At 38.3% G+C, this 72,089-nt stretch overlaps 1 protein-coding gene across 1 annotated transcript; it reads left to right on the top strand.

Annotated features, from left to right (window-relative positions):
• The first annotated feature begins 14,433 nt into the window (after window positions 1–14,433).
• klf7a (Kruppel like factor 7a) lies at window positions 14,434–55,683 on the top strand. The gene is made up of 4 exons (XM_056258699.1): window positions 14,434–14,803; window positions 43,191–43,803; window positions 49,448–49,571; window positions 55,347–55,683. Exons 1-4 carry the CDS (start codon window positions 14,615–14,617, stop codon window positions 55,396–55,398), a joined length of 978 nt encoding a protein of 325 aa, XP_056114674.1. The 5' UTR covers window positions 14,434–14,614; the 3' UTR covers window positions 55,399–55,683.
• The last annotated feature ends 16,406 nt before the right edge of the window (window positions 55,684–72,089 follow it).

The following is a 72,089-nucleotide window of genomic DNA, read 5'->3' as shown; positions in this document are numbered from 1 at the left end:
TTTAACCAAAACAAATGTTATTGTCACATAGGCTAATTATAACTGCTTTCACATTATGCTACATTCCTGCTAATGTACAACTATGTGCATCAAAATAAAACAGGTCCTCTTATTCACCAAAATTCAGTGCATCTCTTTAAAGAATAAATAAAAACAAATAAAACAATAAAGAAAATGTAGCAAAACTTCAACAGGGCACTATTTTACATTGTGTAAATATAAAATAAAAATATAAACTTGCATTGTACCTGCATAATGGATGTGAATAAAACGCACAAAATATACAATCAATAAAAAACAAATATTCCATAACAGAATGTAACCAAATGAGAACATTTCAAGGCAGAACTAAGCACTTAGCACTACGGAAGTTCGATTAATGGATGAAATTCAGAGTCATTGTTATTTGACGCTTAAGAAATGTAAAATGTTGTGGTACAGTGTCAGTGATTAGTCTTACTGCATAAATTGAATCTTATTTAATCCTCCAAAGTGTATGTGCTTGAATTATTTCTACTTATTAAACAATAGTTCAAAACAAGAGTTTGTAGTACTGATTATTGGAGTCCATTAATCGAACTTTCATGCCATATTAATATGTAGTATGTATGTACCAATTTACTAATGCTCACACTCGGTCTCTCACACGCACCGTCACTCGGTCTCTCTCGCGCGCAGACACAATCGGTCTCTCTCGCGCGCTGTCGCTCGTACGCAGACACACTCGGTATCTTTCGCGCACTTTCGAGCGCGCTCTTGGACACTCGGTCTCTCGTGCACTGTCGCTCGCGCGCAGACGGTCTCTCTCGCGCACTCGGGCTCATGGAGGCACGTGATCAGACAGTGGTTTACGGAGCGCTAGATTGGCTTTACAAAAAAAAAAAAAACCTTTGATACGGAGTGTTCTGTGAATGTAATGACGCATTTTAAATATCGCTCGGTCACGCGAATTTGATCGTGGGAAGCCAAAATCGCGATCGTGATTAAAATTCGATTAATCGTGCAGCCCTACGCTATATACATAGTTCCTACATGACGTCACAACACACGGGCATTTGCCGACCCGGCGCCATATCTGTGGGCATGTTGTGGGCAGAATATTAGAAGTAGAAGCTGAAACGAGTTAATTCCGTGATAAAAAGTGAAAATGGTCCTGGTGGGTCAATGGATGTTCAAATCGTGCCGGAGGTTCAATTAAATTTGGATTTTACAGTATACCCGTCTTTAGACTTCATGAATGTGAGAAGACTAAGCTTTTGTCAGAACAACGACGGAGGTTATGGCTGGCGAGGATAAACAAGTTAACACTTTGCAGTTTGAATGATGTCCTGTATGAAGATAATGACGAGGTATTAAAAACAACAGTTTCTACTGTTCGATCGCGCCCGCGCCTCTCTCACTCACACTCACACACACACACACACACACATTCCAGCATTGCAATCTCAGATTATGTCCCTAAAGAACCCGCGTATAAAGTAGTTCCGCATTACATTAATTAATTTGCATGCGAGTTTTATTTATTTTTATACCGTGTATATTCATGCACTGAACCGTGACGCCCGTACAGTTTAGGTTCGATACGAATACATGTACCGTTCCAACCCTATTCTACACTGTCCAAATAAGTACATGCATATTACAGAAAGCACCGATGACTGTTTTAAGGGGAACAGGAATTAAGTTGTGCAGTCTATGGCTTTTTAATAGACAGATAGTCTAGCATCATGCTACATACATTCGCTATGATGACTACTTTTCCATTGATTGCACTTGAGCAAACGTCACCAACCCAACCCTCGACAAACTGATTGTACGCCTCCAGTGATTTCCAGGCTCGGAATTGCTCACATGTGTAAAAAATACCAGATAATGGTAACGTTACACATGATAATACTGTATGAGGCAAAGCTGCATAATCAGTGCTCGGTGCTTCCTTCGTTAGTGCATACGGATCCACACCATTTATGACTGAAATTTTCGCATGGTACCTCTCTCTGTCTTGTGTTAATAGAGTCTCTTTATAATCTCGGTCACTTTGTCTCTTCATGATTTTCGTAACATTATAAACAGAAAGAAATATTCGAAATTTGCTTGTAAAACTTTGTAAACAGAGCAGCTTATGCCCTCAAAGATGGCGTCTCCGGGGAGGTCACGTGACATTAATTGGCCTGTGGGAACTATGTATAAATGAAGGTGACTTGACTTGACTCGATGTGCTCTGGAATGATAGTGGTCTCGCGGTTCGGGATCTGACACAAACACTACAGGCTAGAAGAACACAGAGGGGCCGCTATGAACCATTTCCTGCCCAATCACCGTTTTGCCCTTCGGTAGGGCACTTACTGTTGGTTATCTCAGTAGGTCACATCTGCAATTGCACAGCAAACTTTTGTTAATCGACAGATAGAATGTTCAATGTAATGTTACCAGTCCAATTACTGGTCCAATACTTTTCTCAAAACAAGGAAAATGTTGTCATCTTTTACTCACATATCAAACTTGTGTGACTTTCTTTCTTCTGTGGAACACAAATAATAGATAAGAAATTTTCATAAAGATTGGGGTTCAAACTACAATAGACCCCGTTGACCCAACACAGACAATCACCTGTCATTCACTTCTATATTGTCGCATTCAAGTCTGAAAGAAAAGGAGAACACCAGGTTTATTCTTGCCTATTTCTTGAGGAGATCTTATTGTCACTTTTTATATTAGGTGTCTTTAACTACTATGTAATGACATCAAAAATTAAGTATGTGCTTCATATTGTGTTCACTGTATTGCAAAACACTTTTGCTGCTATTGAGGTGTGATACGGGTAAGGTTAGGGACAGGTTTGGTGGTATGGGAATGTTTAAGCGTGGGTTAAAGTGCAATGGAAGGGTCAATGTAATTATGCAATAACAGGAATTAATTAATAAGCTGTAATCAAATGCAGGGATAGGGTTTTTTTTTATATAAGTAAAATGTAAAAGCATGTCTGTACACAATAAGTGCATTGTATCAAATGATTCATTTAAATTAGTACATAGTAGTAAAAGATACCTATATAGAGGGACCAATCTTATTAAAGCCAAAATGTATTGAAGATAGTTCATTTTGAATAAAATGTAAATGCTAATGATTCTGTAATTTCGGTCAAATACAGGCTATTTTCGATGTGTATAAAACATTCAATATGCTTCAAATTGATGTTCAAATATGTAAATATGTAGTACTTTTTTTTGACAAGACAAGGTAGTGTAGCTGTTCTGGAAAACAGCAGCAATCATTTTCCCCTCCGCCATGTTTAAAGTTTATGGCCCGCCCAACTCAGAAATCAAAATTATTTCCCAGTAGTAAATACGACTTGAGAGGGCATTCATGTCTAATTTCTTACTAAACTCAAATTTACAATAATTTAAATAGCACAATAATAACCAAGGGTAAAGCATTAAATGCAGCAAAACATAGAATAAGACAACCCAAGCCAACACATTAATCCAGAATTAGTGGACATGGGTAAACAATTTCAATCTGAAAAGCCCCAAAACTCTTTGCTTTGAGTTAAATTTTTGGTTTCTTGTGGATGTGGATTAAAAAAGAAATGTTTATTGAGGTGGGCTTAATAACTACTTGCAAATCCATATGGATGCACTAAAAGAAAGTACTGTATACCTTGATGACTCGTTCAAACAAAACCTTGCCATCAGCAGAACCTTTAAACCACACATACCCTATAAAAAATATTCCCAGACTAATATTAAGCTTTTAAAGGAATCAATATAGGTCGCCTTTATTTTGACCAGCGCAAGCAGAAAGTTTATATGAGGGGCGGAATTAATAGAAAAGACATTTCCTCCACATACTTGCATTGTCATCTACTACAACTGCTATGATTGTCTGCCTGGTTAAATCTGGTCTTAGACTGAATATTCACATGTGTACCGCAGTTTCAATCCACAAGACCAAAGAGTCCTGAATCGTCTATGACAAAAGCCATATATCCTTCTCTCTCTTTTCTGGAGGTCATGGATTCTGAGGCTCTTCACTGTCCCAAAAGAATTTCATCCATGTTCACCATCACAATTCTCCCTAATCTGAAATCTTAATAGAATTCCATGGCTGAGACACTCAAGGAACAGAGGTTATCTGGCTAACTGGAGGGTATACTTGAGAGATTTAGCCAAAAACACAGAAAGATCCGAAAAGCAAAACCAGAAGCATAGTCGAACATTACAGGCATTTAGGGTAAAAATATAAAGCAAATAAAATTAACAGATAATTACTTGATGCAATAATTAGAATTACTTTGATTATTTCCATAATCTTAATTGAAAGTAGATCAATTATGAATTTGTTTATCACTATGCATATGCAATGAAATGCTATAATGATAGCTATAATTAAAAGTCCAGACTGCAGAAAGTAAAATAAAAAGGTAAAAGAATAGTTTTGCTAAAATACTGCAAGAGCGGGCATGCTATGATAAAAATGATGTACATATAAAAAGAGTTACATTTGCAGCTGATCTGCATGAATGAGTGTGTATAAAAAGTCACATATCACATGACACATGGTATGCAATGTTTCCCCCTAACAGATGCATGGTGGGGGGACAGACCAGATGGTATTAAACGTTTAGCTGAAAAGACCTCACATTGTGCTGTTACAGTCATCTTCTGCATGATTCTTGGAATGTGTTTGGCTGAAGCCACATGAAGGTCAGGAGACCGGGATCAGACACGGAACATGTGATCTCGACGTTACTCCAGTCAACAACCAACTGACACCAAGACTACCCATCTTTTAATTCATTTTATTTTTTAGATGAATAGCTCAAATTATATAAATAATAATTATATATAAATATAAATATATACATATGCACTGTTTATGGTATGAATAACGGAATTAATAAATTATATTTTTTTCTATAATGTTGTTATATTATGTTGTATTGTATTATATATATTTTTTTTACAAAATCATTATAAAAAGTTGCAATAGGCCTACCTATTGTTAAATGCCTGTGTCTTGATTCCAGGTACCAGTAGACCTTGACACACATTTAATGGCTCCATCCACTTGTGGACAAGTGTAGCTTTTGGATTCTCTGGCTTTGTTGACCTCTGAGTGGACAAGTTATGATTTCCACCGGAGCCTGGGGGTAAAGACATAATTAAAAAAGAAGTTATTTCACAGAATCATAGCTGATGAAAACAGTGCCTGAGATGGTCTGCGGGGGCATGTTGTGTATTGATTGGAGAAACCTGTTATCAGTAGCCTCGCATGAACTCAGGGAGCTGAACGCTCACGATAAAGACTGTCTAGAGTCAGAGCAGATGTGTGTGCATGGCCTGAGCTGCTGGATAAAAGGATGAACAGACAATCTTTTTCCTCTTGGCTGGAGTGTAGCCTGTGTCTGAAACCTTTCTGCTCAGTCAATCAGTGACTTAACACACAACATTTTTTGTTTGACGGTACCTCATCAGGAAACTGCTTTCAGACTGACTTCCAAGCTGCACTCTCAGAAAAACAGGTTCAGTTGGGTTCTATATAGAATCCTATTTTGACTCAATTTGAAAAAAAAAAAAACTTTATTTCAGGTTCTATTTGAGGATACTTACATAAGGATTACTACATAATACTTTGATGTTTAACTTGTTTTGTTTTGAAAAAGTATAGAATAAAAAAGGAATTAAAACAAAATTAATTCATTAAAACTAGATCTATAAAATCATCCCATCATGCCCTATAGGTTTCTTCTAATAGAGTACAATAATTGTGATCTATATAAAAAAATACATTAGACATACAATAAAGCAAATATCTTCTAAATAGCAATCCAACCAATTTTATGTTTTCTCATCAGCTCTATCAGATGCAATGTTGTTGGGGGGTTTTTTTCACAAGCACACACAGGATTATGGGATATCACAGGCAGCGAAGCAGCCTTTAAAAACACTGGATTTGAACGGACCTTGATGTCTTCTTGCCTCAATGAGGACGTTTCTGTACACTTTAGTCAGCATAAACAGTATTGAAGGTTCTAGGCCAAGTCTAATTTCCAAGAGAAGTTTTTATTCACTAAATGTATTCACTAAATCAATGTTTCAACAGCTCAACAATCTGCAGTACAGCATACTGAACTGACTGTATTTCCACCCCTCACAGCCTCATTTTCATTTGCATCCAATTAAATAGCATCCATGCTGACTAACGTCTCTAGGCTCTCTTCAAACCACAAATATTCGATAATGCATGTTTGATTCTTAAATGAAATCGAAATGTATGAATATGCACCTAAAATAATAACTTAGTTTCTCCTTTCATTTTCATCCCCCTTTACTATGGTAATCATGCAATAAACGCGCCCCATACTATTAGTTTTGCTACTTTGAAATCATAATAAATTAAATGGAATTCAAACAATGCAAATAGCTTTCATAATAGTGACAGAGGTTGCAAAAACCAAATAACTAATTGTATTACAGTTACAATAACTGTAGTAAATATGGTATTTTAGTGAAAATTATTGAAATCATAATAAATTGGTAAAGGATTTATACCTTAATGTGATGCATATGGTGCTTTGTATACAGTAATGGTTTGGTACTTAAAGAGGCATATGTCACTCTCAGTTGATGAATGATTTGTGTAAAGACACCACCCTCCCCCTCTACACAAAGATACACACCAGTCAGTGAATGTCATTACCTGACAGCTGCTACACTGTGACCGTTGCCATGGTTTCCTAGTGAATGGCTCAAATCTGTGACCTCTGACTTCTCTTTTGTGCTCAGTCACTATGCAAACATCAACAATCTAACTCAGTCCACACACACACACACACACACACACAAACCGTTCATTGCTCATCTGAATTAATCTCTGCATTGTGTCAACATTATACAAAGCGGAGTTATAATTTCCTTCTTTCATTTCACATATCCAGCTCAAAAAGAGGGTTCTGATCAATGCAGATTTGTCTTAGACTCCCACTAAGCCGTTTTTGATTTCTCTAAAGACTCCTTTTAGATGCTTGTTATAGCTATTTAGCAAAAACTGACAACATACAGATCTAAAGGGAGCTTGATCAATGAAAATTATGCTCTTTCAAATGGCTTTTGACTTTATGCAGATGACTTATTTAAATATATTGACTTGCATACATTATCACAGAACTGGTGAGCGAATTGATCGCAACAACTGGGTGTCTGTTTGCATATTTGTTTGTTCCCAAAGCAACAAAACTTTGTTTTCTCAGGTTTAGCATAGAGCAACAAATCAAATGTGGATTGCTAAAATAATTTGACTTAGGAAGAATTTGATTAAACTGAGATAATTTTGACTTTAGTCTGAAGGCTTAGGTATCTTGGCATACCTGAGCGCAGTTTGGGACATTGTTAATGTGAGATTACCGGGGTATTTTTCTTTAGAGGGAAAAACCTGAGAAGCAGGACACTTAAAAGTCTCCATCTGCCACCGGAGAAACAATTAAGATATTAAGGAGATCTAATTTGTGATATTCCTTTTCTACACATGTAATTATCATGTAAACCTTCAGTAGCTTCTGCAAAATCACTCTAATTACCTGAACTGCATTTATGAAATGACATCTAAAAAGTCCGGTCTCTCCTGGGCCCATTACGAAAACCACACAGACCAACAAAAGGCAAGCGTGATTATCAATATTCTCCACAGAGGCCACATTTGCATCTCTGTAACCTTTCAGAGGAAGGCAGGGAGGTCAGAGGAAATTTCCTGTCTGTGTGCCATTCTCTCTCATTTAATTGGCTTGAGAGGCTCTGCCCTTTGTGGTCCTGTCTGCATTTTCTCTTGTCTGCTTTCTGCTGTTTATTCCTCTCGCTTGGCATGAGAAGCACCAGCGCAGCATTAACTGTGAGAGCGAGCTGAGAGGGCGTTTTGTAGCTTTCTATTCTCTCCTCTTGAGCAACCGGAGCCGAGTCGACAGTAACGACATTTCCATTACTTGTTCTTCAAGAGGAATATCAGATTGAAAATAATAACCAGAATCAAGCCTCAAAGGCTCATGCAAAAATAAAGGCCAAAGTTAAAATTATATCTGTGTCTATTCAACATTCAATACATGGCTAAGATACTCCAATGACCGTCCTTAGCTAAACAAGCTAAATTCCCTTGAGAAGGCCTGCAACAATTACTGTGGAAGTCATTGAAAAGAATGAAACGACAAACTCAAACAAGCCTCAAAGTGTTATGACAATGAAAGCCAATAGAAAATGTTTGGTATTTGTCCCACATGTAATTTTTAAACGAATACATCGCTAAAAAAATCATTTTTATATAGTTTTATTTAACACAAAGATACAACATGCCACAGTCGTATAGACACACATCAACCTCAACACTTAACACACAAACCTCAATAGTGATGAACTACAGACATCATTAATATGCACTCATGACACAACAAAATGCTAAAAACTGACGAGCACAATCAGCAACAACATAAAGACAAAACAAAAAGTCAAGAGACAAAACAATAATCCTATAAACCATTCATGCCATAAATCACAATATGAAGCAGTTTGCTCAGACAAATCGGGCACAACATTTGGTGGAACATTGTTGATTTAATATCATGTTATGTAGATTCTAAAATGTCTTTGCTCGTGGCTCAAAAAGCCCAGTATAAAATGTAATAGCCTATTTTTTTTTACAATGTAAACAGGATTTTTACCATGTATTCTCAAAAATTAAGAGCTATTCTGCAGCAAAGCATGCACAAAATTATGTTTTAAATAAAAATGATTCTTTTTATCTTTAGTCATGTTCCATCATTAGCAGTTGATAAATTTAATTGCATGCACATAAATTCTTTTTGATTCTTGTGTCTTGTGCTGTGGCATTACATGAAACAAGAAATACTCCAAATATGCAGTTTGCTGCCATTAGCCTTTTCATGATGGTGCGGTGGATGGCATCTTTTCCATTATTAATGCCGTAATACCACTAACTGTCAGTAAATAGCTATGTCAGCAGTGAAACGAAATGGAGGAGAGTGGAGATTAATGTATTCGCCAGTGCCTCGGTGTGGTTACGGACATATTACGGCATTTGCCATAAAATCAGGGCAATATGACTGGACTTATTGTAGAGATAAGTCAGATGACAGGTTTTCTGAAGCAATACGGTGACGGTAATTGGCTCTTCGGTTCAGATATCCTTTAAAGTCAGTGCAACTGCTTTAATATTAATGCAAAATCAACAGCGTGTTTTGGAAAAGAAAAGAGAACACTTGCAGAGATGTGCGGTGCACAGAAGGGTAAAAGCAGAATTTGTGTGAGGGCAATACAAGTTCACTTCTCATTACTTTGGCGTAAGACACAAATCAAGTCAGATTGCGATTTAAAAACTAAAATTTTACATTTTCTGAAGAAAATATGAGTGCTGCTTGCCTGTGAAAAAGACACCAACTTAATGCTAGTGTGTAATGGATGCCAAGAGCCACAAGGTTTTTTTTTTTTGGAATAACATGCGCAATAAGATCAGAAAGTGCTATAAAAAAGAAAATCAGGTGCAATAAGGGGCAACTTTAAAGGCATTGTTCACCCAAAAATGATAATTCTGTCATCATTTACTCATTCTCATGCCGTTCCAAACCTGTATGACTTATACTTTCTTCTGTGGCACACAAAAGAAGATATTTAGAGAAATGGGGTCAAAACAACGTTGGACCCCGGATTAAAAAAAAAGAAGATATTTTAAAATATCTTCTTGTGTTCTGCAGTCATATGTTTGGATCGACATGAATAAATTATGACATACTTTTTTTTTTTTTTTGATGAACTATATACGTTTAACCAGTGTTCACTAACCCTGTTGCTAAAGGCACACCAAAGCTGCATTCGAAATCGAATACTTCCTTATACCATGCGTAAAAACAGAACGACCTTCTACTTCCGTCGTGATTCTGAAGTACGGTAATTGGCTCTTCGGTTCAGATATCCTTTAAAGTCAGTGCAACTGCTTTAAAATTAATGCAAAATCAACAGCGTGTTTTAGAAAAGAAAAGAGAACACTTGCAGAGATGTGCGGTGCACAGAAGGGTAAAAGCAGAATTTGTGTGAGGGCAATACAAGTTCACTTCTCATTACTTAGGCGTAAGACACAAATCAAGTCAGATTGCGATTTAAAAACTAAAATTTTACATTTTCTGAAGAAAATATGAGTGCTGCTTGCCTGTGAAAAAGACACCAACTTAATGCTAGTGTGTAATGGATGCCAAGAGCCACAAGGTTTTTTTTTTTTTTGGAATAACATGCGCAATGAGACTGATGGACACTTTACTAGTGAAGCGCAGCAACTGACACTGGTAGGTCACATGACAGTAACAACATGGTGGATGTAGTACTTCAGAATTACATTCATACTATCCAAATTTATACTATACAGAACTTACTTTTTAATGGTCATGAAGAAAATTCAAATTCAACTGTAGTACCTACTCATCATGTAATTTCGGACGCAGAGCAACACTACACATTTTCGAACTCTATCTAATCAAACACACCTGATCGAACTCATCAGCTCATTAATAGAGAATCCAAGACCCGAAATATATGGATCAGATAATGCCAGGTACACGCTTGCATGATTTTAGCCACGATTTTCACTCGCAATTGCCGACAAATCGGCGCTCTTTCCCGTGAGTGACAATCCCGTAGTGTGTATGATCAAAGACGCGATCTGAGAGAAGCGCTGATGCGTCACGAATGCCACTGAAACATTTAGCATGTGAAATATCTGGACCTGTCTGTAACTCAGAGTCATGCAGTGTGAAATGTGTTTTGATGGAAATTACATCTGCGATGACAACAGCCAATGAGAGAGCAAGACACAGGGCAAGGAAAGTTTCAGAGGGAAGAGTCATAGACCTCTAACAGAACATCAGAAAGCATGGCTTCGGCAAGCAAACATTCTCTGCTTTTCCGCTGCAAATCGGCACACAGAACACTTTGATCACAAGCTTCTTCTTATTATAACTAGAAGAAATCCTGTCTCACGCGTGATCTCACGTTATTTCCTGTATCAATTCTCATGTGTTTGGTTGTGAAACGTCGTTTGCAGACCATACAGAGTTGTTGGCGATTCTTCCTATGTGTGACCCACTGTCGCATAATGTGACACAACAGCAACTAAATGGAAACCCAGACAGGGGTTTGTGAGAGAAGTCATGTTGTGAGAGAAGAAAAGTGATACGACAACTTTTAAAACCGTGCAGTGTACCCAGTTTAAGGGAGACATCCAAAATGTGCACTGTTGGTTGGGAAACACTGCATTTAACTCTTAGGGTTAGTTTGTTGAAATCCCTAATGCCAATAAATATATAGCTGTGTTATAGGTGGAATGGAAAACACATTTGGTGTTTGTTTGTGTGTATAAGTTAGAGAGAGAGAGAGAGAGAGAGAGAGAGAGAGAGAGAGAGAGAGAGAGAGAGAGAGAGAGAGAGAGAGAGAGAGAGAGAGAGGCTAACGTGTCAAATGGATAAATGTCAGTGGCCGCTTCATCGACAGCATGGCCCTCCCCTCCCTGTTGAAATGCCATGTGTAAATCGTAGTTCCAGGGCCGACAGCCAGTCTCCCAGAGCAGAATAATGAGATTACAGCACTCGCTGCCACTGTGGACGCACAGGGGTGGGCTGGGGAGGCACACATAAACCTGGCTTACACAAAGAGAGCAAATCAGCTACATTTCACACACGCTGGAAGAAAAAGTAGGCTTTACACTGAGGCAGATTACAATTACCTCACTCTCTCACTTTCCAACTGTCTTTCCCTCTTCAAGTCTTATCTCTACAGTCTCTCACTCAAATTAAACAAACTGTCTCCAAACCACTCATTTCCACATATTTGCATAACATGCAGTTAACATGCACAGCTGATTTAGCAGGGACAGAGGTTTACTGTACTTATTAGTAAACACAGTTCTTAAAAATAAGAACTCCATGTACAAATGAAAGGGGTCAATATGTCATCACGCTCATTCTTTCATTTGCTAAAAAAAAAAAATACATTAAAAACGCAATTTGTTCAAAAATGATGAAAACATCTCTTCAAAGATGACTAGTTACTGAATTAATTTTAATTCATTTGTGAATGTCTACAGAAGCTGGTGTAACTTGCTTGAGAAAATAAAAGAGTATGATTAAAAGACTGAAGAAAAAGGCTAATTTAAAAGGTGGTTTTATAAATAAATAAAACATTTGAAACGTTTAAAAAAGATTTGAAACATGCAGGATGCAATTTCTTTGTGTTGAAAAAAATTATGCTGTGTCAAAGTCTCTTAAAAGTATCAGATTAATTTACCCTTTTATGACATTTACGGTTCAGGTTGCCAAATGTCAAAGGGTACAACCCCAAGACAACTTAATGAAATTCATGATTCAAAAATGCATAATATTTGTAAAATATGTGTGTTCAAAAAAGTAATTACTTAATGGTTACTTGACACTGTTATAGCCATTTATTCTTAATACAACTTTTGTTGAAAATTGTATAAAACACGAGAAGATTTATACAAAGAATGTTTTTCAAAACAAAAAATTGCTACATGCATTTTAAAGCTACTTTTTTCCCATTCTTATTTGTCAGCATCCAGTCTTATATTCTTAAGATTTTTTTTATTATTTAGAAAATCAACTGTACTCTGTGAAGCACCAAAACACTGATCTGAACAACCTATCAAGAAACATCTTTTATAATCTCCAAAGAACCAAACGCCAATTCACCTCCATGTAGGTCAGTCACATCCATAAGTGAGAGGACGTTCATGCATGACTACTAAAACCTCAAGACTTCACTTTTGATGGAACAATCCCCCTATCCTCCAGCCTTCTGTTCTAATAACACAGAGGAAAATCCCAGCGTCTCAGACCATCTTGGATGAAAACTGCTATAGAGGAGAGAAACAGATTCGTTCTTTATACCTCCTCTGTCTCCAGAGTGTTTTTTTTAAGGTCACTCTTAGATTCACCAGTGAATTCATGAATTCATTCATACCTCATTCCACAGAGCAGGTACCAGATGAAAGAAATAACACATGCTCACCAAGAGCCAAAGCATCATCTGGTGAAGAATATGAATAATTCAAATCAAATGAGCCATAACAACTAAAGCCTATTCCATGATTCCCCCCCCCCCCCCCCCCCCCCCCCCGCTTTTCTTTCCAGCTGAAGTGAAAGAGCGAACAGATTTGGTCAAGATTTTCCTTTCAGAGCCTCTCATAGTTTATAGGTTCCACTTATCTAATTACATGCATGACACAAGGTCAGGGATGTTGTGAGATGGCTGCGAAGTACTTATAGTTCAAAGAGGTACTCAAGCTTATATGCCATCTGATTTCCATGTAAATAACATGCGAGTTAAGCTGCACATAGCAAATCAAAAGTCAGGGTTACAGAGTGCGATAGATAGATAGATAGATAGATAGATAGATAGATAGATAGATAGATAGATAGATAGATAGATAGATAGATAGATAGATAGATAGATAGATAGATAGATAGATAGATAGATAGATAGATAGATAGATAGATAGATAGATAGATAGATAGATAGATAGACAGACAGACAGACAGACAGACAGACAGACAGACAGACAGACAGACAGACAGACAGACAGACAGACAGACAGACAGACAGACAGACAGACAGACAGACAGACAGACAGAACAAAAAAGTATAATAGCTATTCTTTGAAGTAGGCTACATATGAGCAACATGTAAATATGGTACGAAATACAAAATATCATGTAAAGGTTTTACCTGGAGGGATTTTGAAAGCAAATGAGTTCATATTGGGCTATTTATCTATCTGGCAGAACTCTCAGTCTGCAGCCGCTTTAACTCGTCTTATTGTACAGATATGTGTAGGCCTATTTGTGTCCAATTGTGCACTTCATTTTACGGCTATTTGAGCAAAGTAAATCAAATTAAACATCACGGATCTGAAAACAACCTCATTAACTCAGACAGCAACAGTGACGACCGTTTTAACTGTGTGATTTCTCTCACTGTTTATGTTAGCATAATCTTTGTTTTAACGTCTAGAGCGTCAAGTGTTTTTAAATGTGTATTTTTTCATCACTTCAGTGTGTTGAACAGACCTGAATCACTACGTGGCTGCTCTCTGGAAGCTCTTGCTTCGAATGAGGCTCGAACGCTGATTCGTATGTTATATAGCGTTCTAAATATAGCTCGTCTTTCAAAGGCATGTATGTTGTGAGTGGCAACTCGGAGAACGAATCATAGGTCCAGAACAGCATCGAACTCCTCCCACTGTCCGAGTTTAGCTCCGCCTTTCTGAATCGCCACCAAAGTTTTCGTCCCTTTTTTCCTTATATGGTTACGCACGAAGTTGATTGACAGATAAGCACGCCCCCTTGATTCGCGGGCATCCGCAGACGGTACGGTGGCTCCCCACACTGACTGACACAGTAACCTGTGAGCTACTCTGCTCCTGCAGCTCACCTTCCAGAAACATTGTGAGGAAAGCAAACAAACCTGGATGGATGGATCCTTTACTATTAAATATATTTTAGTGTCCATAGTGAACTGAAACGTTTCGGATTTCGTGACTGATCTGAATGTTTCAGTCGCTCGCGCTGAAGAGAACGCGGATTCCTCGCGCAGAGAATCAAAGTCTCTCAAACGCACCGTTTAGCTGCACAAACATGGATGTTCTGGCCAATTACAGTATTTTTCAAGAACTTCAACTTGTTCATGACACTGGCTACTTCTCCGCGATGCCGTCTCTGGAGGAAAACTGGCAGCAGGTGAATTGCTTTTATCTCTGTCTTTGCAATTTATCCAACTTTTTTTCGCGTGTCAGTGCGCTCTTGCGTGCACGCGCAACTTATACATACGCGACAAACAGTATTTATTGCATTTTGCATAATTGCAACTCTGCGTAAGGTGTCTTTAGTATTGCAAATGCATTTTAAAATACCACGTGGTTGAAATAATTTGATGCTTTCATGCCATACAGCTTACTTCTTGCGACCTAGTGCAATGTAGCAAAACATGCTGGGAAATTAAGATCTGAATAATACAAACAGAGACTCTTTGAATAATAGATCTACATCTGTCCTATCAGTGTTTTTTCAGTTCCCTTGGCACTGCACAGACTCTCGACTCTACTGCATTATATATAAATGCATGCGCGTGATTGACTCATAATGTGTTTGGCTGTTAAACGTGCATGACAGACGTATATAGTGCGCATATCTATGAAACTGTGTAGAATCGTATGTATAATCTACTCATTTTCATGCAAATGACACTTTTTCCCACTCACGAGGATGGAGCCATGCGGCGCGTGGACAAAGCACACTGGCATCCACATGGACGTTGGTTTATGCTCTCGTGCATTCACAACGATTTGAGATTTATGAAATCCATTTAGTGAACAGAATTGGTTTGCACCGTGCACATGTGAGTAATGACTGTGGCGCGTCGCGAGCGCATGGATAGAGGCATGCTTTGCGCAGAGTTGAGCTCTCCGCAGTGCTGAAGGGGCAAAGCATGGTCCATCCATTGATGCCGGTGCATTGCTTTCTCAACGTGCATTGATTTTTAGATTGCTCGACCATTTTTATTAACCTATGGTTTGTGATTGCATTTTTCTCAATATGATGCATCTAATGCTGGCTGCTTTGGCACCATTGTTTATTGGTTGGTTTATTTGGTCATTATGCCGCTAACCTTGAGTTTTGATAGATGGTCATGCAGTATTGGTCATTTTGAAAATGGATCACACTGCATATGCATATATGCAGGTTTGTATACAATTTCATGTAGTGACAATTCACATGCAAATGCATGTAGTTATGAGGTATATGAAATTTTTGTACTTTTAAAAATAAGTGAACTACATAGAAGCTAATGGGGATAAAATTGTAGAATGGTAAACAGTTACCGAAACTACAATGCACTTATACATTCATGTACATTTTAACCTAAAATCTTGATGTTGAAGAAGAAAAGTTCATAGATGTATCTCAACTGCAGTGTGGTAGTAGGACTAGTAAGTGTGTATGTAGGAGTTGGGGAGCCAGTGTTTGGCTTTGCTATTGACTTTCAATATGAATAAGAAATGCTCAAAGACTGACATTTGACCTCAATAGAGCTCCTGTGCCCTTGGTGCTCTGTAGTGCTAAGTGATCCTAAAGGCCAGACTTCCTCCAAAGCAGCGAATATTGCTCACAAACCGTGTAATCCCTAGTAAGTGGAAAGAAATAGGCCAGAACAGTAGAGACCTTCTTCCAAGCTTTGATAGGCCTACAAGACTACTTATTCTCTAGACGTGTGCAGCTTTTCACCTCAGGTTATTCTTCTGGTTGTGCTTAAAATTGATTAAATGTGGATGGCGATGATGTGCGTTGTCTTTAGAAAGACTGTGTAAAAACACCCTGACTTTAGCTAAGCAAAATGTCAGTCAGCATATTGACACGTTGCACTCAAAGACCTCAGAGGCCATTTCAGGTCATAAATATGATATTACAAGAAAAATACAATTCAATTTTTAATACGTGGCTCAAGTATCCTGCTATGTCAGGGGAGGACCTATTGAAAAGTGATAAGGAGGGATTGTGTAGTTGCAAAATTCAATATAGAACAAAAGATCCTTGCCTGAAGCTCCTCCATCAACCATCACATGCCCTATAGCCATGACAGAGGATATCCAAAATACCTCACCTTGAAGAGACTCTCAGTGTGACTCACCTACTCCCGTGGAGAAGGGTATCTGCAAAATTGGAACAGAGAATGGTATGGCGTCTGTCCCCATCGAAACTGAATGACCATTCTGGAACTCATGGGATACATTGGCACATCAGACTATTCTGGAGTGTTTTTGTCTCATAGCATCTATTTTGGGACTTAGGGGAACTTGAAATGTCTTTTGTTCTCATCGCTTTCATTTCAACTGTCTGATATTTTTAGGCTTGGTTTTGAAATCTTGCTTGCAGCTGCAATAACATGTTGTGGTGGTGGAGAGCAAGGAAAAGAATGCCTTTATGAGATGTTTCCCTCTATTTAACCACAATAATAAGTATTAGAGATGGATGATATGACCAGAGTCTATCAGTCATTTTACATCATTTATACTATGTTTTAAAATATTACTTTCACTGTTTTGAGTCTTCTACTTTTAACTTTTTGTACTGGTGATATGCTGTGTCACATGAGCAAGAGTGCGGTTGTTTCCACAAAAATTTTGCAAGTGTAATATTGCTTTTATACAACAGTTCAATAAATTAGAATTTATTGATGAGTAATTTTAGACACAATATTGCCAGTAACTTTGTATTTTTTTTTGCTCTGCCAATGAAAAGTCACTGCAGAAACGTTGCAAGACACAGTAGTGGCATTACTGAATGATTCACTGTTTTTGAACAAATCTGTTTAGTGACTCATTCATAAAGACCATCACTTGTTTCGCTATTTTTAGTTTTTAAACAAATCAGAAGTATGATTCAATGACTCGGTTATAAAGACTTGTTTCGCTCCTGAATGAAACTACGTTTATTACAGATTGGTTGAATGAAAGATTTCTTGACTCACTCATACAGTCACTTGTCGTCATGTCACCAACTGGCGAATTGACATAACTACAGAAAGAGTCACTTAAAAATCCCACCATTAATACAAAAATGAATACGACAGCTAATGCAATTACTTTTTATTCTTTCTTTATTTATTTTATCTTAATTTTACTGTTGAACTATGGAATTAAACACTTTACTAATGAACGGCACATTTAATTTGATTGTTTTCTTTTTATTTGGAAACTGATGAATGCAAACCAAAAGATTATGCTTTTGTTATGAATCATTTTTTACATCAGTGCATAACTCAAAACAGTGAATCAATTACTCCATTTTGTCCCACTTTGTATTTTACTAATCATGTAATGGTATAAACAGTAAAGTAAAATTATGCCATTTACTCAGATCTAATAAGTAGCATTTGCTTTATGAGATTAAGAAAAAATCTTTTAGCACTTTTCCCACAGCATGAGGTTTCAGTCATTGAATGGTGCTAGTTAATAGTGCTTCCCAGCTGTTCTTACATGATTTGTCATATGGCAAGCATGGAACTACTCATAAGCATTAGAATTATGACTGACAAGCACAAAAAGAAAACTGCACTTGTAGCTCTTTGAAACGTCTTTACTACATTTAATTTGCATGGTAATACTGTAATCACAGCGAGGATGTGATCCCTTCTTTATAAGAGATTCTTAATCAGGATGTGGTTAAGAAAATGTTTTTGTACTTTTGCATCTTTGCGCGCTCGGATCCACCAGACGTTTTTTCTCTTGCAGCCTCAGGCCAGGGCAAACTCTGTAACTGATACTGTAATGACTCTCCAAAGAGCCTAATGCACTGTGCTAAGGCAGCACATTGTGTGTTTCACAGTGTCAACTACTTACAGGAACGCTCCTCTAAAGTCATTACGTTGCTTTCTTGACTAAATGCCCCAAGGAAAAGTCTAAGAATAAACCAACCCTTTTTAACCCATACCTCCCATCTCGCCAAACCTCAATGCAAAGCCACCAAGATAAACAACCAAAAAAAAAAAAAAACACGCCACATTTCACGTTCCCCCTTTGAAATCTATCCTATGTCACAGCCCCCTGTCCCGAGCTGCAGAACGGCATGCTTATGAGGATTGACAGGAGGCTTTGAGCAAAAGTGCCAAGCGTGCATATTCCGTGCTGCAGTCTCTGCCACTCCGAAACCCCGGCTGCTCAGAAGCCGGAAAGAAAAAGATACCAAAAAGACCAAATCTGCTCTTCCATTCTTGGATGCTTCGAAACTCAGTTTTGCACTTCATTGAACCGTCTTCAACCGAAGCTTGGGCCAGTCCAGGCAGAGACCGCGAGCTCTCGCTTATCCACCACCTTGTTTAGGCCCATGGATCCGAGCGGATTCCCATTTCCGTAGGCGATGACTGCTGAAATGTGTGTTATGTAATTCTCTCAGCGCCACAGCTGCCTTCTTACAGCGTGCAAGTCGGCCCGCCGGAGAGAGCCAAACCCAGCCACATCACTGTGAAATCTTAAAGAGGTTTCCGGATCGCACGGCTCCGCGGGCCACGTCTTCATGCTGGGAGACAGGCCATATGGATCATTTAGTAAAATACACAGAGTTTTTCCTCTTAAGAATAATTTATGGACTCATTGTTTAGTGCTTGCCTCAAGAAGAAAATGAGACGGGCTGTCTTGGCTGACTTGTTTTCAATACTAAAATGTTACACACAGAGGGCTTTTTAGAGTGCATGCACAACCACCAAACGTTATTGAGACGCCATTAACCATCATTGCCGCTTATTTCAAACCAATATGCATCAGTAAATGAGTCCATTCGCACCCTTTAGTGATTCCATTCACACTTTTCGCTTGATTGCACGGCCCTGAGATTGAGTCCTCTACATTATCAGATGTGCTGGCTCATATTAACTACATCACAGTCCTCATTTATCATCGAAACCAGCGACAGATTTTTGGATAACACGCCGTGTAATGGAGCTGAAATGATCTGGTTGCTTGAGATAACATCAGTGCACTGATCCCATTGCTACTGACAAGCATCAGTAATTGAAAATGACAAAGCGATAGTGCTCTCCATCTCATGAGTCAATTCTGGGAGTTATTGCAATATAGTTGTCATGCATAGCGCATGGCTACTGCTCTAAGACAGTCGACTCGAGCGAGAAACGGGCCTTATGAGAGGCGAGGCATCTTTAAATATGCAGAGATATCATTAGTGGCTCTGCCGAGATGCCTCGCTGTACCTTCTGACAGGTTCACTTCTGCGGGTGGATTTAAAAAACAGAGCCTTGTTTCATCAGTAGTCTTGGCTCCCACAAAGCAGACATATGGCGCTTTCTCAAGATTACTTAAGAATGTGGTTGCATTCGGCTATTGCATGACACGCTCGCCAGCTTCTAATAATTCACTGATTATGCAGCACTTGTCATAAATAGTACTCTGTAGGCGGTTTTGCAAGCTTGTGACGTCAATATTGTTTTAACCCTAGAATGCATGACCCCCAAAAAAACTACAGGAATGCAAGGGTGTCAACATGACCCGTATTGGATTCAGTGGTTTTCATCAAAGTGAGTGCATGCCGTTTATAATCTTCTTTTTTTTCCAGAAATTAAATAATTTAATTTTGATTATACCCAAATGTTTAAATGTTTCAACACTTTCACTTCCCTTGTACGTAAACAATTAATTAATCCTGTGTACTACATAAACATTAACATTTTTTATTTTTATTACTAACATGTAAAAAAATATATTATTAATTGATTTTTTTAAAAAAACTTATGAACCTATGGCCAACTACCATTCAGAAGATTGAATTTATTTGATCCAAAATGCAGTAAAATCAGCAATTTTGTGAACTATTATTGCAATTTAAAATAACTTTTCTCTATTTGAATAGATTTTATAATGTAATTTATTCTTGTGATGCAAAGCTGAATTTCCATCGGTCATTACTCCAGTCTTCATGTCTATCGGAGCATGTCTATGTGCTCCCCTTTATGCATGCTAGGGTGATAGTATGATGGGCCAGTTGAATTGGGCTGGATTCAGACTCTCATTGCATCACGACTCGAGTGTTGTCCTGTAACCCGTAGGCCACGGCTCCACCATCACCAGTGACATTTGTGTCAGAGCATCTAATACTTTCCTTCATTTGAGTCACAAACTCGCATGCGCTTGTTTATGTTGTCGCATATGACTCTTAACAATGACAACGGTCTTCCCACTGCCGAGCTCAAGTGCAACTGTCAGGGTCACCCTGTAACAATACTCAAGCTGACCCCTAGCAATCCAATTAGACTCGTGCACTACAGCAGTGAGTAGGCAACCCACTCTAGGCACTGAGATCATTAATCTGACTGGGACCAGATGATTGCCCATGATGGCTGCCACATTGAAGGGTGATGAAAAGGTTAGCGTCTGATGAAAGAGGAGACGGGAGATGGTGCACTCATTTGTCGAAGGCCTCTGGAGTAAGTGTCAGCACCCAGAGCTGCGGAGCGAGGGAAAAGGAGTGAAGTGGAGCATCTTTATGTATGAGTCCCGAATCTAGCGCAGACGTGAGACACAGCGCTGGCACTCAAGGCTTTGATTAACAGGCCGAGTAGAACTGAGCTCTTTTTTTCAGTCTTGCGCACAGCTTGACAGCGATTTTCCCTTCATTTAAGATAGAATGTAAAACTTTTACAAGGCGGTGCAGGGCAGGGAATGAACCCGCAATAACGTGCATAAGAAATGCAAATAGTCTCACTTTCATGTGGAAAGTTTCAGGAAGATTGGTCTTTTCAAGTCAACATGGAATCAAAATTGACCCTATTTACATATTATTTACTATACACTATGGTTCAAATGTTTGGGGTCATTACTACATGATTCAGTGTGGGGTCACACAAGTTTAAGAAAATGTAATACTTGTATTCAGCAAGGATGCCTACGATTTTTTAAAAGTTACAGCAAATACTTTTACATTTTGTTTTCCATTAAATGCTGTTCTCAAAGAATCCTGAAAAAATAAAATATCATGGTTTTTAACATTGATAACAAGAAAAATGTTTCTCAAGCATCAAATCAACATATTAGAATGATTTCTGAAGGATCATGTGACACTGAAGACTGGAGTAATGAGTAATGAAAATTCAGCTTTGCCATGAATTGCTTTTTAAATATACTAAGATTAAAAAGTTATTTTATATATTTGACAATATTACTGTTTTACTGTATTTTTGCTCAAATAAATGCAGCCTTGGTGAGCTTTTATGCAATATATATATATATATATATATATATATATATATATATATATATATATATATATATATATATATATATATATATATATATATAATCTTACCGGTCCCAAACTTTTGAATGGTATAGTGTGCATTCCTGCAAGTGTTTGTCTTAAATCTTGAAGAACTTGGTTGGAATTTCATTCATTGCAGAATTTTGTGAACAATTTTTGTTGACCTTAAAGAAATGTGTAAATTTTAAATAAGTCAAAATGTGTCAGTGTTATTAAAGGGATAGTTCACTCTGATGTCATTTTTTTTCTACAGAACTTAAGATAGGTTTTTTTTTTTCAAACCTTCTTTAAAATATCATATTTTGAAAAAAATTTGTTTCACAAAAGAAAGTCATACAGGTTTTGAATGACATAAGGGTGAGCAAATGACTACCAGAATTTACTACTACTTTTTTTCTTTTCTTTTTTGTTGAACTGTCACTTTAAATAACACAATCTACTTAACTACATTCTGAAAAGAAGAATTTCAGAGTGATATCATGACCTCTCTTACTCTGTCCCAGCTGAAACAGTCACTCATTTTTAATTATGTTGTTTGCCATTGACAGCAGGATTATTAAAGAACGTGTTGCTAAGGAACCACGTTTTGTTACAGCTATTGCACTTGTTTGTTTTGGCGTCGTCCTCCTCATCGGTCATTGTATGCATGGAATCTCACAGCCAGCGTCTCCTGCGTTACCTCCAGAGAAAGTCTTCCAACAGACCTTGAGAGATACAATGAAGGACAATGTTCTCTCTGTAAACATCCCATCGCTTTTCTTCTCCTTTTTCATCAGAAGCCATCAATCACCGCCAGCAACATTTAAGCCTCAAAATGGGTCATGAAACTTAAAGCGACAAGAGGCGTTGTTTATCAAGGTTTATGCAAGCTTCAATCAATCACCCCGTCTATTGCTGCATGTTGTTGAGCGCAATTCTGCAGAGGATAGAAATTCAGCTTTCTGTATCTAATGGATTGATTCAATGAATCATTGAATCATTTATGCAACAAAAAAAACATGCATTGTGCAATCATTAGAATAGTTTTTTAATAGAAACATTTGCACATTATAACGAGCAGCTTTGTGATGCTTTTTGATGGAAAAGCATGTTTGAAAGCCCCATCATGCTGTATGCATGCACCATGCAATTGTGAATTTGTGCATGCATGTGAGTGTCAGATGAGGGATTTCTCCATGAAACATTGCTGAGCTCAGCACTTCTACTGCCTGTGTGTGTGTGTGTGTGTGTGTGTGTGTGTGCATATGTGACTTACTCAGCCGTGGCATATATGCAAAGCCAGCTGTATTTCCATATGCTCCAAGTTACCGTTGTCTGAGGTCCACATGACCTGGCTTGGCTCCAGTACTGGCCTGCGTTGTAACACCTGGATACAGCAATACCCAGTTCTTACCACCCCATCCCTTCTGCTGAAGCAGGCAAACACATTCTTTCTTTCTGACTGCTTTGCAGTTGCTGCTCACTGGAGGAAGTGAAAGGAGGGCTGGCAAAGCACTGTCCAAATTTGGATGTACATCAGTTGAGCTGAATTGGTTTGTGTCAAGATTGCACAACATAGCAGTGTGTTTTGTATCTTAGTTGCACGCCTTGAAAAGAAACTAAAATATAATTGAATGAGGCAATGGTTATTAATATTTTAAGCCAAGCAAATCAATTATGTTTGTAGCCTGTTTTGTTCTCTGCGAGCTGAAAATCCTTAGTTTGATCTTTTTAGTGTAAAAAAAAACAATGCCTGTCAATAGAATAAAATAATCCTGATTATCTCAAGTCATCATAACGCAGAATGAAAACTGACAAATATTATATATTCATTAAATGTTATATATTCATTAAATGTGTTAAGTAATTGATGTTTTAATATAATGTTTATTTTGGCAGCTCTAAAAACTACCGGTTTACTGTTTTGTTCTGTTTTTTTAATTGATATTGGTTTAATTTTTTATATTTGCTTTCTAAAAGATTTGACTTTTTTCTAAAGGGAGAAAATTCTCTATACAACTGCTTTGAAACAATAATTACACTTTTTTTAATGCACTTTTATAAATGAAAAAGTAGTATAGTTTCATACAGTACCTTTCCAAAACACAGGTTACAATAAGTTACATTCAATTAATCAATCATAAAACTAATCTAGATTAGTGTTTATCCAGCATTGGAATTCTTCACAAATTGTGTTTTATACACTCTCTTTAATTATTTTTAATAGAAGAAGCAGAGAGCATCATATCACCTAATTCTTCTTTAGTAGAGCCTGTACACACTCACCAGTTCTTGTGGCATAAGGAGGTTTGTCTTTGTTTTAGCATGGGAGAGCTATTTGGGTCGGAAGTTATTTTGGGATGCATTGCTAGAAATACCTGTGGGAGTGAGTAATAGTTGAAATGAGACCATCTTTAAGTTGGTTTGTGTAGTCATTTACATATTTTTAGAGCCTGTGCCATGTTCGTTCGAAAATCAAACAACTTTGTTGTTGTTATTCTTTCATTTATTTCTGTGTTTGAACATGCAGATGTCTTTAAAAGCGTTATAAGTCAAAATATACAGTATCTATTTATCCAGCTCTCTTTAAAGGCTTTTGTGCTCAGGGCTTTTTGGTATTTAATCATCTACCTCTAATTAATCCAATTATGAGTCATTTGAATCGCAGCAGATGTGGGTCCGCAAACTCAAGCAGGTGTGAAAAGATCGTCCTCCCCGACTCAAATCCCAAGGTTTCGCTTTCACTCTTGGCTCGGACTCTCATATTCATTCCGTGGAGGTTGAAACATTACCCCCGTGCGTCGAGAACAATAGGCTAGAATTGCCATCCGAAAGCATGACTCGCTGTCCTCTATTAACTGGCATGTTAATCGCATACAGGAACAGAGAAGGGTCAGCATGAGTAAACGGGTCCAAGAGTGGGAGTTTCAAGATGTCTGGACTCCATCTTGCATCCTCAGTCCACTCTGAAGACAATGCAAAACTTGGCTGTAAATTATTTGCGATAACTCAAAATGGCCACAGTAAGTAGGCTATAGCGGCTCTGCCTTAATGGACTGAACTCAATGAACTCACCATGGAAAGGAAGGCGGGGGCTGTCGCACTTCCCTGAGATGGAGGGAATATGAAAACGGCAGCTCTGCGCTTCCTTGAGGTGTGCGTCCGCTTGCAGTTGGCTCAGCGGATTTGTTCTTTTTTATGCCATTGCATGTGCGTGTGTGTGTGTGTGTGTTTGTGTGTCAACGGTAGGAGGGGATGAGTTTAACTACGACAACACTTCTACCCTGTAGGCAGTATGTGATAGATCAAAATAATGTTCTTGCAGTTAATTTGCAGTTGTGGTAAGGTATGTAAGTATGAAGAAGCTCGCATTGAAAACAGAAAACGTTTTGATGTCAGTTGATTTAGACATTTGATCGATTTCTGTTAATCAACTGATCTCAAATTGTCCTAAATATGGCGAGTTTCACTACATCTGGATCACTGCACGCAGGATTATGCCTTAGTTCAATTAGGATATTTAAGTAGCTTTTATAAATGTGCCTTAGAAAAACCTTTACTGGTGTGCATCTTGAGACAAAACAATGAGACTGACATATTTTAAGATATGTCAGTGCAAGTTGCTTACAGTTAAAACAGCATAAACATGCATTTTAGTCTGGGACTTGTCTGTGAAACCAGGAGTGAATGTATTGAATTTAAATCTTAAGCTTGCAGATACCGTGGTATTAGGAACATGTTCAAATCCCACAGGACCAGTAAAAAAAAAGGTTGGGAATGTCAGACACAAAGTGCAATATTACATAAAAATGTCAGGCGACTTCTTGCTACTGTTTACATATCAATATGGAACATTTGCCATGCTCACACGTTAAATACAGCCCCTTCTCATCCTTTGGCGTCATACATGTGACGCTTTGTACATTTCGTTGGAATCTTACGCACATGGCATCCTTTAGCATCAATATGAGACGCAGAACCCAAGGCGTCATACAGGTGACGCGCGTCTAAATCCAATGCACATGGCATCGTTTAGCGTGAATATGAGACGCAGATCCCAAGGCGTCATAACCGTACCCTACCCCAGACCTAAACCTACCCATAACAGTGCGTGTTATATTGACGCTAAAGGATGCCATGTGCGTAAGATTTAGACGAAATGTCATATGGCGTCACCTATATGACGCCAAAGGATGAGAATGCGTTGGTTAAATACTATTAATTTAATGAAAAAAGGAATGTGCATGTGTGAAATCACTTATTTATAACTTGCATGCATGCAAGCACACCGCCAAAGAATTTTACGCAATCACCACATCACTCCCCAAAAATCCTGTCTTTTGGTCAGAAACTGGCCAAAACTAAAAGCTGCATCGGATTCATCCGAGCCGCACTGGGAATTTCCCCACACCAGGCCTGTTGCACTGTGTCGAATGTGCGCTGCATAACAACACAATGGCTCGCTGTAGAGGGATGTTCACTGCCAGCTTACCCAACCTGAGCCCTTTGATCCTGCCCTTTGTAATGCAAATCAAAAGGAGGAGAGAGTAGGACACCAGGGAGAATCTTCATGATGGTACCATGGTTCATGCTGATGTGTGCAGTTGTCAATTTCTCACTTGAAATTTGGACTACACAGTTAATACGAATGGGTTTGAGAAGCGTACTGACTTACGCAGGTAAGATATGTAGATATATCTCTGGTGTACAATCATTTATTTATTGCATTTTGCCTTTATGGGACAGTGTTAGAAATGATACGATCAGAAAATGACTAGTGGTTGACCAATAGGTTTTAAATGGCTGATACTAATATTATGCTGATAAATCGCAACTTGATGTCAAATGAGAGAAAATGACTTGAGTCAAATCAAATATTTTTTTTTGTACTCTAAAAAGGATGGTGTACTCAAACTATTTTCACTCAGAAATTGCTAGGAAATTTCACAAATAATTACAAAGAAATTTAAGAAACACTGAATTAAGTAGAAAGACTTAAATAATATATTCTTGTAATGCATACTTCAATAATCTGTTTTATTGACAACCCTGAAAGATAATTTTTGCATGAAAAAGTATTAATACTTTTTTTTCCGTAATACTTTGTAAAAATAATGATAATAACAATTTTGTTTGGCCACCTCTCCATAGACATTAAAAAGTGTGTACACGTTTTTCGAGAATTCTTTTTTATTTATATTTAATTTATTTATTGAAAATATTTCATTTGGTAGTGAAATTGTATTTCTTTTTCCAAATTGATGGAACCATTAAGGAACCAGAATTATTAGGAGAAATTTGATAATATTTCCCATCCCTAATAATCACCACATGCAACATGCAAAACGCACTGCACTACATGCCGTCTCCGAGCATAGAATGCAGTTCAAGAAAATTGGGTGGAAACGTGTTGCGTTTACATTGTTAAAGCTGAGACTTGTGGTCATAGATCTACACATCAAGTATTCTGATAAATATTTCCCTTTAGCTCATTAAGCAATGTCGTTGTATGTGTTAGCCTAGGTTTTTTTTTTTTTTTCTCCATGCTTTAATGCTTTTGTCTTTGTGGCTCTCATTATGAGGATTAGGCCCGCTGCCTCGTGCCACAACAGGTCGCCCCATCCTCAGGGCAGACACCCGCCCCTTGTATGGTAACAAGCTGTTAACCCTCAGTTAAAATGAGCAACACCCCCTTCACTCCCCCACTATCAATGGATTCACGCTGGGACTTAATGCTCTATGAGTGCTTTAATGAAAATTGGTGGATCTTGATAAGATTAGCTAGCATTGCCAGACTGCGGCCCGTAAGCAACCCGTAAACACATAAACAACCAAATCCTGTTAAAGCTAGATAGTGGATCCCGTACCGCGCTCTGGCATTGTCGCTCGGATTATCTCTGGCACCCCGTCCTTTATTTTCCTTCAAGAAGCATCGCTGCATGGTTCAAGCATTCAAATCAATGAAAAATATATTGGATTGACTTTTCGAGGCACCACCGCTAATGTTTGTCCTTTTGTAAATCCTGATTTAGCCCTCGCACAATTTGTGTGGATTAATACGACGTGCTGATATCAAGGCGCCTACTCCCTTTTAGCTTCCACTCAAATCGTTGCAAGGGAAAATGTCAACACTAATTCATATTCAAATGAACTCCCTCTGACAATTAGAGTAACAAAGGCCTTGACGCATAGAGCGAACGTGGAGAGAACACTGGCGAGGTGCTAGGTTGCGAAGCGCACAAAGCGCTATTGCACGCCTGACATAGTTTTGCTGATGAAGCGTCTGACTGGATCTCTGTGCCCATGCAGTGACCTCTAACCTGGGGGTTTTAACAAGCCACTCTATTGGCACTATTACTGTATTGTGCTGAACTGCCTGGAACAATGGAAAGTCGCTAACTCTGACTTGGTATCATAGAAATCAGCTGATCTTGCAGTCAGAGTTATCAACAGCTCATTGCACAAAGTGGACCACGACTAAACAGAGACTTCACAAACAAGTGACTCTTTTGAGCCGATTCCCAAATCACAAAGGCTGCATCCGAAAACTTAACTTGTCGCCTCGCTGCCTTATCAGGCAATGATTTTGTAGGCAGTGTTTGCGCACAAAGGCGCCTCTGAGGCAGTGTAACGGTTTAATGATCTACAGCAAAATAGTGAGCTTTGGTGAATTAAACAAATATTTAATTACTACAATAGTAATTTCTCGCTAGAATTGACATCAGAAGTGGAAAACTTTGGTCAAATACGTACATTTACACACAATCAGACCACCAACCACAACTTTCAGACACCATCTTTATTTTTTAACTCAACTGTCACCGAATGGAAAGCACAGGATTGTGGGATATCAAAGACAGCATATCTATGCTGCCTTCAAAAATCCATCAGTTGAAGGTATCTCAGGAGACAGGAAGGGGAAAAGCATTGGATTCGGACGTGCCTTGATTCCTTCTTGCCTTGGAGTGCAGCCTCCGAAGGCAGCTTTTTAAAAAATTTGGACGCAGCCCAAGTCACAGTCACAAATTATTCGGATTCTTAGTTGTGAATCAGAAACATACAGTGTGACCAATGTAGTCTGATTCATGAACAAGTGATTTTTATCAGCCAGTTCTTTTTAGTGCATCAGAAACACAGCACTACACTACCAGTGTGGTCTGATTCTTGGACAAAACGCATCCATCACACCGTGTCCTAACTACACGCGACGGCGCGACGCGATAAAAGGTATCTTTTCCATGTTAATCAGAGTTTTTGTTTTATCCAGCCGCGACGGCGGCACGCGACGACTCTATTTTAGAAACGGTTTCTATTTTTCTGCGACGTCGCGCTGGAACAACAAACACAAAGTGTGGCAATGATAATCTCACTGTTTATGTGCTTTATTTAATGTTCAAAGCGTGTAATGTGACTTTGAATATCATTTAGTGCTCTCAGCTTTGGAGCTGTAAAAGAAACAATGGATTATTCACCTCAGGTCTTGAAATTAAACAAATGGAAACAAGAACGTTCAAACTGTGAACAAACTAGTGTATTATTTGACAAAGATTGTTTTAGTAACTCGGTAGCCTATGTATTTGAATAATGTTTAAATGGTGTAATATTTGTGAATTTGATTGTGTAGCCTACTTATCCATTTTCTTGCGAGTGCCGTCAAGATTACTCTCTGGTGCTGTGCACTTGCCGCGAGACTCCGCCCACACGCTGTTCTGATTGGCTGTGGGTTTTGATTGATTTTTACGCATCTCGCAGTCGCATTACGTCTAGTGTGGAGTCGTGGACAGACAAATTATTTGTCGCTGGAATCTTATCGCATCGCGTCTGGTTAGGACACGATGTCAGAACATCAAAATGAACATTTATACATTTATATTAACATTTGTATGTGGTGTTCGTATATAAGTTATGTTAAATGTGAAATTATAAATGTTAAAATATATAATAAATTCTATTACATTAGAGTTAAATTATTTACAAGTATATAGTATTTGTACAGTATATTAGAACTATTGTATTTCTATATTTATAGAATATATTCTATAGGTATTTTTTTACGTTTTAAAATCTTTTATATTACTTTTATTTATATATTTATATTATTTATTTATATATATATATATATATATATATATATATTAGGGGTGTAACGGTTCACAAAATTCACGGTTCGGTTCGATACACTTGTGTCACGGTTCGGTACGTTTCCGATACAGCAAAAAGAAAGAAATGCCAGAGAAATTTCCTTGATTTATTTTTTTATTATTATATTTTTACTAAAACTAACATCATAAAGTTTGATATTTTTTAACTTTGAGTAATGATGGAGCTATACTTGACTTTTCTTAGGAGCTTATAAAACAAAACAGCTCCTTGGACAAAATGAAATGTAATATTGTAGTAGGCTTATTTTAGTTCAGATTAACATTTGAGGGTATCAATTGTATTCATAATGTCAAAATAAAACCGACGTAATGTTACTTGAAAGCATTATAGCCTACCATTCCTGCCAAACTTCCATGGTTACAGTTACAGTAAATCCATGGTGAATGTTGCTGATCTGTGGACACTGAATAGTTCATTCATGGCACAATGTTTCTTCCTGGTTTCCACGTCAGCGCTGTTTGATCCGTTAATAACGGAGAAATGTTAATGTTTCTCACTAGATCTCGCAGTGATGTTATTTCTTCAGTGGCGAATTCAAATGTTTTCTTTACTGGATGTCGCTGTGTAGTAACAGTGCTGATGATTAAGATCGGCTCGCGCTGCATTGGTCCAAACTGATAAACGGTCCGTCAACCACACAATAACGAGTATACTCGCTAGCTATAGCTCAGTTTCGTTCCACTTACATTACATTTGCCATTTGATGTTGGGCAATGTTGTGGTCACTGGTCATGCTAGCGTCTCTTACATTATGAGCGCGCTTGCCACGCGCGACGCGCCTACATTTGAAATAACGAAATTTTGGTCGGCAGGAAAAATGGTCCAAATGGTTCGGTTCAAAAATGCGTACCGAAAACCGAACCTAAAGCCTCGTAGCGAACGGTTCAATACGAATACGTGTATCATTACACCCCTAATATATATATATATATATATATATATATATATACACTCACCGGCCACTTTATTAGGTACCCCATGCTAGTAACGGGTTGGACCCCCTTTTGCCTTCAGAACTGCCTCAATTCTTCGTGGCATAGATTCAACAAGGTGCTGGAAGCATTCCTCAGGGAGTTTGGTCCATATTGACATGATGGCATCACACAGTTGCCGCAGATTTGTCGGCTGCACATCCATGATGCGAATCTCCCGTTCCACCACATCCCAAAGATGCTCTATTGGGTTGAGATCTGGTGACTGTGGAGGCCATTTTAGTACAGTGAACTCATTGTCATGTTCAAGAAACCAATTTGAAATGATTAGAGCTTTGTGACATGGTGGAAGTAGCCATCAGAGGATGGGTACATGGTGGCCATAAAGGGATGGACATGGTCAGAAACAATGCTCAGGTAGGCCGTGGCATTTAAACGATGCCCAATTGGCACTAAGGGGCCTAAAGTGTGCCAGGAAAACATCCCCCACACCATTACACCACCACCACCAGCCTGCACAGTGGTAACAAGGCATGATGGTTCCATGTTCTCATTCTGTTTACGCCAAATTCTGACTCTAACATCTGAATGTCTCAACAGAAATCGAGACTCATCAGACCAGGCAACATTTTTCCAGTCTTCAACTGTTCAATTTTGGTGAGCTCTTGCAAATTGTAGCCTCTTTTTCCTATTTGTAGTGGAGATGAGTGGTACCCGGTGGAGTCTTCTGCTGTTGTAGCCCATCCGCCTCAAGGTTGTGCGTGTTGTGGCTTCACAAATGCTTTGCTGCATACCTGCATACCTAAAAGATACCTTTTATCGCGTCGCGGCGTCGCGTGTAGTTAGGACACGGTGTGAGTGGTTATTTCAGTCACTGTTGCCCTTCTATCAGCTCGAACCAGTCTGGCCATTCTCCTCTGACCTCTGGCATCAACAAGGCATTTCCGCCCACAGAACTGCCGCTCACTGGATGTTTTTTCTTTTTCGGACCATTCTCTGTAAACCCTAGAGATGGTTGTGCGTGAAAATCCCAGTAGATTAGCAGTTTCTGAAATACTCAGACCAGCCCTTCTGGCACCAACAATCATGCCACGTTCAAAGTCACTCAAATCACCTTTCTTCCCCATACTGATGCTCGGTTTGAACTGCAGGAGATTGTCTTGACCATGTCTACACGCCTAAATGCACTGAGTTGCCGCCATGTGATTGGCTGCTTAGAAATTAAGTGTTAACGAGCAGTTGGACAGGTGTACCTAATAAAGTGGCCGGTGAGTGTATATTTATATTTAAATGTATATTATTTATATTTTCAAAATGTATATCCTGTTGGAAAAACAACACGCTGTAGTAAACACTGGTTTAGCTTGCAGTAGTCACATTATAGGCTAGAAATAACGGACAGGGCACATTCTTTGCAAGTGCTTCCTTCCTTCCACAGTAAAACTAGCTTTAAATGGTCTAGTGCTGATTGATCCACACACATCAGAAGACTGGTTTATTGCTAATTACATTGCCTTTCCCCCTTAAGTGTGAGCATAAGATTAGCGCTACAGCTCAGGAGGGACAGGAACACTTGGGGCGCTTCATTTGCCTCCGGCTTGTAAAAATGTGCCAGCATGCTTTGTGCGAGAGTGTGATTTCTTAATTGGCGTTATGTCATATCTGCTATATTGCCGGCGACCGGTTTATCAGGCCCAAAATGCATGCCACTCTGTACCTTTAGCACCTTTAAACGAGCTGCGGCAAGCATCTCTACTAAAACTTGGAACTGAAAAGATTCTGTTTGCGAAGGTACCCTGATAAGCACTTGCATAATTAAGCCATTATCTTCCTGTTATATGTGATGGCGCCGTTTGCTATGTTTGGAAAAGGACAGGTCCATATATCAACAAGGAGATGACAAACCATTACATCTTTAGTGGAGGCCATTGTTTTGTTCCTCACTGCACACGCTCCTATTAATGCTTATGTCAACAGGGCTCTTCAGGATCCATTTCACGAGTGCCAGCTTTGCCTTTATGGTTACTTAAAGGTGTCAGGAGGCATTAGCCTACATTCAGCTAACGGCCGCACTCGGATAATGTGTGTGTTCTGTTCGCACACTTTAGATCAATGTCATTTCTCTGAAAATGTCAGCTAGGATGCTTAGAAACTACTCTGGGTAATAATATATATATATATTTCTTGTTAATTTGAGGTTTACAATGACAAGCAAGACAGGAAACATACTCAATACACAAATGCAGAGCCTTGGCTAACACATCTGCACCCAGTTTACCAGACAAGGCTTAAGCCTAGTCCCAGACTTAAAAGCTTTTTTAACTGAAAACAGCTTGCACTGGCATATCAGTAGTTCATGTAGGTTGTCTACAAACCGGAAGGTTGGTGGTTCAATCCCCGGTTCCACCTGACCAAGTGTCGAGGTGTCCATGAGCAAGACACCTAACCCCAGCTGCTCCCGACGAGCTGGATGGCGCCTTGCATGGCTGACACCGCCGTCTGTGTATGAGTGAGTGAGTGAATGGGTGAATGTGAGGCAAATTGTAAAGCGCTTTGGTGGCCATTGGGTCTGTGAAAGCGCTATATAAATGCAGTCCATTTACCATTTACTGGCATATCTTTAAAAAACAACTGCCATTGTTTTGTCTCAAGGTGTACAACACCAGTAATGTTGTTTTTTTTCTAAGGCATGTTTATAAAAGCTACTGAAATGTCCTAATTGAACTAAGGCCTAATCCTGGCTTAATCTAAGCCCTGTCTGTGAAACCAGGCTTAAAAGTGTCCAGTCTCGGCTTGCATGCATTTGTGGTGGTAACTAGCCATAGCAATTGCTGTTTCAAATGGCGCTTTTCCACTACACAGTACCAGCTCGGCTCGGCTCGGCTCGGCTCGACTCGTCTTTGTTTGGTTTTCCACTGTGTAAAAGTTGTACCTGTACCTGCATTCAGGTACTTTTTTTCGTACCACCTCCGGCGAGGTTCTGAGCGAGCTGAGGCGATACTAAAATGTGACGTGACAACAATGCCGACTGCTGATTGGTCAGAGAGAATCGTCACTATTCACTGCGTCATGATTGCACGCGCCAGATGGAGTATCCAGAATAACCCCGCCATTTTTTAATAGTTTGGCCAGAGATAGTTACTAAACTTACTACTATTATTATGGCAACTCGGAAGAATACGCCGTGGTCAAACGAGGAGGTGCAGACATTCCTTTGTTTGGTTGCCGAAGAGAGGATCCAGCGAGAGCTTGATGGGGCAACGAGGAAAGAAAGGCGTCGCTATGACGACCGGGTACTATTGGTGGCGGTGCTTTCTGCAATGGAAAACGGAGCGAAAAGCGAGCCGAGTCGAGGCGAGTCGAGCTGGTACTGGTAATGGAAAAGCGCCAAAAGTTGCTGTAAATGGTGTTACTACACACATTGTCTAGTGTAAACTCTCTTCTACAATCAACAACCTAAATGCTTTGATTTAATGGAAAAGAAAATAATTGAGTGCCGCCGTGGATCAATTGGATTGAGATCTGGGGAATTTGGAGGCCAGAACAAAAACATCATGTTCCTCAAGCCATTCCTGAACAATGTGTGCGGTGTGGCAGGGTGCATTATTCTGCTGAAAGAGGCCACTAGGGAACACCATTGTCATGAAGGGGTGTACGTACTCTGGAACAGTGTTTAGGTCTGTGGCACGTGGCAAATTTGCATCCACATGAATGGCCAGACTTAGGGTTTCCCAAAAGACCATTGCTCAGAGCTTCACACTTCCTCCACTATAGCTTGTCCTTGTCCCACAGTGCATTCTGGTGCTATTACTATAGGTAAATGGCGCACAACGTCTGTTGGCTCGGACCAGACTGGATAGCCTTCATTGCCCTCGTGCATTGATTATCCTTGGGCGCCCAACACCCTGTCGCCGGTTTGGGGTTTGTCCCTCCTCGAACCACTGTTGGTAAATTCTCACCACTGCTGACCGGGAACAACCCACAAGCCTTGCCGTTTTAGAGATACTCTGACAAGGGTCAAATTGTTATGGCAAGGTGACTGGGTCAAAGTCGGTCAGATCTTCATTCCTGCCTATTTCTCCTGCATCCAACACATTGATTATGAGAACTGGTTGTTTGCTTACTGTCTAATCTACTTAGAACTTAATATGTGGCATTGTTTGGAGATGGTTATTGATATTCACTTCACCTGTGACCGGTCATAATGTTTTAGCTCATCAATGTGTATTATGTTCTTTCTCAAACAGAGCAACGGCAAGGTCATGAGTTCAAATCTCAGGGAATGCAAGGACTGATAGAAATGTTTACATATACTTTGAATCCAATGTAAGTTGCTTTGGATAAAAAAGACTTGCCAAAATGCATCCATATAAATTATGTCAAATATTATAAAAACACAATAATGAACTTGAGTTTGTTTCAGGCCTAAATCTGTTTATGTTTAGTAACATGGTCATGTAAATGCTTTTAACCCACTATAAAGTCTTCTTAGCAATTTGAGCCTAAGTCGTCTGGCTCTTGCATCTCGTTGGTTGTGTATGCCCGAGACTGTGTGAACGTGTGTGTCTGCAAGCTTCCTGCAGATGAGATGTAGGTTATTTTTAGGCTCTGCCTGGCGAGGCTGTAAATGGAAGGCAGGGCAAGTTTTGAGGGCCACTGTTGATGAGATCACACATGGCCCCATCATTCCCCCCGTCCTATCGATCGGCCGCGGCCTGAAGGGGGATTGTGTCTCAGGGTGCCGCCAGCTGGCCAGTCCCTTCCTGAATCAAAGCACTGGCAGGTGGTCATTTGTGGTCCCCTCTCCCCTTAGCCCAAGCATTACATTACAGATCAATGACTGATCAGAGAACAGGCTGGATGAGTTTCACTTCTAAGCCCATCCGTCAGGGGGGTGTCATTGGCGTAAGTGGATAGCTGCAGTCGGTGTATATCTAACAGTGCCTGGTCTTTAAAAAGCCTTTTGGAAGGGTTTCTTTGTTATGTCAGATGGCTAATCAGCTTGCATGTGTTTTGCCAGCAGTAGATCAGACAGTTGGTATGGTCAGAATGGCAAGAAATACTATTTGCATTACTCCATTTTTTAGCATTTACAGTGAGGAATGATGTATCCCTTTGGAATATTTTTTTTTTTATGCTTTTGAAAAAAGTCTCTTCTGTTCACCAAGGCTGCATTTTTATTTGATGAAAAAAATACAGTAATCATATTGTGAAATATTATTACAATTTAAAATAACTTTCTATTGTAATATATTTTAAAATATAATGGCTAAAGGTGGAATTTTCAGCATCATTACTCCAGTCTTTAGTGTCACATGATACTTCAGAAATCATTCTTTTAAATTCTAAAAAATTAAGTGGAAACCATGCTACCATTCAATATTCAGCTAGGCTCTTTAAATTATTCAAAGGTGAGAGTAAAGCCAATGTTACAAAGGATTTATGTTTCAAATAAATGCTGCAACTTAATCAAAGAATTCTGAAAAAAATATATATAAAAAAATATATCAAGTGGCGAAGAACACTATAAAAATATTACGCCACAAAGAACACATTAATGATAAATAACTTCAGTGTTACAGTTTTTACTGTATTTTTGATTAAATAAATGCAGCCTTATTAAATACAATTTTGATCAAATAAAAGACAGTCACTTTATTTTTGAATGAATAGTTTGAGTAAATGACTCGATTTACTCTTAAACAGTCATGTGTCGCCACCTACTCGTTTAACCTTTAGAAATCTATCAAGTGAATAGAATGCTGCAGGTTTGACGTCAGAACCTGGAAGTCTAATTCACCGCTGGTTCCTTCAAGATTTTCCTTTGGGGATTTATAATGGGGTTTTGCAATTTATGAGTAAAATAAAGCCTGTGGTAAACATAACTTGACTATACTTTGACGATTTGTTCTACAACGTAAATTACACACACCCATAGTGAAAAACATAAATTATGAAGCAGTTATTTTGAAGTAAAGTATCGTCAAGTTATGTTAACCACAGGCTTTATTTTACTCATAAATTGCAAAACCCCATTATAAATCCCCATAGGAAAATCTTGAAGGAACCAACGACAAAGTAATACCTGCACCACTCTATAGGCATTTTGCATTCAATACTGTATCCCATACAAAAGTGAATTGACCAATATCAAGTACTTTTTTTTTTTATCAGACTGCCAAACAATTCATGAGACAATCGCATTCTACGGTCTGAAATGTCGCTCTTAGTCTCTGTAGAGTGTTAGTTCACCCAATGGAGGTCAATATGGAAACATCACATAACCCGAGCAGCAAACGATCCTTCTTTTCTTGAAATTGAAAATGCAGTTATCCGGCCGCTGAGAAACGATTTTCTGCAAGCACGTTTTCCCTTTTCAGACCTTTTGACAAATGTAATGGGACAGCGTTCAACAACCTGACCTGACAAATAACCCCAGTTCCACTGTTTTCAGAGAGCTGGTTGCCTCTCCGCCGCCGACAGCCTTTAGCTGGGGACAGCTGATGCTAAATCATCTCCCAAAAATTAATAGAGCATTTCTCTGTCAACTTGCTTAACAGCTGTTTGCATTTGGTCTGGATATCGTAGTGGTTCTCTTCCACGGGCTCCTCATTCATTTTTATAACCAGCTTGTTTTATTAGCTCTGTCTGCTTGAGGGAGGCAGTGCTTGGATGCTAATTGGCGCGCCGCGTGACGGTGTCCCCGCTGAGCGTCACGGTGCGAGGGGAAGATTGTATGAGGGTATCTCCGACTCCTTTCTCAAATCAGATTATCCTATATTAAACTTAATATAGTGCAAGCGATAGCCGGTCTTGTATTGCGCTCACCCGTTGCTCGGCTTATGCCAGATTTATGGTGGCGTTGTGATGGCTAGAGGGTGTGCCGAGATGCAAGAGGAAGTGACATGTTGTCACAGGTGCACAGATGCAGAAAAGATAATTGCACAGCGGGTTCGACTATGAGAGACAGACGTGTCAACATCGCTGCCATAACACCCGATCGCGAGCCAGGTTCGTCATTTTACAGATGATAGATCGCCGCCAAACCCGCGGCGAGGAACGGGTCACAAATCGGCTCGGATGGACAGGCTTCCAAAAAAAAAAAGGCACCTTCGTGACTGACAGCGAAGGGCCTTGTGTTTCTCGCTCTCGAATCCTCAGCTGTGCTCGCTGCGGGGCACGTCACAGATGACTCACTTTATCAGTTCCAACCTCTCGATGTTTGACAGTCGCTCATTCCACGACGTGGTGCGAGATGCCGGCAGGAGGGCTTCACTCGCTCGGTTTCTGCACCCACTGACATTAGATACTGTTAGATACGTGCACACTTTATAAGGTGGAGTAAAGATGCAAATGGGGTTTTTTAGTTGCATTTTGTGTGCTATTTTTATATACTGTATCCTAACTAGGCACAGCACACGTTTGTGTTGAAAAGCATATGCTGAAACTGCTCCACAGCTTTACAAATCACAGGCGAACAGAAGATATTTGGAGCAATCTTAGGAAGAAACATCATGGCTTGTTTGGAGGACACGGGGTGTGTGTGGTGATGTTTTTGTCATTAGTAGTGGTTGTCACCAGTGATGTTCATTTTGACTGCTTAAATACTCAAAATCAATCAGCTGAGGGTAGAACGATAGAGTTTTCCCTGCGCTATTTTTAAATTGCCTGTCAATGTACATATGCATCAGAACAACGTTTGTTTTACCATTGCATCACATCTTGCCATTTTTATAAGCATCTTGTGCTTTCAATGTTGCATTTTTAAGACAGCATGTCAAGTGGAAATAGAGCTCAGGCGTCTGAGACATGTTTATGGCTGTCTAGTGTTTTGTTTTTACCGAAGAATGTGTGGAGCGATTCTAACCAACTGGGCCAACAAATTAAAAATAAAGGGTTTGTGACCTTTCGAAATGTATTAATGATCAATTATTGCTCTAGTATATATGCCCATTTTTAGTTGTGAGAATGAATATAATTACTCAAGGCGGTGAGTTATTGACTCATGTGACAGAACTAAATCTTATCTGATTCACAAATGTTTTTAATGGATAACTTGTACACTTTTTATAGCATTTTTCCCCTCCAATATTCCCAAAATGTTTTAATTTATAATAAAAACATCCCCTTATTATTATTATTAGTAGTAGTAGTATATTGTTAATAATCATAAAAATATTTATAATTGTTGTTATTTTGTTATTTTATTAATAATGTTATTTTTTTATTTTTTTATTATTATTATTATTGTGGTAATAATATACTACTAACATTATTAATACTATTCATAATGATATTATTTACAATAATAATAATAATATTTACTATAATAATAATAAGTATTATTGTTATTTATTATTATTATATGAATGTACTACTACTAATATTATTTTATATTCATAATGTTCATATTCATAATTTGTTTTATATTGATATTATTATATAATACTTAAAATAACAATAATCAACAAAAATGTATCCAAGTAATAACTGTTGACTGTATAAATGACCAGTATATCTGCTATTGCACAACTGCTTTGAATGAATCTCATCCAATTTAGACAAAATATATAGTTTTTAGGAAGTTTATGTAATGGTGTTTTATCAAATTGTTTTGTGCAGATGAAAACTATGGCTGGCACTCTATCAGTTCATACTTATTCATTCATATCAGCTTGATGAATATCAAATAGCTTGGCATTCTGACTGCAAGGAAACGGCATGAAGTCAATGACTGAACTTGACTTGGGACTTGAGGTTTGTTTTATGTCACAGTCTCACAGATCATATGTGGACCCACACAGGGACTACAACACGAAATTCAAGCCATCTGTTATCCAACTGAGCGACGCTCTGCCTTTTTATTGCCTATTTTATGGCAAAACTGGGGCGTCGAGTTGCGATCAGTTTTGATTAAACATCCAAATTGTCTGAGATTCGCAAATCCGCCGGGTAGCTTTTTACGGCGTCGATTGGCATCCGGTCTGCCGCACCACTAAATCACACGGCCCAAAGCGACCCAGACGGCACTGGACGCATTGAATTTGCTGCCATTTTAAGTAACAATATCCCCTGAATGTCACTTCCTCAGGGCCTGCGGGAGGAGGGGCGAGGAGGAGAAGAGTGGCGAGACGGAGAAAAGCCAAAGAGCGATAGGAAGAGAAAAAAAAACGTGCTCTCCTCGACTCCCAAACGCCTCACCTTCAAAATGTTCCTGGCTATTTTTCCCCGACACACACATGCACACGTCTGGCCTTTCTCAGGCGAACTCCCCTCGAACCCAGCGTGCCCGTGTTCCTGTCATACGTCGTGTGACGGTTCGACAGCATGCAGGCATGACACGCCAGACCACCAGAGCCCTACGGCACATTAGAAAATCAATCCCTCCCGTGTCGGCGTGCTTCCAAAGGGCCCGTACAGAGCGGACCGCTGCCGGCCTGCTGAGTTCAGGCTTTTAAATGTCATTGGTTGATCTTGGAAACATGCACAGAGATGCACGCACCCATCAGCGCTTCTTTCACTGAACGGAGAGGATATCTTCGCTGCTTCATTTAAGTGACTAATTACCCATCAGTTCAGGGCGCAGCCGCGCAGCGAGAAACCCTGTGTGTTTTTGTCGAAGAGAAAACAGCAGATTTTTAGAAATGCAAATATTTGTTTTGAGTGAAATGATTCCTTTTAGCAGATTGCTCTGAGATGGTTATGTGAAGATCTGTGTCTTCTAACTATAGCCGTTTCTGTCGTGTTTAGATATTCCGGGTGACGTCTCGGTCTCGGGTAATGTCAGTTCAGCTATGCTCTGTTTACCTGACTTCTGAAACCTTGGAGTTCAGCGCAGACATTAAAATGCTTTTAACGCTGAGGGGGGGGAAAAAAACGGCAGACGCTCCTTTCGTAAAATGACAAGCAAACAATATCGCCTAGCAACAGAGGCTGCGCTGAGCCACCGTCATGTTTGGAGCCAGAGATTCAAGCGAGACATTTATAGCTGGAGGCCAGTTTGTCTGAGATGATAGGTTACTGTTCTTTATCATTTTGTAAAAGGTTTGGGTCATGTTATGAGAAACATTTCAGAAAATAAAAGCTAGATACTATTGCTCCTACTCAAATAGCTGTGCAAAAAAGTATTTTAAAGGAGAAATATTATACTCTTTGTAGCAATTTATTATTTACAGTATTCAAAGAAATATGTATTTATTTGTTTTTTATTTATTTACAAATTATGATTATTATTGTAACTTAGAATTGCATCACAATTTCCAGCCTCCAACTTTATTATTTCTAATATTCACAAAAAATATATATTTATTTATTTTATTTAGAATTATAGTAGGTTTAATTATTTTTTAATTTAGGATTGCATGACCATTTTACTGCTTCCAACTTGATTATTTCTAATATTCACCAAAAAAAAAAAAAATATATATATATATATATATATTAATTTATTTATTATTTTTGTTGGTTGGACGGATTTAAATTATTAGTACTTTTTTATTATTATTAAGTATTGTATGACCATTTTCCAGCCTCCAACTTTATTATTTCTAATATTCACAAAAAATATATATTTATTTATTTATTTAGAATTATAGTAGGTTTAATTATTTTTTAATTTAGGATTGCATGACCATTTTACTGCTTCCAACTTTATTATTTCTAATATTCACCAAAAAAAAAAATACATATATATATTTATTTATTTATTATTTTTGTTGGTTGGACGGATTTAAATTATTAGTACTTTTTTATTATTATTAAGTATTGTATGACCATTTTCCAGCCTCCAACTTTATTATTTCTAATATTCACAACAACAAAAAAATTATAATTATAGTAAGTTTAATTATTTTTTAATTTAGGATTGCATGACCATTTTCCTGCTTCCAACTTTATTATTTCTAATATTCACAAAAAAATATATATATTTTTTTAATTTATTTTATTATTTTTGTTGGTTGGTCGGATTTAAATTATTAGTACTTTTTTTATTATTATTAAGTATTGTATGACCATTTTCCAGATTTCAACTGTTTTTGCTACGATACCTTTAAAACATACATAAATGTAATGCTGAATAGGCAATGAAATTTGAATCAAATGCTAAATGTATATCATACGGTCATAAAAGACTGTATGTTAGTTGATGATGCACAGTCTGACGTGGGCTTTACCCGATAGGTAAATTGTCATATCATATTTGTGTTATTTCATTTCAAAACATAGTAAAAAACTGTTGTCCGTCATATGGCCCCTTGAAACATCTTAAGGGAGTTGTAGTGGCTTATAAGTTGCCTTTGAATCATATTGTGTTGACGTTGCTTTTTTTGCGCACAATTCTTTAGTCTGAAGTATAAAACCCTTCCAAAATGAAAGAATCCAAGTCTGATGGCTCTTTCTCTCGCCCTCTCTTTCTCTCTCCTTCTGTTTGAAGAGCCATTTTGCTCCACATAAAGCGCTCTAACAAGCAATTCAGGCCAGGTCTGTTTCTTCAGCTCCAGTCTAGCCTGTGTAATCAATCACAGTGTAACCATCTATTCCTGAAGACCTGCTGAAGCAAATGATATGCAGTAGCAGTCTCAGTACCCAGTTAACGGTCCAGAAAGGGGTTAGTCTGAGTCTGAAAGAAAAAAAGAAAATCACATTACATTACATGCAGCGTTAATGAGGTAGATTAACCTGAATGATTTTATCTTTCATTCACTTGCTTAAGTTGATTAATTGGTACAAACAAAGCGTAAAAAAAAAAAGAATTGGACTATCTAGTGTCATGTAGCAATTGCATTTGTATGTATCTCAGGAAGATCAAGATAAAATGCTTTCAGTATTAAAGACATATTACTAGTGTCCTGAAGCATGTAAAGTACATTTTATGACTATGATGAAAAGGCCTACTTGGCATACATTCTTGTGTAATCTAAAGCTTTCACAAATGATTTATGTAAACAAATGTAGTTTTTTACAGAAAAGTGGTTGAATTTTGTGACAATTTATGCAAGAGCAGTTGATCCCATTGTGTGCATTTTATAATTTCTTTTACTTATTTAGTATAAACTCTAAAAGCTTATATCTAAACAGTGTCCACTCTTATGTTATGGAGGAATCTACATCCTAACTAAAGCATTTGCTGATTTCATGCTATCATGATGTGTGGGTGTGATTATGTGTACAAGAAAGAAAAATCATTTAAAGTGTTCAGGTCGATAAAATGCCTAAATCTCTTTCCACAGACATGCTTGGAGTTGGAGCGCTATCTGCAGACAGAACCCAAACGTCTGTCTGACCTTTTCGACGAAGAACTGGATGGCCTCCTCACCCCCTCCTTCATGAAGGAAGACGGTGATGAAGACCTGTTAGACCCCCTCCTTCCCAGCCTTAACAACCCGCCTAGTCCTCCTCCTCCTCACCTCACTCCACGCAAAGAAACCATCTCCTCCACTTCCTCTCCTGTGACCTCTCCAGACATCACCTTAGGGGTCAACGCAGCCCAGCTGAACGCTGTAACCTCCCTAACACCTCCCTCATCCCCAGAACTGGGCCGTCACTTAGTCAAACCCACCCACACACTCAGTGCCTCGCCCGACGGGACTCTCACGCTCAAGCTAGTGGCCCGAAAGGTGGGCTTGAGCTCTGCCAAGCTCGTGACGGCTCACCCGGTGCCGCTTTCTCCCCAGCATGGCAGCAGTGGCGCACAGAGCGATGGGGAACAGGGTGGCACCTTCACCGTGGGAGCTGGCGAGATGGCAGAGAACAAGAAGAGGGTCCATCGCTGCCAGTTCAACGGGTGTCGGAAAGTCTACACCAAGAGTTCACATCTGAAGGCACATCAGAGGACACACACAGGTAAGCGTGTACATTTGTGTATATGATTTATTTGCAGTGATTATTCTGTTGATATTTTCCCATTTTTCAGTGACTCTTTCTACAGAAGTTGGTTGTCTTTGAACGAGTCAATGAATCATTCACTCAACTGACTCGTTCAAAAACACTGATTCATTCATGAATGATACAAGTTTCTGTATATATCGAGGGTCGGCATGCAGGCACGTGTGCCGACATTAGCACGCGGAGGGATAATCACTGTCACGTGACAATAGCTAAAAAGGTGTGTATATAAATGTTTCCGAACTTACATATGGACGTACATTTTGAGGTAATATTTCCTCAGTCACAGCCTGTTTTATTAAGTTAGGTGCTATAAATACTATAAGTGTGATATTTTAATTATTTTGATGATTTTAATTATTGTGATATTTTAATCCAACAATCCATTCACCTGACCTGAGGTGCGCGCGTCTGTGATTAAACCTCCCTTGTTTCCGACCACTTGTGTATATGAAAGAGTCATTGAATCATTCATTCAACCGATTTGTTCAGAAACACTGTATTTATGAGTGAGTCATTGAATCATTCGTTAAACCGATTTGTTCAGAAACACTGTATTTATGAGTGAGTCATTGAATCATTCATTTTAACCGATTTGTTCAGAAACACTGTATTTATGAGTGAGTCATTGAATCATTCATTCAACCGATTTGTTCAGAAACACTATATTTATGAGTGAATCATTGAATCATTCGTTAAACCGATTTGTTCAGAAACACTGTATTTGTGAGTGAATCATTGAATCATTCATTAAACCGATTTGTTGAGAAACACTGTATTTATGAGTGAGTCATTGAATCATTCATTCAACCGATTTGTTCAGAAACACTGTATTTATGAGTGAGTCATTGAATCATTCATTAAACCGATTTGTTCAGAAACACTATATTTATGAGTGAGTCATTGAATCATTCGTTAAACCGATTTGTTCAGAAACACTGTATTTGTGAGTGAATCATTGAATCATTCATTAAACCGATTTGTTGAGAAACACTGTATGAGTGAGTCATTGAATCATTCATTCAACCGATTTGTTCAGAAACACTGTATTTATGATTGTCATTGAATCATTCATTCAACCGATTTGTTCAGAAACACTGTATTTGAGTGAGTCATTGAATCATTCATTAAACCGATTTGTTCAGAAACACTATTTATTAGTGAGTCATTGAATCATTCATTAAACCGATTTGTTCAGAAACACTGTATTTATGAGTGAGTCATTAAATCATTCATTAAACCGATTTGTTCAGAAACACTGTATTTATGAGTGAGTCATTAAATCATTCATTAAACCGATTTGTTCAGAAACACTGTATTTATGAGTGAGTCATTGAATCATTCATTCAACCGATTTGTTCAGAAACAGTGTATTTATGAGTGAGTCATTGGAATCATCATTGTTTGAACTGATTTGTTTTGAAACACCGATTCATTCAGGGACAATACAAGTGACTGTATTTAAGATTCATTAAATCATTAATTAATAGTATATTTCTATAGTATTTTCAACTACAGAGTCCTTCAAATAATAAAAGGAATTTATATTATAATTATGGTTATGTTAAGGAGGTAGACTTAAGGGAGGGACCCAAGACACATCATACCATAGCAACCACATAGCAACACCCTGGCATCATGGCAGTGTCATGGCATCATTTGTTTGGTTAATCTAAACAAGTGTTATGTTTATTTACAGTTTTAAATAAACACTTAGCCTGCTCTTACAGCAGTGGCATGCTACATATTTAGAAATATTCAGTCAGTCCCACCACATTTATCATTAATTTTCATATTTTGCGCAATCAATCTTGTTTTACACAATAAGCGACAAGCTGATGTAATTAATGGTGCTTCGTCGTCGCCATGGCAGCGTGCCTGTCCAGCCCCCTCGGCTGCAAATATTTTCTCAAGGTTGCGACAGTACTTCCTCAGCAGATTCGAATGGTGCAGGAAACGGCCATAATTCTCTGTCTCTTCGATCTCAATCCAAAAGCACTCAGACTGCTGTCCCAAAGCTGTCCGCAGAGTGAATAACTGCCTCATGATGGATGGACCGGGTGGAATGAGACGTACTCGCCTGTATATTTCCCTACGTCTGCTGCGCGCCTGTTAACACACCAGGGCAAATCCCTAAGTCTTGAAACCAGAACATGCCACGTGTTAATGGCTCCCTTCTGGTGTATTAGAAAGTATTTTAGACGTACACATTATGACATGAAGACTGACAGTAGAATGCACAAGAATACCAGGACGCCTTGTCGAGGACCAAAAAGGACCAAAAAAGCACCATAAAAGTATTTCATATGATGTGTGAACTTTCCAAGTTTCTGAAGTCATACAGTAGCTTTAAGCAACTATTCTCTGAAAAACTTGCCCTTCACTGTAGCTCTTAAAGGGATAGTTCAGCCAAAAATGTAAATTCTGTCATTAATTACTCACCCATAATGGCGTTCCAAACCCATAAGACTTTTGTTCATCTTCAGAATACAGATGAAGATCTTTTTGATTAAATGGTAAATGAACTGCTCAATTCATATGGATTAGTTTTACGATCTCTTGAACTTTTTGAAGCGTCAACGTGGTAGTTGCGTAGCTGTCAATGGAGGGACAGAAAGCTCTCAGATTTCATTAAAAATATCTTAATTTGTTTTCCGTAGATGAACAAAAGTCTTACAGGTTTGGAACGACATGAGTAATTAATGAATTATTTTCATTTTTGGGTAAACTATCCCTTTAAATCTAATTTGTTCATAGTCAAACTTGATGTGTCACAGCAGATTTCATGTGAATAATCAAAAAACATCACTTGCTCTTGTTTGTCTCATAACCAAAAGCAACTAAATATGCTGGAACACAAATAATATTTGAGAGCGACGGCAGAGATTTTATAAAATCTACTGATGGAAAAAGAATATATACTATATATATATATACCGTTTTCATTCCAAGCAATTTTTGTATTGCATTTGTCTAGAATAAAAAAAAAGATGCCAAATCTTTTTTTTGGCAGAGAAGTCAATGTTTAAACTGTCCTGTTAATTGCTTATCGCAACAAAGCAAATTTGAATTAGTCTTTAACTAAAATTGCATTATTCATTAGCTGTAATCTTTTTCAGCACTTTCTGCATTGCATTTGTCCAAAAAATACAATGAAGTATATGAGCTGTGTTAGAATCTGATGCCAAAACAATTTGTCAACTCCTTTGCAATTAGCGAAATCCTATTTTGGAGGCGTTATTACTTGGACAATTTCTGTGATTGAGATTTGTAGAGAAACGAAGGCGGCGTGAATTGAAATGACATTGCCCTCTGGAGCGTTTTAGAAAAGGCGTTTGGGAACTAGATAAGACCGGCTTTTCAGGGAGACACAGAGAGGTGAAGAGAGGAACGTGGCAGCACTCGTTTCCACTTTTTCTCTTCCTCTGCGTTCCATTATAACAAAGTCGGAAAAAAGTTGGAAGAGCATTGGAAATGGCTTTGTGCTTGGTGCCAAAGTGAACTCCACAGATCATAATGAGTCTTTCTGTCTCCAGTTTAACTTGGAAAATGTAATTAAGCTAGACTCCGGCACCTGTAAGGGTGCTCAGAGAGAGAGAAAAAAGTGTGTGTGAGAGAGGAAAGGTGGGGGTGACACACACACAGATGGGGGTGGGGAGTTGCCAGGCAACTGGTGTGTCTCCGAACGGGACTCTATAATTGGGAACGATTCTCGGGTCTCGGCGCTGGTTTCAGCCTCGTCCGTGAACTTCCATTCCCACGAGCATGCATGCACGCGCTCACTCGCACATACGCACCTATATCCTCTTCTACATACATGTATCATGTAACACTCGGGTTGCCAGGCAACTGCTTCCTCCCCTGCCAGTATGAGCCGTAATTGGCTGGTGGCACAGAGGGACAGACGATGCCAGATCGAGCCGGCTCCACTGCTGCCTCCTACGTTACGCTCCTGACCGGTTGCTAGGCGACAAACTCCAGCATCCATGCCTCCCTGACTTCTAATTGGCTGGTGTTGCGGTCGTAGCGAGCGCAGGTCTAAACCTGTCCTGCTTAATGTGGCTAGCTCGTGAATGTGTGTGAAAGGGTTTTCAATTTAGTGCTCAAATTCCGATCTAAATATAACTTGTTGTTTTTACAGCTCAGAATGAAAGTGTGACCGTCATGGAAGGTTCTCAATGCAATAAAAACAAGTCGAAATGGCATTCAGAGCCTATTTTACTTGCATAGTGGGATCTATTTCAGAGTAAAACAGTTTGTTAAATGAAAATTTAAGTCAATGAATGGAGTGGTGGAAAAAATATATTCATCCATGTGAAAATTGGACAGTCAATACCAGAATTATAGCCAATTCTCTCAAATGATCAGGAAGAGTTATTTGCTTGCATTCATAAGGGCAGTTGCTTGCAAAGAAAATTGTGACTGACTGGATTTGAAAATAAATAAATACATAAGCTTTTAAAATGTATATGTGTGTGTGTGTATATATATATATATATATATATTTTTTTTTTTTTTTTTTTTATATATATATATATATTTTTTTTTTTTTATTATTATTATTATTTTTTTTTTTTTTTTTTTTTTTTATTATGTATTTATTTATTTGGGCCGGACGAGTATTTTTTATATTTAGTAATGGAAGCTATATATATATATATATATATATATATATATATATATATATATATATATATATATATACAGCTTCCATTACTAAATATAAAAAATATTATTTTGTAATTTTAATAATAAAAAACACATGTGCACAAACCAAATAAAAAAACTTTTAAAATAAACAAATAGGCTTTTATAATATATAAATAAATGGGCTTTTAAAAAATCAAGTAATGTATTTAAAATGAATAAATAATTTGTAAATACATATTAATTAAAAGATGTTTGCTATTTTATTTCATTTCAGTTTTCTATTAAGATAGTAAGTAGAATCAATTTAGATTTAATGTTTTAGTTAATGCTGATTTAATGTCTAGTTCAATTAATGAGCTCTACTTGCATGAACATCTGACTTATTTCCTTGTCAAGCCATTGATATGAATCCACAGTCTTGTTTCAGAAGATTTGTGGATATGGCAAACAGTGGAGACAGGGCCAGCTGGTTGACAGTAAATATGAGGTTCCTCCCCATTACCCATCATTACTACTCCAATTAACACCTCTCCCAGAGATCCAAATAAACTCTGCCTGCCCCCCATTTCATACGTTACGTTCAGCAGCGCTAATGAACAAGCTTCGAGACACCATACGAACCGCAGCACTCCTGCAAGGCGGCTTCCATCCACAACGAAAAACATACAACTTCAAAAATGGGAACGCAGTCTCTCACATCTGTTAAACGCAGCAAAGATCCCATTGGAAACTCATCGAGTGCGAGTTCATTTGCCCCGACAGCTGTGCGCCCTAATGACGATCATGTATTTCATAAACTCCAATTGTGTCAACACTCTTTCGATAGGCTAATCAACTTAAAACAAATGAATTAGACGGCTGGCTGGACCGAGTCGTTGAATTCAAGGCCCCTTGAGGAAGAAAGTGCGTTTTTAATCCGGTGTGTGTGCATCTGTTTGTGTGTCCGTACCAGGGGAGAAGCCGTACAAGTGCTCATGGGAAGGCTGTGAATGGCGGTTCGCGAGAAGCGACGAGTTGACGAGGCACTACCGCAAACACACTGGCGCCAAGCCTTTCAAGTGCAATCACTGCGACAGGTGAGACATACTAGCTACGTGTCACGTTGTTAGGTGACATGTCAAGCAGTAATACACTTCATATTATTTTTATCATTTCTATTTTGAACCTTTTTCATTCTTGTATTATTTTCATTTCTGCAATTTAATTAATACTATCTAAAATGTACACTGTAAGACAATTTAATGGTAACCAGCACCTAAAATATAGTTTACCTACATATATATATATATAAATGCAAATTATTGAATGAAATAAAAAAATACTATTTTGTAATTGTAATAATAAAAACACATTAAGAATTATATATTGATTAAAAAAACTATTTTTAATTTTAATGAAATGCATAAATTATAAAATACTATTTTGTCATTTTAACAATAAAAAGAATTAGCCTCATTTAATTCTTCCTAAGCCTCATTTAGTTCTAGCACCTTGTAGGAGTTTTGGGAATCCTTGGTCAGCTTTTTTTGTACATCTAACACAGGTGTCCTGGGTATACAAATGTGATGAATAGTCTGAAATATTTTCATTTTCAAATATCTATCTAGAGATGCTCCACCTGTCACCTTTGCTGGTAGATGCAGCTTTATGATTAAAAACATCTGCTATTCAGACAATGGTTTCTCTATGTTCACCAGATCTCAGAAATAAGCTTTCAAATTGAACATAGTGAGTGACAAATAGAGTTTCCCAACTACATTTACTCACAGAAGCTACTTTAAAACTTGTACTGTAACTGCCAAGCTACAAGCTAAACACTCTCCTAAAATGTTTTCTATCTTTATTTATTATGTAGCATTGGGAAGTCCATTTCATAATATTAAAGGCAGGGTAGGAGATTTGTTCCAGAAACGTTCTTGTTATACTGTTTGAAAGTCTCTTCACACCCTGATAGCAATCCCAAAGTTAAGTGGTCTAAATGTATTTACATGTGTATTGTCTGTGGAAGGCGTAGGGCCATAAAATGTTCATCCAATCATAGCATTCGGTCCGAATGCAATGATGCAATATTTTACCTGCCTTTTAACATATGTACTTCCATACCTCCACGAACCTGCTCGCACAGACATCACACGTCATCAGTGCGTTTCATGCAGAGTTAGACAGACGTCAGTCACAGAGCACCGCAAACGAAACCGTTTAACAGTTCCTCCTGATCCAAAACAACCACCTTATGCTGCGTTCACGCCATAACTACTGTAATTTGGAAGAGATAAAAACCCGTGTCGTTATACACTGAGCTGTTCGGTAGTATGGTCAGTGCTCTTTAAGTTGTTTATGTTCATTATTATTGTAATGTTATGTGCTTTGAGACATGAGGTAGTTTAACGCCATGTGTTTTGAAGGAGACGTGGCTTTGGAAACGAAATGGAGGGAGGGTGGGATCTTATGCTTTCAAAGCTAGCTTGCTAATGCTAGCCTTCCTGAAAATTGCCTACCCTAACTTTAAACCGGTTTATTTTAATGGTCAAGTAAACAAACTGGTTTAAACAAAGTCACAGATTCATTTTATACGCAGCGTGGCTATCTATCTATCTATCTATCTATCTATCTATCTATCTATCTATCTATCTATCTATCTATCTATCTATCTATCTATCTATCTATCTATCTATGTATCTATCTATCTATCTATCTATCTATCTATGTATCTATGTATCTATGTATCTATCTATCTATGTATCTATGTATCTATCTATCTATGTATCTATCTATCTATGTATCTATCTATCTATGTATCTATGTATCTATCTATCTATGTATCTATCTATCTATCTATGTATCTATCTATCTATCTATGTATCTATGTATCTATCTATCTATCTATGTATCTATGTATCTATCTATCTATCTATGTATCTATCTATCTATGTATCTATCTATCTATGTATCTATCTATCTATGTATCTATCTATCTATGTATCTATGTATCTATCTATCTATGTATCTATCTATCTATGTATCTATCTATCTATCTATGTATCTATCTATCTATCTATCTATGTATCTATCTATCTATCTATGTATCTATCTATCTATCTATGTATCTATCTATCTATCTATGTATCTATCTATCTATCTATCTATGTATCTATCTATCTATCTATCTATGTATCTATCTATGTATCTATCTATCTATCTATGTATCTATCTATCTATCTATGTATCTATCTATCTATCTATGTATCTATCTATCTATGTATCTATCTATCTATGTATCTATCTATGTATGTATCTATCTATGTATTTTCTCCTGACTCCTCTAAAAAGTAATTTGTTGCTACAAATAAAATGTAGTTAAAGAGGCAATAAATAAATGTGATAGATAGATAGATAGATAGATAGATAGATAGATAGATAGATAGATAGATAGATAGATAGATAGATAGATAGATAGATAGATAGATAGATAGATAGATAGATAGATAGATAGCCACGCTGCGTATAAAATGAATCTGTGACTTTGTTTGAACCAGTTTGTTTACTTGAGCATTAAAATAAACCGGTTTTCGGTTTATTTTAATAAAAAATAAAAATGAAAAATAAAAAAAAATTAATAAAAAAAACAATTATTTATTGCCTTATTTATAGGCAATAAATAAATGTGAAAGATATATTGATTATTATATTATCAGTATTATAAAATATATATTTTATATATATATATATATATATATATATATATATATATTATTAAGTGTATATAAAATTAAATTAAAAAAAAAACTTAAGTCGAAAATGTAGTCATGAACAGCAATATTTCAATATTTTGCTACAAAAACGATTCGGGATATTTCACACAAAAGCTCCAATCCATGCAAATGCATGCTGGTACACTATAAATGTTCCAACATACTTTACATGGAAGGACATTTAGTTCATAAAACATCAAGTGTGCATTTCCATTTGAGTACAAAGCTAAGTACGTAGTTCTGTGCTTTCTTTCAGAACATTTTCAATTTGGGCGCAGTGCCTGCGAGACATTTGCCTCCTGGTATTGACCAAGAGCTTCCACCTCTGAAGTGAATCTTAACTCGTCTTCGCTTTGATGTATAAATAGGTTCTTCATGCTTGTTAGACTTGCGTATCTCACTCTGAGCTCAGCTCCGCCCTCTCTTGTCATCCTGGCTGCTCGTACACCTTGGGGAATCCATTCTGCTGTTGTCAAGGGAGCCCCGGATTACCATTATAAAGATGGAGTTGACGGGAACAGTGGAGAGCAGCATGTGGAGGAGCTCCCCGTTTTGTCTGAACAGTAAATACAGTATAGCGAGACGCTAGACCTGTAGCCGTGGCCCTCAGGCCTCTTCTTAATCCGTCCCGACCGTGTCCGGACCCCCTGTCAGGACGGTGGGGGTGGGAGAGGGTAGAGGTACACCAGCTGGTTTGGTGCCTCCTGGCAGTGGCTTGATCTGCCATCTGTCCGACCCTGCCAAAAACACACCCATTGATTTCCCAATTCGTGTTCCTCCCCTTGCTCGTTCCAGGACAGGTGAGACTTAGCATGAAAGCATATGTCTTAGGGATGGGTCAAGATGCTCCAACAATCAGCTAGTCAAGTTTATCTAGATTCACCTTTGCATATAGCAATTACCTAACAACACTGAAATCAACTTAGCAACATCCTAGAAACAACCCCACACACCCTGGCCACTTATTACTGGACAGCCAAGTTTGGTAGAGCTGATCAGTGGCATGATGGGTCATTTAATTTGAATATCCCCAACTGAGCAAGCCAAAGGCAACAGTGGCAAGGAACCGAAAAACTCCATCAAGTGACCCGATGGTGTCCTAAAACTCCATCAGATGACCCAATGGAGAAAAAAAAAACCTTGGGAGAACCCAGGCTCAGTCGGGGCCAGTTCTCCTCTGGCGTTTATGAAGTAGAGGCCGAATTTACAGTAACTGTAAGATAAAAAAATTATATGAATGCCTGGCTAAATAGATGCGTCTTTAGTCTAGTTTTAAACTGGGAGAACGAATCGAATGAATAACTGTAACATCTGATTAAGTAAAATCTACTTAACTAAGTTAAGTAAAATTAACAAAGAAAATAAGTAACTGTAACTTGGTCAGTTGAAGTTACTTTGCAATAAAAAATGTTTTAAGTACATTTTACGCAAACAATATAACACTGAATTAAGCCATGCTGTTAAAGTGCATGCTTAGAACATCTAAGTAAATGATTTAGTAGATATTATGTAGACAACATTTCTACATAATAGAAATAATATGGTGCCTACCCGAACACATACCCCTTTTCCACCAAAAAAGAACTGGTTCGGAACTGGTGCTGGTTCAAAGTTGGTTCGGAGTTGGTTCAACTTGCGAACCTTCTCAGAACCTGTTTGTTTTTCCACTGACTAGAGCGCCCAGCGAACGACGTCGTTACGTCACTGTGTACGTCGCCATACATTTTAGCTAGAAACGCTTGCAAGTACAACATTACTTTGGGATTATCTCTAACTCGTGAACCAAGAAGGCTTTAAAAACAATTGAAATATGTAAGTCTTTTAATCTTTTCCTTTGATATGTAATCTTTTCTGATTAGTTATGTACTCCTGTCTTGTGTATTTTTTTTCTTTCCATTTATTTGTTCTATATTGTGACTGTTTTCTCCTTTGTTTACATAACGTTTTCAATAAATAAAATTGATTAAAAAAAAACCTAGAAACGCTTGCGCCAACTTCAAGCATAACAATTACAACGGCGGACTACATCGTGTTTCTGCAAATGTTTCTCCTGGCTTTGCGATCCTATATTATGTCAGAAAATATGTTATCTAAACCCGCCCCCAGCCCCCGAGGTAAGCATGACGTGGTAAAATAACGGTTCTAGTCCAGCAAAGAGTTGGTGCCGCTTTGGAACCAATTTTCCTGGCCGAGAACCGGTTCTTTCTTTGGCTGTCGAAACACAAAGAACCAGTTCGCGCGCAGGCACCGGCTCTGAACCGGCTCTTAAAATGCATTGGTGGAAAAGGGGTAACAGAGACCTCAATTGGTACATAATACACAATAACTGTAACATCTAATGGATAATGAGTATGAATGTGTCATTTTGAGTAAAAAAAAAATGAACACAAAACAGCAAGTTACTTAACCTAACAACAAAAGCAATGATAAAACAGTGTAAATACAGCTGGAAAACAATGAAACACCAGTATCATAAAGTTGAGTAGGTTTTACTTAATTTTATAACGTTGATGTTTCATTTCTACAAGCTTAAATTTAGTACTAATTAAACTAGTTTTTTTTTTTTATTCTTGCCTGAACTAACCTATTCAGATAGAAATTACTTTGTTCTTTCTATAGTATTTACTTCACCACAGAATCATTTTTATCAGTTGAAAAATGTACATGTCTAGTTATTATTATTTATACATTTGGCATACTTATAGGCATACTTATTTATACAGTGTTATAAATAAATTGCAAATTATTCACAAGAATATTGAGGTAAAATATTTTAATACATTTAGTATTGGAACAACCTCATTTGGAACATATTTCAACAGTAAAAATTAATAAAGTAATTAAAGACACAATTTAAAAAGTTAAAAGCTATAATAAACATAATAAAAACTTCTTTAAAAACTATACTAGGGGACAAAAAACGTTCTTGCTTTTCTCACCCATCTGTTTTATATGTGCCAGCAGATAATATTGAGACGGCGCCAATACAATCAAACCCACATTGTGTTTCAGGCCAAATGGAATATTGATAGAAGATCAGATTTCAGGTCACACAGGTTTCTTAATATTTTTTTCTTTTTCTTTGTATTTCTCCTTTAGGTGTTTCTCTCGATCCGATCACTTGGCACTGCACATGAAGAGGCACATCTGAGGAGGAGGAGGAAGAGGCGGAGGTGGCAAAATGGCGAGGTGAAGGAAAAGACAGAGAGAAGGTAGAGGGAGAGAAAGAGAGGGGTTATGGGCAGGAGCCAGATACCACTCAAGCCGTTCGCTCATCCCACCAGACAGAGGCCCCCCCGTGAGGGACCGATAGAGGGGCCACAATCGATCGATTAGACCAGCTCTTGAGTTTTGCTCGGCGAGATGCGATTCACTTCTGAAAGTCAGAGATCTACTGATCTGAGCAGTTGGTACGACAGCTTATGTCACTCAAAGACAATGTGCTTTAGTAGGTATTTGCGAAATAATCGAAACATCAATGACTCGATTTAGTTACGTTCCTTCGTCTCCGAGATCCATTTAATGTTTTAGTCAATGTTACTTAAAAGTATGTCTTACGCATATTGTCACAAACGGACAAAAGCTACCATTGCACCTGATTTGATTTACTGCACCGTGCGGGACGTGTCCTGAATGCATCTCCTGGAGAACCTTTGGAGGATATCATCATAGTGATAGGACGTCAATCCAAAGAGATGGATTTTTTTTTCTCCCATTTTGAGCAAGGATTATCTTTCTGCTTTGATCCCGCCAAGCCACAGCCAAGATCTAAAGTGGAACGTCCATCCGAAGAAATCTGGATTTCAAAGGTGAGAGGCGACCAAGTGGAATCAGCCATCGCTCAAATGTGAATCTGACTGGGGGCAGTGGAGGAAACTCTTACCTTCTTCATAGACAGACGAATCTCTCTCTTTCACGTCCCTTCCTGCCAACCAACAGCTGCGCAGCGACACTTTGAGACTTTTTATAAAAGAAAAAAAAAAATAAGGAAGAGATCTTTTTGAATGATGACAATGTTATATAATTCAGAAGACTTCTTTTTTGCTTTTCTCCTGTGGATGTGTACAAAATCTAAAAATAAAAATAAATAAAAATGGACCAAAAAAACTGCCATATGCACAAGAATAGTGGATTCTGCACTGGCACAGACCCCATCTGAGGTGGACTTGATTTCTATAGAAAACAAACTTTTAGTGGCGAAAAAAGAACATCAATGTTGTTGTTGCACACGTTTTGAGCATTCCTCAACATTATTTATGACCCATGAAACATTATCCCATAAACTTGGGTTCCTTTTGGGATTTCTAGGACTAGCATGAAATGAGAAAAGCACCATGGTTTATCTGCGGACTTCACAACATGATAATGACTTCCATCATTCAAGGCAGAGATTTGCGATCACAAAGTTTAGGTTTTTGTAAATGCATTAGAGTATGTCCCACAAAACCGGTCTGGACAGACATTTCCAATCAATTATTTTAGTTTGAACAGATAGAAGCATCATAAGAAACATTCACGTTGTGTGTTTCGCTGGTCCTGCAGGTGACATCTTCATGTTTTTTTGGGTTTTTTTTCTACATATCTGTCTGCCTTGCGTTCCTGGTAAAAATGTCTGTACAGTGTGAAAAACGTATAGTTAAAGTGAGGTTTAAATTACAACGTACAATCAAGTGTGGGATGGAAAGTGTTCCTGAATGTAAAGCTGTTTGATTGTGGATGGCCCTGCACTTATGCAATCATTCAGACCACTGAAAGGCCTGATCTGCTGAAGATAGATCCCACTGTGGCTCACGCATAAAGGCTTGTTGATGAAGGAATAACTCGCATAAAGTGAAAAATCTATCTCAACCCTCATGTCTTTCCAAACCTGTATGACTTTCTTTCTTCAATGGAACGGAAAAGATGTTTTGAAGAATATCCACAGCACTCTTTTTTTCCTACAATGAAAAACAGGAATGGGGAGCTGTCAAGCTAAACACAAAGCACCATAAAAATTGTCAATGTGACTCTATTTCAAGACTTCAATGTCTAAAACAGACCAAAACTGAACCCGTTATTCACAACAATCTTGCTTTCTGCAGTAGAGAATCTCATTCTCACTTATAGATATTCAAACTTGCACATACAAACAGTTACAAGACATGCAAAAACCACATCATTGACTTCAAAACTGTTGCAATGTATCTTCATGCATACATTTTGCATGATAATCTTTCAAAGCTATAATAGCCTATGTAATATTTCATATTTTTCTTGGAATATAAATCGTATGGTATGGAGCCCCGCACATCACGTGGACAAATATATATATCGAATATTTTCTCGTTTTATTAAATCATGGCCACAATTTTCTAATTCGTTCATTTGTTTTAGTTAAATCGTGGCCATGAATTAAGAATTCGTTCGCACAACTTAATTTGTTCCCTCGTTTTAGTAAATTGTGGCCACGTTTAACTAATTCGTTCACTCGTTTTGATGTAACTAAAACAAGGGAACTAATTATTACAATGTGGACACGATTTAGTTAAACGAGGGAACGAATTAGTAAAATGTGCTGACGCATTAGTAAATTGTGGGATTGAATAGTTAATTCGTGGCCACATTATTACCTAGTTCTGGCATGAAACTCTAATGGCGCAACTGATAAGTCTCATTTGTTAGTGATCACATCAATATCTACATGGCACAGCTGATTGGTTGTTGTTGCATCAGCGTCCAATGAGCTGCGGCTCAACATTCAAACAAATACCAGTAGTGTTTCTGTTATCATTCGGCAGCACGCTTTCAGAAACCCTCCCTCTTCCCCAGCTCCACCTGTATAGATCCGCTATAGGGGTTAATTCGTGTATGTTACAGTACATGTGCATCAGCAGAAGCATGTCTTACATGCTCACAGTGATGTCTGTGAATGTATCGGCAGTAGCAAGTATCAGTGCGTGCTCTGCAGAAGCAGCAGTGTAGCAGATCTATTCCACCAAGACCAAATACATTAACTTTGCCATATCCATTACCATACCAATCTCTATTACCATACCAATCTCTATTACATACCAATCTCCCGAGAGTTGTCATGACAGAATACTTTTTTTTTCGCATGCCATGTGCAGGGCTCCGTTACTTTGGTCTTTTTTTTTGTTGTTTTTTGGAGCAGCATAATTGACATTAATAATTAATATTTAACATTCTGCTAAAAGAAAGTCATACAGGTTTGGATCCGACATGAGGTTGAGTGAATGGTTTTCCACTTTTGTGTGAACTAGCCCTTTTTCCCTTAAATCCTGTTACAGTGGTTTTGTGCGCATTGTGGTGTAAACCACATTTGTATGGTCAAACTCAGAGGCCCAGATGTGAAGATGTATAAAATGAGCGCAACAAACCTAGATTTTATTTATTTTTAACTATTGCATATACTGTATATAAACATCAAGATGCTCATATTGATGCTTTGGCTCGTTCAAAGATTTCTAAACCCTAAACAGAATCAATGTGATTTTAGACAGATAAACATTTGCATAGTCGTTTTTTTATTACATAAAACCATTTTTAACCATAGATTTAAAAAAAAAAAAAAAAAAACATCTGGTTAATTTCACCCCAAAATAAGTGATGGACAAGGATATTCATGTCTTGTTCAAGCCGTCTGGTCACCTGTCAGTTCCTTCCTCTCACTCACTTGTCTAACACAGACCAACAGGGAGGCACGCGTGACAGAACGGCAGTATGGGTAATGAGAGAGGAATTGGGCTCTCCCAGCACTGGCTGCCCCCTCAATGGGGCGGAACGGAGTAGGACCGCACTGGGGGTCACACGCCACACTTGTGCTGACCGGGAGATCTTATCGTGGCCGCCCGACACAGTCAATTTCACCATGTAGCCGGGTGTCAGCTTACCTCCCTCCCTGGCCACATTAGCTCCATGAAAAATAACAAAGACACAAGGTCACTGGATTCCAGAGCTGAGCCGCTCGCATCCAATGCCCTCAAGAGACCATCGCACAGGACCGGGTTCTGACTGCAATCTAGTGCAAGGCTCTTGCTTTTCCATAGAGGGTTCAATCTGAATCGTTACAATTTATCTTCTAAATTTGTGTTTCAGAAAATTCATGAGTTATGGGCTATGCAAACTAGGAAGTAAAGCATTGTTTCGATACATTTTTCAAAGGGAGTTTTTGGCAAGAAGGATAAACGCATTGTGAGAAAGTGAATGTCACAAAACCTGTCAAGAACATGCTTGGATCATATTTCACCTCAAAAAAACAAAATAAATAAGAAGTCATATTTGTGATACAGAATCACTCCATTGTGATACATTACCAGACAAAAGTTTAGATTTTTTTTTAAACTATCATAATTCATAGTTTTTATGAATTCATACATTTTTAATTATACATTTTTTTTAATTATTAAAAAAACGATATCTCAATCAACAACAAAAAACTATGTTATATTTTAATATGTTTTAAATGTAATTTATTCCTGTAATGGCAAAGCTGAATTTTCAGCATCATTACTCCAGTCCTCAGTGTCACGTGACCTTCAGAAATCATTCTAATATGAAACATTGGAATAATTTGACAACTTTAAAATGTAATAATATTTCACAATACTACTATTTTAAAGTATCTTTGCCTTGGTGAGCATAAGACTTTCTTAATCCTAACTTTTCTCCAATTTATTTTCCCTATTAGTTATTCGTCATGTTACTGTACAGTATGTTGTACTGCTGTAATGCTGATTTATTTATTTTTAATCATTTTGTTCATGGGACGTTGGATATAATACATGTGTTTAATTATCATGAAAATGTCACAATGTTAAATAATCTTAATTTGTGGGTGTAATATGACCTGGGCATTTCTTTTCAGGTTTTGTGAGGATTCACAGTGTACCTTAATACCTGCTAATGGATAGAAACAGTGTTCTGTCACAAGTCTTGTGCTAAACTTTGAGCTTGTCAAGTTATTGCATTCTGTGAATCATGACATATGATGTTTACTAGTAGTTTTCCTTGTGGACTTCTGACCATTTGTTCACTTTAAGTGCACCTTTCCCTTAAAATCCTTCTTTAACACCCTCCAGCAGGACCAATTAGGGATGTTACCTTGGCAAAAACTAGCTAATGAGTTTGTCTTAATGGTCCCGAGAAGCCCCACAGAGAAGCTTGTTGTCTGCTTTTTTGGGGGCTTGTTTTATGTGCACCGTCTTTTCTCAAGTGTGTATAAACCTTGTATGTTACCCACTTAAACAGCTTTTAAATCGCACAGACAACTTACTGACCTTTTTGCTGTGGGATAATGCAATTATTTGTAATTACCGATGCACACTTACAGGTACATTTTTACATTCTACAATGTAAAATTGACATCCTAAAGTCCTGGCACGAGACACTACTACACATGCAGGGAACACTAAATTAGGAGTTTGAATGCATTTCATATCTCGTAAAACTAGTCTGTTTTAGAGGTCTGTACATTGTTTTTGGATTGTCTGTACATTCATGTTAGCAGCTGGCTTCCATTCGCTCATTTTCTTTTTCTTTTTTGTACCCTTCTATTGCTCAAAACGCTGTGCTAAAAGCTTCCAAATGGATGGTATGAAGCTGATAGAGTGATTTCCAATGTTTGTTGCACTCGTAGTGTAGTTTTCCGGTTAAAGGCTTTTTTTCCACACTTCCTGCTGTAAATTAAATCCGTTCCGATCCCTCTGCTTTTTGCAGACATTTCATGCTTTCCTCTTTGCTCCTATTTATGCCGTTTTTTTTTTTTTTTTTTTTTTTTTTTATTTGCTGTAAAAAGTGTTTGCATATATTATTTGTATTATATGATGTTAGTATGACAATGTTCTTTATTAAGGAAAAAGGAAAAGAGTTTATTTTTGTTACTGGTTTGTTTCATAATTCTTTTTTAAATTGGTATTGTAATATATCTATGCAAGAACTGTTAAGTGAAGCATTTTTATTTAAGAATGTCATTATGTGTAATAAATGGTAGAATCTTAATGATATTGTCTGGGGGTTTTTTTTGTTTTGTTTTTTTTCTAAATGTCCCAAAGTTGAAGTTAGAAGGTCTTGGTTCTATAGAACAGCCAGTCTATTTCATAAAGGCATGTATTGCTATTGCTGATGGAATTTCTATCCTAATTTAAACCAAAAACACTAAAACAAACCTCTAACAATAGGCTACACTAAGAATCAAATAAAATCCTGCTGGCTGCATTCTTATTTTCAGGTCCAGAATTTCACTTTATCCAGTAGAAATTAGGATTGGTTCCAAAGTATACCTATACCTACAAGGCCGTAATGTTGGATTTACAACTTGGAAGTTTGCATGGAAATCCACATGTAGACGCAGATGACTCTGAGGAGATTAATGCACACAATTAATGATAAATATTCACTTTTAAACAATACAATGGCATCATTGACTCAAGTTGCGTTACATGGTGATTAACTTGTTTAGCAAAAGTTGGATGTGCACGTAAAACACTGTACATTACCTTAATGAAGTTCATACACCTGAAGTGCAATTAAAATGCATTAGTACAAAATAAATAATCTGACAGTTCTGCATACTTAAACTTTAAGTTTCTTAACTAAAAAATGTTGATGTAACTGACATTTTTTGAGTTTTGCAAACTTATATGGGTTTACAGTGCAACTTTTGATGAAATTAGCATTAAGCCACAATACTGTTTTTAATATAATATACATATACATGTGTGTACACACACACACACACACACAAATATGCAGTGGATGGAACTTGTTGGTCCTGCACATCCCACAGATGCTCAACTAGATAATTGAGATGTGGGGAATTTGGGGGCCAGGGCAACACCTTGAACTCTTCATCATATTCTTCAAGGCATTCCTGAACAATGTGTGCAGTGTGCATTACCCTGTTGAAAGAGGCCACTTCCACCAGGGAACACCATTGTCATGGTCTGCAAAACGTTGCAACACAGTGCATTATGGTACCATAATTTCCCCAGGTAAATGGCACACACATACACGGCCGTCCACGTGATGTAAAAGAAAACTTCAAAAAATGTGCTCCAAGGTCCAGGTCAGACACTTGTAGACATTAATATGTGGCCTTGTTAGGAGATGATCAACGATATTCACTTCACCTGTGACTGGTCATAATGTTTTGGCTCATATATATATATAAGAGAATATATATTAGAATGAGATTGTTTTGCACCATGGTAATGAAAACTGGGGTTTAAAATGTGCATAATTATAATGCTCCTATCCAAGCCTATATTCCAAATGGTTTTAGATTCTGGATTTCGACTCAATCCACATCCACAATTCACATTACAATAGAAATGATAAAAACATTCATAGTTGAAATCATTTGCAAAATAATTTCCCAGATTGTTGTGCATCGGCAGAGAGAAAGAAAAGCACAAATCTTTTGAGTTACTTGCGCAGTCTCTTACACTTACTAAACTAATGGCTTCCTTGTAGCTATTTGATTCTTAATTACAACCCGAAGATGCTCATGAATATATGTATGTCTCTTTTTCTCTGTCTCTCCATCTATGCCTCACTATCTCTCCCCATCTGTCTCCATCTGTTTCTGCTACTGTAGTGTAGTCTCTCTCCATCTCTCTCTCTCTGTGTATTTCCCCTCGCTCTCTGTGTTGCAAATTTAGAGCGTTGATAACCAAGTTGATGATTTCGCTTCCATTTATTAAGCCTTTGCCCATGACAAACAGATAAAGGGGTAATTCAATAACTAATGGATAATTAGGGTGCAATTACGTACAAGAAAATGGCCTTGCACAGTGTATTAATTCTGCAAATGTATTCGGTATGGGTTATTCCCAAAAGGTTCCTCATCTATAACTAATGTACATAATTGAAACGGGCACCCTCATCTTACGATTCATTCACTTGTATCTGTCTGACGTATTGCCTATCATTTTACAATTATACTGACATGATGGTTCATGTCTAGAGTGCTTTGGGGACTGGAAATCCATTTGCAATACAGAAAAATCTCTGAATATGACATTCCTTTCACTTAAAGGGTGAATCACACAAAGATCACGTCCAGGTCATATTTCACCCCAAAATCAAGAGAAAGAGAATAATAAATTATATTTTGCTTTGTGAAAATTAAGACTATGTTAGACCATTACAGCATTCGATTCATTAAGCACATTTGAAACCCCAGTTCTCATTACCATAGTGCAAAACAATCTCATTCTCATTACTATAATAAATAAACTGAGAAAGAAAAGATTTAAAGTCGGCATGAAACGAAGGTTGTGGTAGTCTTTTCTTCCCTATTGGGATTTATATCAGAGTGAGCAAGCTTCTCAAAAAAAAAAAAAAAAAAAATTCTATCTGGAATTGATTGGATGGTTGTGGTTTGCTATTGGTCGATCTCATGTGAGTGACAGGTTGTCCCACCCTCACGCCAGTAAACACATCATCAGAGAAGAGAAGTCGCTGCATGTTGCATAAAATATATACATAATAAATTATGGTAATGAGAATTTGATGGGGAAATGTGCTTTATTTTCATGACAATTGCATATAAAATATATGTTTAACCAGAGCAAAATGAATAATAATCTTCTATTCTTGTTTTCAAATAGCAGCAGGTTGGATGTAAAAGATTTACTCAGCATTGCCTTGGCTTAGTCAGCTCCTGGCCTCAGAACCAGGAACAGAGCCTTGTATATGAATGGAAGCGCTCACATTCTGCTTTTGGCTTGGATTTTGCCTATTTGCTTTAACAAAGACAGTCCCGGGAGAAATATTTCCTAGAAGCGGGGGGGAGAGGGGGTTGGAGGATGTGTAAGAGGAGAAAATGACAGGAGAGCAGCTCTGGGGCTTTACTGGGGGATGCGCTGATAAAAGACAGTGACTGGAGAGATAACATGAGACAACCCAGTCGAGGAGTTTGCTTTTATTGTAATCTGAAGATGTTTGCTTTGAGACACTTGGGCTCTTTTTAATTCATTCATGTCTTGTAATGTGCACTTACAAATTTTGGTGCTTTAAAAAAAACAACGTATCACTTTATTTACAAAATATTAATCTCAAACGCGCATTCACACAACAATGTCTGCTCTCACGCCAACACAACACGCATGCGGCGTCGTGCTCTCGTGACATGAGATTAATATTATGTACATAAAGTAGTAAAAAACTAAATGTGTGCAAACAAAGCACTTTACTACCTTCCTGGGGCTTGAAAGTGGTAGTTGGGTTCAGAAAGCAATCAGATTTCATGAAAAAGATCTTCATTTGTGTTCTAAAGATGAACGAAAGTCTTACAGGTTTGGAACGACATGGGGGTGAGTAATTACTGACAGAGTTTAATTTTTTTGGATGAACTAACCCTTTAATCCCACGGTAGTTCTTTCTTATCAAATGCTCACAATATGCTGGCTGAGAGGGGGTAGGGATTCATAACCACTGCTTTGATCATCACACATACATAAAAACATACCCCACGCTGAATGCATAGACTAAACACACTGCCCTTCAACCCCAAGGTCTTCTGATCCCGCTCTGAGATTCAGTGCGGTCCTGCACATACATTTAAAGCACCTCCCGCCGCTGTCTTCATGAACTGCCTTAGATTGTCACTACCCCTTGATCCTGCTTTAAAATTCATCACGATCAAATGTCAGCACCCACACAGGCACAGAGAAATACACACATTGCCCTATATCTGCACTGACCTGTTCTCCGATTTCACTTCTCATCATATCACGCATATACATGGGTGGTGTAATGCTTTTCGATGAACCTCACGATGGAACAAACATCCATGAATGCACTACTGCATGTTCAGGGCACCAAGCTATATGACAAAAAAGGGTTCGTTCACCCAAAAATGAAATTCCTGTCATTAATTACTCACCCTCATGTCGTTCCAAACCTGTAAGACTTTCGTTCATCTTCGGAACACAAATGAACAGAAATGAAGGTCTTTTTCATGAAATCTGAGAGCTTTCTGTCCCTCCATTGACAGCTACGCAACTACCACTTTCAAGACCCAGAAAGGTAGTGAAGACATAGTTAAAATAGTCCATGTGACTACAGTGGTTCAACCTTAATGTTATGAAGTGTCGAGAATACTTTTTGTGCGCAAACGTGATGTCCAATCCACGACCAAATGACTCATATGGAGCTTTTAACGAGTCAGTCACGAGATTCACGAAACAACACGTGACTTTAGACATGCATTTCTAAGGCAACACTATTTAGGCAACGGCATACAATGTTTTCCGTTTTCAGTTGAAACCAGTGTAAATCTGTAATCTATGTCATCTGTAATCTCTTGTAACCTTTCCATACTTGATCCTCATATGACAGTGTGCAATTAAAAATACATATTGATAGAATTAAATAAAATTCAAATAAAACTGATCAAATAAACTGATAAATGGTATTCTTAAAATTTCTCAAATATTTGACTAATTTTATTTTTAATGATCAAGTCCAAATGTCCAATACACCTGCCACAATCAGGATAATGTGAGCAACAGCAGCATCAACTTGGAACTATTTTATTTAAAATACAACTAGAAAACATTCTATGTAGGCATATAAGGCCTATAGGCAGGCCAGCTGACAGTCTTGTCTGGGCCCGGGACAAGATAATCTTAGATGGGCCCCCCCCCCCACGATTTTTTTTATTTTTTATAAAACACCATATACTTTTACCCAAAATGAATAATAAAAACACGTTTAAATGGGTACATTTTCTATAAATGTCTTCATTTTCTTTTCTGACATAGCCTACTGCAGTTCTTGATAAAACACACTAGACATGCAAAATCTGTGCATTTTGGGCACTTTTTGTGTGAAATCATATTTATTTTTTGTCCATCAAAAGTGTGCTTTAACTTTTAAGCATGAGCAGCACAGCAAAAGTAGACTCGGATCTGACCCATTATCTGTTCACCGATGATGACAGTGATTCATTTCAGCCGGCTTTTTATTTCTCATCTCCATAAATAGTAGTAAAGCTAATCCAAGGGCTAGAAATCAATGAATTCTTTGCTAATACTTCCTCGTCATCATGGAGAGCGCAGTTCGCACCGCTTTCTCCTTTCCACAAGCGTTTGCTCTCCCGTGGCGTCTGTCGTTGCTATGCAACGATGAACTTAGGCGCGCCTGTAAAAACGAGCGCGCCGCGTCGCTATTATGAGCTAATATCCAAAATATTTCCATATGTGGCTCTTTCCTCCTTTCTTATCAACAATAGGATTTACAGCATACAGCCACCACAGCAGCAGCACCGCCGGTCGCCATGTCTCAGCGCTTTTATGAAGAGGACGCAACTGCACGCGCTTTGGGCATGCACGCGCATCCCGGGTTTGAGAAAACCTGGTTCCGTGGCGTGACGTTTAAAAAGAAATTTGTACCGACTTGGTACCGAAGTGCCGGGTCTTTGACAACACTCATAAACGTTGGCTGCGCTGTTTCTTACCTTGCTCTACGTTGACTTCACTAACGTTAGTTCCAGCTTCACCGTCACCACCTTTTTAAAAATATTTGTTTAGGGCATCTCGAAGGACTCTATTTTCTTCTTCTCTTTTCTTTTCTGAGCACTATTTCAAGGACAATTAGGAAGAAAACGAATAAAAAGCTTTTATGTACCTCAAATATTAGATATTTTTTCAACAAATATGCCTATTTTATTTATTTTTTTAACAATTATTCCATAATTTAATGAGGGCCCAGTTCTGGGCCCCCCTCCCTACCCTGGGCCCGGGACAACAGACCCGTTTGTCCCCCCCTGTCGGCGGGCCTGCCTATAGGTAATAATATAGGTAGGCCTGTCTAATAATAAATACTAATAAAATGTCCCTTCATCCCAGCACATGCTCAGCAGTGACTGTTGTTATAAAGTAAACAAGTTTTCCCTGAAAAGCTTTGCAACAACCATTTTATCAAGCAATTTGTGGACTAAAAAAGGCTTCTAAATGCTTAATTTTAGCACCCAATTGTTTCTTTTCAGAGTCTGCAGACCTTGAAATTAATTGGAAGTAGTTAAATTTGTCATACAGTAACTCTTCTTCACAATGTGTTTTCAACATTTGCCATGGGTTTTATAATCTATATTGTGTTTATTATGATCTTTTTTAATCTATGGTGTGTAAGGTATGCTAACAGTCTCCAAAATGTATTTTCTCTTCTTTTTCGGTTGCTATTTTACTCAAATTTAGGGTGTGTTTACACTTTGGTTTGATAAGAATGAACCCTGGTGCGATTGCTCTGTTAGTGCGATGATGTTCCTGGACCACACAGGTAGACATCACCTGACCCAGGGATCGTGCATTGACCTTCGTCGCCCATAGAGCGAGGTCGGTAGCAGTGCGCAGCTCTGGCATGAGCCCCGGGTCAGCCCTGCCCTCGTGCATGTCCCTGAGCACCTTTGCCTGATGGAAGTCAACAGGGACTTCCACGACCTGGTGACCTCCTGATGCACTTCTGGGAAGAAAGGCACTGGGGGCGGGTGCTGGCGTGGCCACCCCCAGGAACCAATCATCTAGCCTTGAGCGCTCGGGGGAGGGCGGCGTGCGCCACTCCAACCGGATGCTCTCAGCTGCCCGGGCAAGCATGGCCGTCAGCTTTGGATCAGACTCGGTGAATGCTGCCACTCCCGAGGGAGGCAACGCAGCCGAATCCTCATCTCCAGAGAAATCAAGCCCGCCTTGTGATGCTTGGCGTCATCCGCCAAAGCCCCGAATGAATCTCTGGGTCCCCGAGAGGAACCAGGTTCACCCGGAAGCTCCACGGCTTGCGATGTGCAGGGGGGCATGGCCCGAGGAAGACTCGTCGGGTTATTCCACACCGTAGCCACCAGCCAAAGTATCCCCTCTCGAGGAAGAGATAGATTGGGGTGTGGCAGAGGGGACTCCATCCCCACGGAGGTCATTGAGTCTCGATCTTAACATCGCGATTGCCATGTTCCCACAATGAGAACATGACTCATCCACGAGCGCTGTCTGAGCGTGATTAAAGCCCAAACACGCTAGGGTCATGCGCCCACATCCAGAAACACACCTTGAAAAAGGCGAGACATCTTGAAAAAGACGTACCCGTGCAGCTCTTTTAGGCCCTGTTGACACGAAAACGATTCCGGGTGAAAACGTAATAATATTTTATCGGATGTGCCTTTCGTTTACACGGCGACAGCGTTTTTGGGGCTTAAAAACGCAAAAAAGTGAAACCACCCTCCAAAGTGGAAATCTTAAAAACGCTCCACCGTCGCGTTTCCGTCTAAACGGGTAAAAACGCAAATCTGCTCATGGCGGCTCTCGTCGCGTACGCATTTACGTCACAGGCATGCGCCAGTACAGGAAAATAACAACCAACATGTCGGATTATTTCCATACGTCGGACCTTCAAGTTGCCCTAGCAGCTCTGATAAACGTCCAAGAGTCTTTTCAATTTCGCGCTACTAGGGAGAGAAGTAGAAGGAAGGTTGTACGCAGGCGCACGGACTTGTTGTTGTTGTGTGGCAGTGCTTCACATTGCCACCTAGCCGCCTGGAGTGCATACTACATCGCATTTCTAACACTTTTGCGTCTCCATATGCACGCAGATTTCCCCCCCATAACGCTCGTCTAAACGCAGAATAAAATGTGAAAACGAAACGCCACTTTTGCGTTTTCTCTTCAGATCGTTTCCGTGTAAACATGGCCTTAGAAGAGAAAGCTCTCTTAGCAGTGATGAAGCGCCCAGGGGAGAACACGAGTCGCGTGCAAATCACTGTACACACGAGCCGCAGGACCGTGAGCCTGTGGAACCGCGTCTCCTCGCTGCAGATCTTTGTTAGTGTGTGTCTTTGTTTGTGTGTGTGTGACGGAGGGATTCCTGCCGCTGTTTTGACTCCTTTACACATTTTATAATCTCTCCAAAAATACCATCATATGTAGCTTCGCACATATAACAAGTGCATTTAGCCCAGAACACAGCATTGTTTCAGATGTTCGGTAAGTTCCGTCACCAGATATATGTAATAAAAGCCGACCAATCAGATTGTGAACATATCCCTATGCCTTTAGGTTCAGTATCTTTAGGTTCGGTGTGAACGCTAAGCGATCCAGGACTAAATGTTTTGTGCGGGGGGTTTTTTGTCCGGACCAAACAAACCAAGCGAACCGAACTACAAGTGTGAACACACCCTTAGATCTAACCTCAAAATGATTTGAGGTAGCCAAATTTGTCATACAGTCCTCATCTCTTTCAGCGTTTCATATTTTTGAAAGCTGCGTGAAAAGAAGCGAGGTGATGTGGGATGAAAGAGTGCCATCAATCAAACAGTAGAGTGAAGTCTCTCTCTCATGTAAAAACCCGACATGTTTGACCTTCACTTTCGCTGGCTGTGTTTGCTGCACGCTGACAGCATATAATCAGTGGAGCGTTTGTGTCCTGGCAGTCGTATGAGTACAGTCAATGTTTAATTTATACCAACAGCCTGAATAACGTTGGCACTAGTAGCTTTGTGCCATAGCTCTCAGCTCTTTTTCACTCTCTTTTTCACTCTGCTGTTTTCTAATAGGGTCTGACAGTCCTTATCAAGTCTGTTTAAACCTTAATTCACCCAGGCACCAAGACAAAGGGGTAAATTCTTCTCCAGCCTAATTGAATTAGTCCTTTAACTGAGAAGCGCAGTGTGATTGGAATAAAATGTAGGCCTATTCTGCATATACACCACATTTTTCAGGTGTCAACTTGCCCGACCAAGCATACATGTATCGAATTTGACTATTTGGTTTCCCATTCATTCTTTGAAGTGGATATCAACGATTACAAAGCATCAAACTCTGAGAAACTTCACCGCATGGAAACGCTGTGAGATTTAGCTCCTGCCTCTTGGTAAAACCAAAACAAGCTCTTTGGAAATGCTTGGATGTCATCAGTCGGGCACTAAGGGTGCGTTTTCAAAGCGGGAGAAGAATCTGGAAGCTTCAGAGCTCTTAATGCAGCGGGACAGCCCTTACAAACCCTATTGGCAGAGAAACAGCAGAATCATTGAGAGCTGTCAGGTATCTGGCAGGCAGCTGGCAGCGGTTACGGGACATTATTGTCACATTTGGCAGTGTTTACAAGCCTGCCAAGTTAGAAATAGAGTTCAGCGTCTCCGCTTATCTTGCTCCTCGCTACAGCTTTATTATAAACAAGCCTGGCGTGGTTGAGAGGGTTTACTATGGTACTCTGCTTTAGACTCGAATTTACCGCCCTCAGTGAATTCATACCTCATTCATTCGATTCACTCACACAAGAGCATAATTCAATCGTGTTGTTTCATTACTGTCACATGATTACTAAAGGAGCACTTTGACTAACTAAAGCATTAGATTTGTGTTTTTTGCATGGTGACCATGATTTAACTGTGGTGTATTTGTAGTCAGACCACGGATAAAACCAGAGATGGCTCCACATTACCATGGTTAGCTACATATAACAATGGTTTCTGTATTTTTTTTATTTTTTATAACTTTATTAAAGAAATAACTAACCATGGTAGTACTATGGTACATTGATGGTATCATATAATATGGGGTAACACTTTATTTTAAGGTGCTTGTAATATGCAGTAATTAACAGTTAATAAGACACTTATATGCATCTTATATGCATTTTATAAGGTCTTATAAGCATTAACTAATGATAATAAATAAATTAAATTAAATAATAAATTTCTCAAGTATCAATACATTGCACTTTTAGAACAGCCGAACAAACATAAATGGTAACACAAACTCTCAGTCACTTAAAAATTGACCTTCCCAAGAGGGAGTAGTTTCCCTGATCTCTTCAGGGCCTGGACCTTTAATTAACCCTTATATGAAGTAGTTAATGCTTATATGCATCTTATATGCATCTTATAAGGTCTTATAAGTGTCTTATTAACTGTTAATTACTGCTTATTACAAGCACCTTAAAATAAAGTGTTACCTAATATGGTTCTTTGATATGCACCATGAATTTTTACCATTTTCATGTGTCACATGGTAGGCTATACATGTATCTCCACTTCAAAAGAATGTCGTTGTACCAAGGTAAGGCCAAAAGCATGTTAGTTTGGTACTTTTTGTTAGATATTTTTACTTTAAATCTACAACATTTGCACACAATTCCATAATAAATCACTTTTTTTTGTATCAGTGGTTGTATAGAACTATTCAAATCTGTAATAAAATAATAAATAATAATAAAAATAATAATTCTTTTAAAAGTTTCAGCAAATATGATTATGGTTTAGTTTTTTAATTAATTTGTTAATTTGTCTACACCACCCATGTAAAAAAAAAAAAACGAAAGATCAATCACAAAATGCTCTTGAAACCAGATTTTCATTTATCATGCATGAGACAAGGGTTATTTTATTAGTTATATAGCTATAGTTATTATAGTTAACCATTAAAAAACATTAATTCATTACTTGAAATAAAATAAACATTAACTGGAAAAAAATATAGGCCTGTATATATTTTTTCAGTTGATGCTTATTTTGTTTCGAGTAATGAATCATGAATGAATATTTTTAAATGTTTATAAAATACCTGTAAAATAAAATAAAATAAAAGTTCAGATTTCTGCATTTTGGCCGATCATTTACACGACAACGGTATTTTTGGGCGCTAAAAAACGCAACCATTCGAAAATGAGTTTCAAAGTTTGTGCTCGTGCAAGTTTTTTGTCTCCGTGTAAACTACAAAATGCCAATTGTGAAAACGGTGACTTCATGCGCATGCGTATTACGTGTTCAGTCTATAGACCTAATGCGCCATGAGAAACAAGCACTCAGCCAACCAATTCTGATTGAACTTCCTTCTGTATATTTCTATGGCATCC

This window comes from Rhinichthys klamathensis, unplaced genomic scaffold, assembly GCF_029890125.1.
Source record: "Rhinichthys klamathensis goyatoka isolate OS25496 unplaced genomic scaffold, OSU_Roscu_1.1 h1tg000157l_1, whole genome shotgun sequence".
Lineage (NCBI taxonomy): Eukaryota > Metazoa > Chordata > Actinopteri > Cypriniformes > Leuciscidae > Rhinichthys > Rhinichthys klamathensis.
Note: the sequence above shows the minus strand (reverse complement) of the source record. Positions and strands in the feature narration are given on the sequence as shown.

Bases quoted from the DNA above. Each gene is read 5' to 3' on its own strand.
- klf7a (XM_056258699.1), top strand. From the start codon at position 14,615: ATGTTTCAGTCGCTCGCGCTGAAGAGAACGCGGATTCCTCGCGCAGAG. The intron at 43,804-49,447 runs GTAAGCGTGTAC...TGTCCGTACCAG, and splicing joins ACATCAGAGGACACACACAG to GGGAGAAGCCGTACAAGTGC. The intron at 49,572-55,346 runs GTGAGACATACT...TTTCTCCTTTAG, and splicing joins AAGTGCAATCACTGCGACAG to GTGTTTCTCTCGATCCGATC.